General features: G+C 36.2%; 6 protein-coding genes across 11 annotated transcripts; 3 read left to right on the forward strand and 3 right to left on the reverse strand.

Annotated features, from left to right (window-relative positions):
- Window positions 1-6,101: 6,101 nt before the first annotated feature.
- On the reverse strand, window positions 6,102-11,995 carry LOC107873937 (ABC transporter A family member 7-like). The gene is given in 17 exon segments (XM_047414552.1): window positions 6,102-6,398; window positions 6,738-6,826; window positions 7,012-7,117; window positions 7,220-7,348; window positions 7,427-7,450; window positions 7,452-7,512; window positions 7,608-7,717; window positions 7,835-8,035; window positions 8,324-8,679; window positions 8,803-8,886; window positions 9,018-9,143; window positions 9,236-9,398; window positions 9,643-9,795; window positions 10,024-10,142; window positions 10,241-10,396; window positions 10,505-10,628; window positions 11,918-11,995. Coding segments are annotated over 17 exon segments (2,376 nt in total).
- A 108-nt stretch (window positions 11,996-12,103) lies between these two features.
- Window positions 12,104-17,773, forward strand: LOC107873935 (ABC transporter A family member 2-like). Of its 3 annotated transcripts, none has more exons than XM_047413905.1 (16): window positions 12,104-12,472; window positions 12,574-12,802; window positions 12,866-13,035; window positions 13,258-13,443; window positions 13,538-13,633; window positions 13,722-13,925; window positions 14,044-14,203; window positions 14,295-14,530; window positions 15,669-15,786; window positions 15,868-15,944; window positions 16,059-16,148; window positions 16,256-16,402; window positions 16,511-16,780; window positions 16,874-16,954; window positions 17,124-17,300; window positions 17,429-17,773. In XM_047413905.1, the coding sequence occupies exons 1-16, from the start codon at window positions 12,104-12,106 to the stop codon at window positions 17,660-17,662; spliced, it is 2,844 nt and encodes a 947-aa protein (XP_047269861.1). In that variant the 3' UTR covers window positions 17,663-17,773. The 3 variants fall into 3 exon arrangements, with proteins under 3 accessions (XP_047269861.1, XP_047269863.1, XP_047269862.1); XM_047413907.1 differs by having other exon boundaries at window positions 14,322-14,530; XM_047413906.1 differs by having other exon boundaries at window positions 13,734-13,925.
- A 599-nt stretch (window positions 17,774-18,372) lies between these two features.
- Window positions 18,373-30,322, reverse strand: LOC107875953 (ABC transporter A family member 7). Of its 2 annotated transcripts, XM_047413909.1 has the most exons (18): window positions 30,113-30,321; window positions 29,537-29,822; window positions 27,959-28,038; window positions 27,659-27,782; window positions 26,477-26,596; window positions 26,274-26,398; window positions 25,611-25,772; window positions 24,916-25,078; window positions 24,715-24,840; window positions 24,524-24,607; window positions 22,795-23,156; window positions 21,559-21,759; window positions 21,288-21,397; window positions 21,093-21,177; window positions 20,473-20,601; window positions 20,271-20,376; window positions 20,007-20,095; window positions 18,373-18,808 (listed from the first exon to the last, which is right to left on the reverse strand). In XM_047413909.1, exons 1-18 carry the CDS (start codon window positions 30,167-30,169, stop codon window positions 18,527-18,529), a joined length of 2,691 nt encoding a protein of 896 aa, XP_047269865.1. In that variant the 5' UTR covers window positions 30,170-30,321; the 3' UTR covers window positions 18,373-18,526. The 2 variants fall into 2 exon arrangements, with proteins under 2 accessions (XP_047269865.1, XP_047269864.1); XM_047413908.1 differs by having other exon boundaries at window positions 24,715-25,078; window positions 30,113-30,322.
- Window positions 30,323-32,179: 1,857 nt separating this feature from the next.
- On the forward strand, window positions 32,180-39,087 carry LOC107875951 (ABC transporter A family member 9). The gene is made up of 16 exons (XM_016722865.2): window positions 32,180-32,777; window positions 34,651-34,885; window positions 34,978-35,174; window positions 35,247-35,432; window positions 35,530-35,625; window positions 35,702-35,884; window positions 36,073-36,232; window positions 36,323-36,576; window positions 36,890-37,007; window positions 37,101-37,177; window positions 37,259-37,348; window positions 37,564-37,707; window positions 37,790-38,092; window positions 38,174-38,254; window positions 38,349-38,525; window positions 38,675-39,087. The coding sequence occupies exons 1-16, from the start codon at window positions 32,400-32,402 to the stop codon at window positions 38,870-38,872; spliced, it is 2,877 nt and encodes a 958-aa protein (XP_016578351.1). The 5' UTR covers window positions 32,180-32,399; the 3' UTR covers window positions 38,873-39,087.
- A 1,550-nt stretch (window positions 39,088-40,637) lies between these two features.
- LOC107875949 lies at window positions 40,638-43,793 on the forward strand. Its single transcript, XM_016722861.2, has 6 exons — window positions 40,638-40,798; window positions 41,003-41,108; window positions 42,004-42,355; window positions 42,713-43,184; window positions 43,267-43,322; window positions 43,482-43,793. Exons 1-6 carry the CDS (start codon window positions 40,762-40,764, stop codon window positions 43,512-43,514), a joined length of 1,056 nt encoding a protein of 351 aa, XP_016578347.2. The 5' UTR covers window positions 40,638-40,761; the 3' UTR covers window positions 43,515-43,793.
- A 1,153-nt stretch (window positions 43,794-44,946) lies between these two features.
- LOC107875950 (ubiquitin-conjugating enzyme E2 2) lies at window positions 44,947-52,805 on the reverse strand. Of its 3 annotated transcripts, none has more exons than XM_016722864.2 (7): window positions 52,625-52,771; window positions 51,953-52,042; window positions 51,736-51,869; window positions 51,590-51,615; window positions 50,945-51,034; window positions 50,761-50,849; window positions 44,947-45,315 (listed from the first exon to the last, which is right to left on the reverse strand). In XM_016722864.2, the coding sequence occupies exons 3-7, from the start codon at window positions 51,858-51,860 to the stop codon at window positions 45,187-45,189; spliced, it is 459 nt and encodes a 152-aa protein (XP_016578350.1). In that variant the 5' UTR covers window positions 51,861-51,869; window positions 51,953-52,042; window positions 52,625-52,771; the 3' UTR covers window positions 44,947-45,186. The 3 variants fall into 3 exon arrangements, with proteins under 3 accessions (XP_016578350.1, XP_016578349.1, XP_016578348.1); XM_016722863.2 differs by having other exon boundaries at window positions 51,953-52,069; XM_016722862.2 differs by lacking the exon at window positions 51,953-52,042 and having other exon boundaries at window positions 52,625-52,805.
- Between the last annotated feature and the right edge of the window lie 7,029 nt (window positions 52,806-59,834).

A 59,834-nucleotide genomic window follows, 5' to 3' on the forward strand; every position in this document is an offset into this window, starting at 1 on the left:
TCCATATAAGAAGATCAATTAATCATTCCTTTTCTTATGTGAAATACTTAACACTGTTCCACATGCCCCGGCCTCATTAACTGAATTGTGGACATATAATATGGGGCCAGCATCGGTGAACAAAGAATTTAGATGAGCCTGGCTCTGATACCATGCTGAAGTGTTGTGACATTTTCCTTATTTATGATTATTTCCACCGTTTGAGCTTCTCCATAGCTGCCCCAAGTCATTTATGACTTTCTGGGACCGACGATTCGGTTATCGGGCAGTTTATTTGATTTTTAGAGTCAATTCCCTGTTTTGAAGTCTTTGTTGGTTTCAAATGATCATTGGACAAAACCTTCAATGAAATAATCTCAGATGCAAATTTTGACTGTCCTAACAGATCCGAAATATCGATTTTAGTTTAGGTAGACCTTTGATTTGGGTTTCAATGCACCCGAACTCATTTCAACTTATTAGTCGGAAAGTTATAAAATCGGAACTGTGTGTGGGCCCCACTTTTTTCCGAAACGACCTTGTATGAAAGTTTTGATGATTCCAATAGATTTGAATTGTGGTTTACACTCAAATTTCACTATTGGATTATATATTTTGGGTTCCGGATAAGTTTTAAGGGTCAAATATAAGTTATTTACTTTGCTGTCACAGGGTACCACGTCTCTTCGCCGAAGGAGTCTATAAATAGACCCCAAGGTCGCAAATTTGGGGATTCTTCATTCACCTTTGAGAACCTAAAACCCTAAATGAGTATGATAACTCAAAATTGAGTCTTGTGGGTGTTTAGGGAGCTTGGTAAACATCTTTTATCATGATTATCATCCGGATTAAGGTAAGATTTCATCACTTTATTGGTGGATTTCTTAGTTCTTGACCCAAAACCTCAATTTAGCTTAGGGCTTGATTTAGCCCTAAACTTGGTTTGTTTTCACCCAGTAATTGAGGGTTATTATTCCTTGGTGATGTATGAGTATTGGGTTGACCTCGGAAACACGATTTTCGTATGTAGGATCCACTTGGGGTTTTTGGTGTCGTTTCTGGATCTGAAGCACAAAAGTGCAATATGGGTATCGTTAGACACGTATTGATGAGTAGATTATATTTTTGATAGTGTGATGACATTTTGGGGATTGTGAAGTGAAGATGAGCATGTGGTGCTTGAAGTGTGATTTTGTTGTTTAGCCTTGAGGTAGGCTCCTGTCCACTTTCCTTCATAGATGATGTATGATATGTATTGCGTGTGGATATGAATGTTAGGATAGATTATGAGTAAGATAGCTTAGCCTTGATTATTGATGTTTTGGAAAATTAGATGATGATCTTGGACCCGTAAGATAGTATGTTTATAACCTTGTGGACTCCTATTGTCTTCTCCCTAGTTTAGATTGAATTGTAGCATGGATTTGATACATTGCTAGATTATAGATGTGGTTTTAGTGTTGGAAGCATGATTAGTATATTTGATCTTATTGGTTTAGTGCGGTATTCTTGGAATCGTAATTTGGATAGAATTGACTTAAGTGCCTTATTTCTAGTTTAAGTGCCCTTGACATCTAGAAATTGAACTAGATATCTTAGCGTAGTTTGAGGCATAGTGTACCTAATTAAGGAAATTGAGGTTTAGAAGTGGGATTGTCCGGCCCATTTAGGCCTAGATTTGTGTTAGCCCTTATGGGCTTAGTTGCAGATAGTAGGCGTAGTTGAGACTAATAAGCTTTATTTATGAGATTTACTTGGTGAATTGATCAATTATAATGATGTTACTCAGATTGTGACTTATGAGTTATAGCTATGTTGTTTCTTATAGAAATGATGTGATAAAATGGGCCCATAGAGATGTTATTTTCTCTTAGACTTGATATTGGCCCATAGAGATGTTATTTTCTCTTAAGACTTGATACTTGGCCCATAGAGATGTTATTTTCTCTTAGACTTGATACTTGGCCCATAGAGATGTTATTTCCTCTTAAGACTTGATACTTGGCTCATAGAGATGTTATTTCCTCTTAGACTTGATACTTGGACCATAGAGATGTTATTTCCTCTTAATTATGATATTTGGCCCATAGAGATGCACTTTTGTCTTAGTTATGATAGTTGGCCCATAAAGGTGCATTTTCCTCTTTATTATGATATTTGGCCCATAGAGATGCATTTTCCTCTTAGTTATGATATTTGGCTCATGGAAATGTATTTTCCTCTTAGTTATGATATTTGACCTATAGAGATACATTTTCCTCTTAGTTATGATATTTGGCCCATAGAGATGATTTTTCTCTTAGTTATGATTATTGAGCTTATAGAGATGATTTTTCTCTTGGTCATGAGATGTCTAATAGAGGTGATATACTTGTTGATATTATGCCTCCTCGATGTGAGATGCCTCCTATATGTGAGATGATTATAGATATGCTACGGCTTATAAATATAATTATATAGATGAGTTTCGGATATATATATGGGCCAAAGGCTGTGATGGTGATATTGTGATTATTTTGGACATATTATTGGGCAGAGGGTTGATAGATGATATCAATTGTACATCCGAAAAATGTTTATCCTTGTTGAGGATGTGGCTACAGTTCATGAATATATATATATGTGTGTGTGTGTATACCCATCTCTCTGTTATGGGATGAATGAAGGTGTGGTATGATGCTTATGATTTCACTGATTGAATACTGGTGATGACATGCATAGATTCGATATATTCATGATTATTATATTCTAGCTGAATGCGATCTTATGATTGTTTTTCCTAATTATTGTATAAGCTACGTGGTAACTAGTTGTCTATTAGGTGACTATAGTACTTGATGATTAGAATTCTAAATACATTAATTAATGAGCCTTGCTTAGTAAGATGGTAGCTAATGACTAGGGTTGATACGTGGCTATGAAGTTGGGTTTATCGATGATAATGATATGTGGCTATTGATAACAAGTTACAATGCCGATTAGTTGTTAAGTGGGGATAATGTGGTCAACATTGCTAGGTGTTAAGGGATGCTAGTGATAATGATGCCTGGTCAATAATGATGCCTAGTTACTGATGCTGACTAGCTAATAACAAGGACTAGTTAATAATGAGGATTAGTTGGTAAACAGTCTTAGATATTGATTGGCGTTAGTTAATAAAAGATGTTTAGTTGATAAATGATGAATAGTGAATAGATGATGATTATGGTTTAATAGTGAACTTGACTAGACGTTAGGTTTTGGCTAATTATTGATTACTGGTCAGTTGTTATTCCATGATTAATGATTATGTGAAGAATCGGCTAGATTGATAACTAGAGATCATGTGACTAGTAAACTAGTGGTATAATAATGAGTCTTGGCTAGTTAATAATGAGCAGATAGAATATAATGATAAGATAGTTATCTTTGCGATATTATGATTACGGTTATGAGTATATCGGCTTGTGTCTGTACACCTATTATATGCATATATTTATGTGTTGATAGTTGCGATGATATATTGATACCCGACAAAGCCGAAGGATATTGTGATGGCATATTGATACTCGGCAAGACTAGAGGATATTGTGATGACATATTGATACCCGGCAAGACCAGAGGATATTATGATGATATTGATACCCGGTTCGATTTCGGAGAATACTATTGAGATGATATTGATACCCGACAAGACCAGAGGATATTGTGATGATATTGATACCCGGTTCGAGTTCGAATGATACTATTATGATGATATGTTGATACCCGAAAAGGCCAGAGGTTTATTACAATGATGATGGTCACGATGATGATGGTTATGATTAGTTGTGATATTGATTGTGTACCTTACATTCATTCCTGCATACGTATCACCTATCACCAGTATGCACCTATGTCTATCATCCGGTATGGGACGGTTGCATAAATATGGGTGAAAAATATGTCTTGTATGGTTGTGTGTTGATTGAACCTTCCGATTCTGGGGCGGTGGGGATACGTATAGTCTCGTCTAGGTATTTGGTTGTCCGGAGTAGTTGGTTATTAACGTTGTTATTGATATTGTTATTATCATTGTTATGGCTAGCTATGACAGATTGGTCATTGATTCGGTATCGGGATTTGAGGTATTTCTTTGGCCTCTCCTAGCTTATGATTGCATTATTATGCATGAGTATTTCATGTCTAGCCATGTGGATTAGAATCCCCGAGTTTGATAGTATTTAAATCGTGATAGTATTATAATGAGGTCTTAAAATGAGAACATAATGATCTAGGTTATGTTTGAGATGACCTCCTATTTATATGTATTATATATATATATATATATATCTAGATATATAGAGCCATGGTACTATCGGATATCCCTTCCTCCATTGTTCATATTGTATAGTCGTTTCTTTGCGTTGTATATTACAATATATCTTTCTTTCGCTTTTTATTTGTATATTGACCTGGGATATACGGTATAGCATTGACATATATTGAATGTAGCTGGAATAGGATAGTTCACCTTGATACTTCCTTAGTCTTATTATGTTAGACTCTTGGACATGAATGGGATAGTTGTCCCTTGTTATTCTCATTGACTTATTACATGATTTATGGACTCTTGGTTGTAGTTTCCATTCTGTTTATATGTTGTATATATCTACTTTATCTTTGGAGCTCAATTGACAGTTGCCTATCGAGTAACATTCATTTGGTACTCATACTACACCTCTGCAGCCTGCAGATCATAGTACGGGTTATTGCCGTTGATGTGTGCATTGTGCGGTGTATCCCTGATTCGGAGACTTAGAGAGAGTTCCTGAAGTTCGGAGTATTACTTATCTCTCTCCTATTTATTAGACTAGCCTCTAAATTGTATTCAGAGGTAAGTTGAATCAGTGTATTTCTCCTTGATATATCACTCTTATACTCTTATTATGTTTAGAAGCTCTTGTACTGCTACCACGGTTTTGGGATTAGTCTATGTATTAATCTTTATTTCATATATTCCGCATTATTTTTCTTATGTTATTGAGTAGTCTGTTACTAGCCGTTCCGGACTACAGGTTGGCTTGCCTACTGGTGGGTGGGTTATGATAGGCGCCATCATGACCTGAAAAGTTGGGTCGTGACAAGTGTGTAACCATCTTATCTAAAAGTTTAAACCATTAGAGAGAGTAGACGTTTATTAGTTAATTATATTCTCAACACACCCCCTCATGTGCGGTCCTGTTTTCTTTTCATGGGTCAAGCATGTGAATTTTTTTTTAATAATAGGTGGCAATGAGATTCGATCTCAGGACCTCTGCCTACTCTGATACTATTTAAAGAATGGATCTTTGGCCTAATTCAACCTTAAAAACTTGTTAAGTATCCTACGTCAGAAAAGGTATGGGTAATTGGTCTCCTTATATGGACTTGGACAATTCCCCTTATGAGCTAGCTTTTGAGGTTGAGTTAGGCACAAGATCCATTCTTTACATGGTATCAGAGTTATGTCCATCCAAATTCTTTGTTCACCAATGTTAGGCCCCCATATTATATTGTTCACACTTCAGTTAATAAGGTATGGCGTGCGGGGAGCGTTAGGAGTCCTATACCGGAAGAAGGATGGTAATTGGCCTCCTTATATGGACTTAGACAATCATCCCCTCATGAGCTAACTTTTGAGGTTGAGTTAGACTCAAGATCCATTCTTTACACAATCTTGTGATCGCACTTGGCTTGTCATGATCATACTATTGCAGTGGCAGGGTATTTCTAGATGTGCAGAACTGGCAAGAAGAGAAACATGAGCTACATTACACATGGCTCTGCTGGTTGAAATGTGAAAACTGAAATTTACAGCAAGGACTACCTATCACCTATAACTAGAACGATACAACAAACTCTTTCTATTTCACGAACAAAACTCCAAAGATGCACATCACGTGGGTACATAGCACCCACAACCGATGTTGGCATCCTTGTACACATATACATGACAAAAAGGAGTCACATACGCTTCGTACTTGATACATCTACATGAACCTACTAATTTCCTAAGGCGAAAAAAGGTCAGATGCGGATATAATAGCAGCATCGTCCTTACAAAATGAAATCCTTCGTTTCCTTTTCTAATTTGTGGTTGATGCATGCTTGCTGTCATATGGTCAGGCTTCATTAAACGACTGAGCAGTAGAAGCAACCTTGATAAAAACATCCTCTAAAGTTGTATCAGCCATACCCCAAGCATAAATTGGAAAGTTATTTTTTGCATTCTCAACTAGTTGAAATACATCTGCAATTTTCACTTCATGCTTTGGCAACTCGAACTTCTGTGTCTCCGATAAATGGTACACTCTCTTGGCGTTTGGGCATAGGCGTGTAACCATGTTCTCCACTTCCACCTCATTATCAGATGATGTCGTTACCGCCAACACATAAGACCCTCCATATCTTGCCTTCAACTGTTGATAATACAGTTTGAGAATTATGAGAAGAAAAAAATTCATTCAGCACTTTTTGTCAAACTAGGTAAGTCCAACATTATTACAAAGTTCCAATTGTTGGAAGTCATAACAATCCCTAAGTTCATAATTGGCACCAGCACACTTCTAACTGAACTACCAGAGCATTTCTATATCTGTAAAGGGATTTTTCATTTTTGGACCATCAGCCAAAATTAATTACGGGCGCTAGCAAAAATATGCAAAACCCATACATACACTGATTTTATTCACCGGCTATTATGTTTTAGAGAGGTCCAAAATGTAATTATTATTGTTTGCTTAAAAGCTTGAAATTACCTCTGTAGAATTTCCTATGCATTGTAAGCTTCCATCGACGAAAATTCCTAAGCGATCACATAAATAATCCGCTTCTTCCATTGAATGGGCTGAAATTAGGATCTTTATTAGTAATCAGAAAAAATTCAGTACATATGGAATTTTACTGAATCATTACTTTCAAGATGATGCATTTCAATGAGTAAGCCAATCCAGTACTGTCCTACTAGCACTAACAAGTTTATTCATGTCAAAAGGGGAAAACAAGGAAACTAGAGATCGAAAGTAGATTTACTGGTGAGAATTATCGCTCTGCCTTTCCGTGCATTCTTCACAACAGTCCACAAGGTATCTCTTGAAGCTGGATCAAGTCCAGTACTCGGCTCATCCAGGTAAACGACCTGGTAAATTTGCATATGTACAATTACTCAATTAAGGAGGAGAAAATGAAGATATCCTCAAATGTATTTTTCGCTCCAGGAAATACTTAAGGACAAACGTACCCTGGGATTTCCAATGAGTGAAATAGCAACGCTTAGCCTTCTCTTCATTCCACCACTATATCTCCCAGCTTGCTTGTCAGCAACACCTCCGTTATACAAGTTGAGACTCTTAAGAGAGTCTTCAACGGCCTGTAGGTAGTAACAATTTTCGGATGTTAAGATCTATTGGAGAGCCCTCCCTCCTAAGATAAGGGGACCATAACTTACTTGATGTAAAACCTTTCCTTTTAAGATTTTTAAGCCTTCCATAGAAAAGTAGGTGCTCCCTTCCTGTTAATGTATCCCAAAGCAAGCTGTATATGATTTCCAAAAGGTAGAAGTTTAATTAGTATTTGGAGATCATTGAGTAGGAATCGTGAGATGTCAACTTGACTATGATTTTTCATACTCATGCTGAGGACATACACCCATGACGGTGTACACTTTGTCCATCTCTGCATTTATATTCAGACCGTCAACAAATGCAACACCGGAGCTTGGCTTTGTGAGCCCTATCATCTGTTAGCAAAACTTTGTTACTAAGGAAACGGAAAACAAATAAAAACTAATGTTGAATGGCGTATCTGGCTGCAGAATCAAGGATTAAAAAAGACGATAGGATAATGCTTAACTGACCATACTAATAAAAGATGTTTTGCCAGCACCATTGGGGCCAAGCATACCGAGGCATTCCCCTTCAGGCACAGCAAGTGAGAGTCCTCTTACTGCATATTTATTGGGGTTTCCACCTATCCCTGGATAAACCTTTTTCAGGTTGTCAACGACGATGGGATAACCTGCTGTCGATTGGGCTACCAGCTGTTCAGCCTTTTCCCTCTGTTCAAACATAGAAATTAATGGGAGCAAATGTTGAATTGAAACAATAAAAAGATGAAGCACAATAGAGCGAAGAGATTGCTGATACTTTTTTCATAATGAGATTCAATACTCGTGTGCAGTAGTAATAAGTTAGTGAATAGGTAACTACTTATATTTGAAGGAGCTATAACTCTATCAGCTTTGCTCACATTTGGTCCAGATGCAAACATTATTCTTACTACATATATCTCGATGTTAAAGAGAACAGCATAAACATATTTTATGAATGGGAAAAGTATCAAGTACCTCTTCGGCAACATCTTCTTTCTCCATTTCAAGACAGACTCCAGAATCCTTCTTTTCTAATAAGTTCGTGGTGGATAACGTCTGCTTCTTCCGGGATTTCTCCAAGAAAAATAGGGGACTTTTCCCTGATGAATTGAGCTGATCCAAGTAAAAAGCAACAAGGAGAACCACTATCCACTCCACAAACATTATAATTAGAGCCTCTTTTATCCCATTTTCAGGATCATTCAAATTTTCCCATTTCATGCCACCTTTTTCACCCGTATAAAGACCAATTTTACTATATTCCCCAAACTCAAATAATCCACGAAAAAGAGAAAATCCAGGATATAGCTCCATCAATATAATCCAGACTTCTGCAATATCATTCACCACCATGTCAGCATTATACAAAAACATGAAGCAAAATGCAAAAGGAATTACAGACTGCTAGATCATGCCATTGTTATGCTTTGTATCCTTAAATTTCCTCAACTTACCTGATATTACCGAACCCGTAAGAAAGCCTGAGAAAAAGAATGATCCTAAGAGACCACTTGAGAACACCAACATGTAGCCCACGACTGATACAATAATTGGATGAACGAATTAGTTTAATATCACATGTTATTGGCTGAAATTAAAAAATTCATCCTCGATATATATGCTTTTAACATAAGAATCCTAATTCTTTACAGTTCTACGGATATCATACCTGTGGCTGTCTTAACATCTGAGAAAAATCCAGCCAGCAGAAATGCACATGCGATTTGCAAGTTTATGTAGACGAAATAGAACACGAACTGGATGCTGAAAGCATTACGAAGAAAGAACTTTAAACCTGCAAATGGCGGATAAAAAAAAAAAAGAAAATTATCTAGCCACTGAATACGAGTTTAGTGAAGGAATCAATTTAATATGCTGCGTCAGTACCTAGGAGTGAGCCAAACGCCACAAAGCCAAACATGTAGAGCGATGATATGAAAAGAAAATAAGCATAAGTAATAGTCCAATAGGGGCCGTCCTTAAGTCCATGCATTTTCATCATGATTCGTAGATTCTGTTGCTTTTCATAAACCAGAGCCACAAAAGCAACCTGTAAATAGTTAACCAGAGAATGAACAAGAGGAACCTAACAAAGGCAGGATAACAATATATCAAATCATATATATGAAACTGATACATCGTGTAATTATTACTACTTTAGTTGTTTAGAGGACCGATATCAGTTTTAATCAGAACAAATGGAATTAATAGAAATAAGTCAATGGCGTGCTCAAGATAGTTCAGGAGAACTAGTTCTACCGTGATAAAACAATCCCAATTTATAATTTACTTACTGGAAAAAGCTGTAATATCACCCATGAAAATAAAATTGGTCCCGCCTCACCAGAGATTTCTGTGATCTTCATACTTCCGTGCTTAGGCATTTCTTTGATAAAGTCAAAAATGCTACTCGACCCAGACAACTGATTAATGTAGCTATGTGATACCTGTAGAAACACTTAGTTCCATTAAACCTTGAAGGAATTAGATAAAATTTATAAGATTCTCCACGATTCCATCCTAATATCTCTATATCTAGTCAGTCACGGAGAATTAAAAAAAAAGAGTTCCTTTCCTCTGGGAAAGCACATTAATGATTAATCTGATCATGTTGATAAGGAGAGGAACAACAGTTTTTATATATAGGAGAAGGTGGTAAAGAGTAAATGATTTACCATGTTCACCAATGGAGGCACCCGTATCAATCGTTCACCTTTATTTGGGTCCTTAATGGTAGAGTTATACCAAATACTCACATTGAACCTTTTTCCATCTGTATTTAAGAAATCATATGCTGCAAAAAGAAGGAGATCATACTACGTGCTAACAAAAAGATTGATAGTTACATGTGGATCAGAGTACCAAAATAGCATACAAAGAACAGCAGACAACCTGTTAATATCTCGTTTCCCTTTTTCTCTGGATTCCCCTTCGTGTAACCTTTGTACAGCTCTTCATTGATCTCCGAGGGACTATTCCGCCACAAGTTTAACTCTTCACGACATTTCACCTCTGCAGTAGAACAGTAAGAAATTAAGCTCAGAGCTACTTATAAACTCTTTTTGCCTTTGCCATATGCTAAATCTAACATCAACAAGAACAAGCTGTTAGGCCAGATAGCATAGTAACGTGCATAAATCGTACCAATAGTGAAACCTTCAATCGTCGATTGATTTTCGTATTTCTCAGGACACTTCGGTAGAACACGATAGAGTGTAGTGTTGCTTGAAAAGAAAGCAGGGTCAAGGAAACTGGTACTCTCAGCTGGAGATGTTGTAGCCTGAAAGATTTCATAGGTAGTGCACTATCAAATATATAGCAGTGGATCTCAACGAAAAGCAAAAGGAAAAAATGGAGAGGAACTCACCAAGATATGGTCGGGGAAAGTTTCAGAATCCGTTGTTTCCCTTTTGTCAATGAACCCCTCCATTGTATTTCATTCAAGATATGGGCTTTCTAGAAACATAAAAGTACATGAAATACAATGGAGGATAATTTCAAAACAAACATAAAAGTACATGGATAAATCAAGATCTCTTTCTAGAAACTTTGATTTTTGAAATTTTTATATCAACATACATTTTGATCGAGTTGATAGCTCCCTATTTATGATGAAGCTTTAGCAAAATTATGAACAAATACGAGATGAGATGCTAATAACAAAAATATTAGTGATATGAAAATATACGAGGGGTAATTTTAAATTGTTTCCAATAGAAGAAGGTAAATTTGAATATTGTTTAGTGCATGATATTCATTATCCCACAAGAAGCTTCTTGCACCTCCTTGAGATTGTAGGTTCGAGTTATTAAAGAAGCACAACCTATTTTGAAAAGAAAATGACGAGGATCACTTTTCGAAAGAAACATCTTCCATCGGTATGCGAAGCCAGTAGCTCATCCTGATTGGGTTTTCAAAAAGTACGAGAGTTCATAAAGACATTCTTTTCTATTAGCGGGTATTTTAATCCTTGGGAGGTTTCACTTTTTTCTCTCCATTGATGACTCGAACCATAACCTCAGCGCCCGTCAAATTCTGTTCAGTCGCTTATTTGACACACCTAGTGTTAGAATTTGTAAAGTTCCACATTGATTGGGAAATAAACAGCAATAGTGGAGCCAAAATTTTCATTAAGGAATTGAGAAATACGAACTAGCCAAAGGGGTTCAACATCTATTATATATACATAAAAATTATTTTAATCATGTATAAATAATATACTTTTCCGCCGAAGGGGTTAGATGAACCCCCTAACCCGAAGGTTGCTTCACTCCTGGTGGACTGACGGTCTACTTATACAAACTTGAGCAATCATCCCTCATTAGCTAACTTTTGAGTTTGAGTTAGATATGTCATATCTTACGTGATATCAGAATCAGGTCCATTCCGCGTTTTGGCTCCCTATCCACGCTCTAATTGGGGTTGTTAAAATGGGTGAAAGTCTCACACCGATTAGGGAATGAATTGGCCATCTACTTATATAAACTTGGGCAATACACGCCTCATAAGCTAGTTTTTGGTATTGAGTTACACCAATCTCTGAGTAAATAAGAGGGAAAGAAATTGTACCTGAAATGTCAAATTCTTCCTAAGCAAAGCATCAGCTTGAGTTCCATAACTTGCTGGAGCTGTCACGGAGTCTGCCATTGAAGGACCTCTGTTTCAGCCCCAGTTTAACGACAATAACCGAAAATTAAAAAAAAAAAAAAAGAAAAAAGAAATAAGAATTTGAAGATAGAAGAAGAGAGAAGAGCAATGGAATTGCAGGGGGGAATCCCTCTGCTAGTGCAACAGTACAAAGCATTATTGAAGAAAAATTATCTGCTAGCATGGCGGAACAAGCCCGCCACATTCCTACAGCTCTTCTCGTCCTTCTTCTTCATACTCCTTCTCTTTGGTATTAAAAAATCTGAGGAAGTGCGTAATCGTGATTCCAGTTATGCCAAGGACTTGCGCGATCCACAGCCTCTCGTGATGCCACCTATCCCGCCCTGTGAGGACAAGTTCTTTATTAAGAAACCCTGCTATGATTTCATTTGGAGTGGGAAACGTAGTAAAACTATCGGGGATATTGTCAAGAAAATCATGGCTAATAATCCTGGTAGGCCTATTCCTCCCAATAAGGTAGGATATATATGCTGGACAAATATTACAACCCCGGTTTTTCATCTATTGTGCGTCGATATGATGCATTTGACAGTTAAAACTTGTGTTTGTTGTACCAGGTTCTAGCATTTAACACCGTTGAGGACGTGGATACATGGCTATTCGATAATCCTGTGCGCTGTCCTGGAGCTCTGCACTTTCGATTAGTGAACGGGAGTATCCATTATGGTATTCAGACAAACTCCACAAAAGTAATGAAACGAGGAATATCTGAAGATCCAACTTTTAAGTTCCAAATCCCGCTTCAATTAGCAGCAGAACGCGAAATCGCTAGGAGTGTGATTAGAAGTACGTATACTTTCTTAAGCACGTTGCTGTTCTGTGTTTTTAACTAGTAGATACGTTTTTCAGATCCAAATTTCCCCTGGGAGGTCAGTTTTAAGGAATTTCCACATCCTGCTGGTAAAACATTCAATGAAGTGGGCTTATCAGCAATGGTCTTTTTCATGGCAGTTGCTATATTTGGTTTTGTCTTACAAATCAGTGCTTTGATTACTGAAAAGGAACTCAAACTTCGACAGGTATCGCCTTTGCCATTTTGATAAGGTCTTGTACCATCCAGAACGTAAACTTCACAGGTTCAAACTTTGAGATCGAACTCTTGAAATTATTTTATTTTACTTTTTGTAAGGTAAATAGTTTTGTTAAAAACTCCTCGCTTGTACAAAAAACTTGATCCGCCTCTGGCTAGTACCATGCTATACATTAGTTCATTTTTCTAAGTGCCATATTTGCCGTTGCAGGCAATGACTATGATGGGTCTTTTTGATACAGCCTATTGGTTGTCATGGATCACTTGGGAAACAATCCTCATATTTTTCTCTTCTACGCTCACTGTGATCTTTGGAATGATGTTTCAATTTGATTTTTTCTTGGGCAATAATGCGGTGATTGTGTTCCTTCTGTTTTTCCTCTTCCAACTTACTATGGTATGCCTCAATCATCCCTCTAAACCTTTTACCAAAATACATAGTTTTGGTAATGTGAAACTTGTTTGATATATGTTTCTGTTCCTTTTGCAAGGTTTCCTTTGGATATTGGCTGTCGGCTTTCCTTAACAAAGCAGCTTCAGTGACAAATCTGGCTTTCGTCATCTTTATTGTTGGTTTCATTACTATGGTAAGTCCGTACTTAACTGGAAATGTAGTTTTATTGTTAATTACTGATCATCTCTGGAATAACATATCCATCATGTTCCATTTTTCAGTTTGTTTCACAGATGGCGAGATATCCCTACAGCCCACAATTTGCCAAACGCCATAGGATTTATTGGTCATTGTTCCCACCAAATCTTCTTACGATAGGTCTTCAGTTACTTATGGACGCAACTGAAAGTCCTAAAGATCCTGGTATTAACTGGAGTAATATGGCAAAGTGTTTACCCAGAAGCCCAGGCTGTGTAACTACCATGGTATGTAAGAGCCCCTATCGACACGTACTTGATTATTCTGTGATCTAGGATATGGTCTTTGCAGATTCCAGTCACATGTGTTCTTCTTGCAACTAATATATTCCCCTTCTTTTAACAGAGTGATGTGTTTATACTGCATGTGAAAACATTTTTTTTCTGGTTCATTCTGGCTATATACTTCGACAACATAATTCCAAATGTATCTGGTGTGAGAAAATCAAAAATCTACTTCCTGTATCCTGGTTACTGGACTGGAAATGGTGGAAGTAATGTGAAAGGTAAACAGTACACTCCCACTTTACTATACTTTCTAGTCTTATGTAAGCTGTAAAAATCTAATTATTGTTATGTTCCTTCTTATAATTTTAGAGGGAGGAAACTGTAGCTTATGTTCAGGCTCATTGCCAAAGCTGGAAACTATTACACCAGATGATGCAGACGTTCTTACCGAAGAAAACACTGTTAAAAAGCAAGCTATGGAAGGTGGAAATTCCAACAATGCAGTTCAAATACGCGGTCTTGTTAAGACATATCCTGGAAAGTCTACAGGTGGTTGTTGCTGCTGCTGCTGCAGAAAAAAAACTCCTCCTTTCCATAGTGTCAAGGTACTTTATCTATGGTCCATATGAAGATAATAATAGTAGTAGTAACTATGTTGCTGGTGCAATGTATTAGACATTATATAGGGATTGCAACGGGGTGGGTTTTAGCCTATGCGGGGAGGGGGCGGGGAGGATGCTAACCCCGCTGGCATTTGGAACTCTAGCAACAACCATTTGAGAAAACGCAATCTTCTAACAGCTTTTGAAGTTATATTCTCAACTAATTTAGATTTGTTATTAGTCAACAACAACTACATACCCGACGAAGTTACTTGGACTCTTCACTTTCGGTGCCACACCCGTGTCGACACGAAGTGGGTGTGGATGTGGGATTCGTACCCAATCTGGTCAACCAATTTTGGGTACTTTGACCAAAATCGACGGGGAAAGTCCCGACAAATTTACGAAATTCTGTAATCAAAACAAAAGCTAAGGTGAAATTGAAGAAAATGGAATACCTTGTATATAGAAATTTCTATGTTATTGTTTTTCCTTTTATCTCCTTTCAGGATTTTTTTCTTGAACAATATTTTCTCCTCAAGTTTTCAACATAATATCTCATAATTTATGTTTTATTACTCTATTTTTAGACATTTAAATTATTTTTCGCCAAAATCCTGCACCCGTATTCATTCCTAGATCCATATCCCTGAATCTTTAAATTGACACTGTGAAGGATCCAACCTCTAGATCGGTACCCGTATCGGACACCCGCACCCAAGTCCGAGCAACTTAGATACCCGGTATAGTTCCCACATAGTGGGTTCTGGGGAGGGCAGAGCTCAACCCTACCTCAGAAGTAGAAAGTTTGTTTCGACAGACCCTCGGCTCAAGATAAACAGTCCAGAGCAGTCCAGAAAGAGAATAAACAAATGTGAAAGCATCACAAAACGTACTCAATAGTAACTACAACAATAATAATTTAAGTATGTTTTCCTGAACTTAATCTGAATTATGTACATCTGATATTTTGATCGTGAAAGACAGGTTGATCTAAAGTTCAAAAAGACCATGTAAAAGAATTTCACTCAGGGTTTTTCAAATGTATAATACTTACAGTGAATTACTAAAATGAAAAAACAAAGTAAGAACAAAGAAAATAAATGCTTTATGCGGGGTGGGTTTGTGTGTGTTTATGCAGGGCTTATGGATGAACGTCGAAAAGGATCAGCTGCTTTGTATGCTTGGGCCCAATGGAGCTGGCAAAACTACTACTGTAAGTTGTTTGACTGGGATTAACCCTGTTACACAAGGAGATGGTAATAGCTGTGATCGCAATTTTTCTCATATTTTTCATTCATTAAAGTTGCTCATGTGTAACACGAAGCATTTTTCAACAGCATCTGTATATGATCAGTCCATACGAAGCTCTATGGGCATGACAAACATTCGAAGGATGATGGGAGTTTGCCCCCAGGTAACACTCTTTTTCTTCTTCTTTGTAATTTTCGGTTTTCAAGTCTTCGATGGAACTAGCTGATAGCATAGTGCCTTTTATGTTGTTGAAATTGATTCATTTTTTGTTTTATAGTTTGATATTCTATGGGATGCTTTATCTGGACAAGAGAACCTTCAGATTTTTGCCAACAATAAAGGTCTACCGCCTGCTTCAGTAGACACGGTATTGCAACTACGCCTAAACTATATCGATCCTTCTATACCTTTATAAAGATTCTACAAAATGAGCTATTTTGAATCTCACCAAATGAATTCTTCAATCAAAAACAGGTGGTAGCACAACTATTATCTCAGTCAAAAATCACAAAGGTGTCTGCCAAGATGAGATCTTGTAGTTACAGTGGAGGAATGAAACGACGACTTAGTGTTGCTATAGCCCTTATCGGAGATCCAAAGTTGGTTATTTTGGATGAACCGGTAGGTACTGGTAGTTAAAATTCTTCCCATATGATCTTTTATCAGCTTTTATGCTTAAAAAAATTGTTATGTTTCAACATTTTCGTTCCCTGTTAACAACCTTCATAGACTACTGGTATGGATCCAATAACTAGAAGGCATGTTTGGGACATAATTGAGAAAGCAAAAAAAGGGCGTGCCATTATTTTGACAACCCATTCAATGGAAGAAGCTGACGTCTTAAGCGACCGCATTGCTATCATGGCAAAGGGAAGGCTTCGTTGCATTGGAACTTCCATAAGATTAAAATCAAAATTCGGAACTGGTTTCATTGCTAATGTGGGCTTATCTACTGAAAAAGCATCTCAACCTGAAGCTGTGAAACAGTTCTTTAAAAGCGTATGTCAAAAGCTACTTCCTCTACTTTTATTTTCTTTCGATTTTCTCTCTTTTAAGTACTGTTTGATTCTGACATATAAACTCTGTTGACAGCGCTTGGATGTGGTGCCTACAGATGAAAATAAGTCCATCCTAACCTATGTTATTCCTCATGACAGGGAGAAGCTTTTGACGGTAATGTCTTGAATAACTCAAGGATTTTACTTATATACACTAACAATGTAAAGAAACTAAACACATATCTTTAAGCGCAACAATATACTACACAATTCTGTGGAATTAAAAAGCACAGAAGATTAGGATTTTCAGCTTCTCATATTCCATTGGCTTTTACAACTATCAGGAATTCTTTGCTGAGCTTCAAGCTAGAGAAAGTGAGTTCGGTATAAGAGACGTCCAGTTAGGTCTTACAACTCTTGAAGAAGTTTTCATGAACATAGCTAAACAGGCAGATGTGGAAACTGCAATAGCTGAAGGAAGATTTTCAACTCTTACGTTGAAATCAGGGGAGTCTATTGAAGTAAGTCGATCGTCAGAATCTTTGTTAATATAATAAGTACTAGTACAATATAAATTTCGATTGAGATTCTCTTTAATCTACATCCATGGTGGAATAAATGACATTTCTTGTTAATACGTATTCAATAGGTACCAGCGGGAGCGCGATTTGTGGGAATTCCAGGAACAAAATCTCCACAGAATCCCGGAGGTGTTATGGTGGAAGTATATTGGGAGCCAGATGAAAATGGTGGTATTTGCATTTCTGGCCTCTCAGAAGAAATGCCAATACCACCTCAAATTCAACTAAGGGATCCTCCAAATACCACATCAGCTAAACCCCAAGGAATTGTAATTGACCCTTCACTACTCAAAGTGCTGTAGTCATGCATGACAAAAAAAATTACTAGGAAATAGTAGCACTGAGGTACGTAAACTCAGATAAAGTAAGAGATCGTAAGTGTCCAACTTGAATAGTATTATACTACTAGCCAGAGTTTACCATAAGCGACTGGCGCTTCAAAAGGTGAAATTCTAGGTCTTAGTTAATTTTGACGGAATATTTTCAATAGGAGCTTTTAGTCTTTTGATTGGATTCAGAAGTTTTGCATATTGATATTATTTTTGTATAGGACCATATGCAACTAAAGTAAATGTTACGATTTTTTTGTCATAAAGTGTTTCTCATTTCTGTCCAAGGAATCAGTATACTGCAGCATCTCTGTTGATGTTCAACTTTATAGTAAGTCGCATTCCCATATATAGATTTTATCTCTCTCTAGAATATAGCACTTTGTAAATTCATTAAAAGTTAAAATTGCTTTCTGTGGCTCAGTGGTGGTGAGAACTGAAGTTTATGGATATGCTTAATTTACCACTGAGAACTGAAGTTTATGGATATGCTTCATTTGGTAAATTAGTCTAATTGATCGCTTTATTGGATCATGAGCTTATGTTATCATGTCCAGAGAAAGGAATTATGGTAGGATAAAGTGTGAGAATCAAAATTACCAGGTGTTATATGGAAGCTAACCAAGCAAACCCTGGGCAAATATAAATTTTTTTAAAGAGAGAAATATACCAAAAGAGACGTATTTGAACAGTGTTTGGTCAATTGACCAAGCAATTCACTAACATAAACCAACAATCATTCTTGTCTACAAACCGAACAACTTTAATTCACATATATTTTACAAGCAAGAGAATAAGGGATTCGACATGACTATAAGATTAGCAGTAAAGAAGTGATCACTCTCCCTCAGTTGCCACCTTGATGAAGACGTCCTCCAGCGTTGTGTCAGCCAAGCCCCAAGATTGAACTGGAAATCTCGCCTTCGCTTGTCTAACCGTTAGGAACACATCTGAAAGTTTCACTTCACCTTTTGGAAGCTCAAATTTCTGAGTTCCATACAAATGATAGGTCTTCTGTGCGTTTGGAGATAGACGTTTCACTAAGTTTTCCACTTCACTCCCATTTTCTGGTGATGTAGTCATAGTGAACATGTAGGATCCCCCATACCTAGCTTTTAACTGTCGTTCACAGTTAACATAATTCAAATACTATATGATCAGAAATATGTTCCAGCATACACACTAAAGTTTTACCAGTAAACAAAACATCCAATAACAGAGTTTCTGCTAATTATACAGTTTGGTATTTGCAAGATCAGATACCATAATTTCAGATTAAGGCATGATTGGAAAAAAAAATTGTTCGTAAAGCATAATTAACATTGTTCCATTTTCAAGATACAAAATGCATAACAAGAAAAAATATGAACTTCCAACATGAGCAACCTATTAACTATGCATAAAACACGCGTATCTATACGCTGATGTGCACTATAGTGACACGTTACAGCTATGAATTTCATAAACTCACTGAGAGTCCACTTATCTCGTATGTGTAATTTAATATTTCATTTCAGAATTGTTTCCAGACTCCTTGTCTTACACAAGTTCATTGATTCTTAACTTGTATCAGAGCCTTTCTTTTTCCTTAACAAGAATTATGGAGTCCCGTAGAAGTTTCCAGTATTCTGATAGAAAAAAACTACAGAACCAAGAGGTACAAGCATAAAGTTTGAGCCAATAATTGTTCTAGAAGGATCACACAAGATAAGAACTTTTAATGAGATGATTTAGTAATCATATACTGGTTTAGATAATGGATTAATGGTTCATCAATACACATGAATATAAGAATCTTTTGAATATATGATGAATAGAGAGAAACTGAAGTAAGAAGGAACAATAAGAGACCAGTCTGTTTTCCGTTATAACTGCTTTTGACTGTTAGTTACACCAGCTACTAACGGCTAGTTAGTTAGTTAGTTCATTCATTAGTTTATATAGCTAGGTGCCTATGTACATTGAAGAAAGATGAATACAACAAATCTACTTTCTCTCTAATGAACATTCTCTGTTTCTTAACTCATACTTCTTCTTCTTCATCTGTAACTACTGCTATCAAGAAGTATAGCAGTGCTTGGTTAATGACAGAATCCAAGCTCTCATAGCCACTCTCCCAACCCTAAGTGCGGCCACTCCTTCGAGATGTTATCATAGCTAATTTCTTTCGAGATATTATCCTAGCTAATTCAGTAGTAAATCATATCTAGAATATTAACTTTCTCAGCAATTCACAGAAACAGGAGCAAGCCTCAATGTGATAGTCAAGTTCCAAACATTTTAATTGTGAACTAGTTGGTAAGGTAATCAAAGTCACCTCATCTGCGGTTCCCAAGCACTGGAAGTTCCCGTCCACGAAGATACCTATCCTATCACAAAGATATTCTGCCTCATCCATCGAGTGTGCTGAGAGGAAGAGAAAGAACAGCATCAATGTTGTTAACCCGAATGAGAGAAGAAGCGAACATAGAGCTTATATTTGAGAAAGCATGGTAATTGCAGACAAAACTTCAAGATAGCTTCAAAATAACAACCCCAAACGAAATGCTTGTACATAAAAACTAAGGGTAGATCAGATTACTGGTGAGAATGATTGCTCTATCTTGCTTTGCATGCTTAACGACATCCCACAACATTTTTCGTGATGCAGGATCAAGTCCAGTGCTTGGCTCATCCATATAGACAACCTTACAAATTTTGAGTTCTGTTAGTATTAGCCAATTGGAACCCAAAACTTCAGGACAATTTCAAGTCATAACAGAAGAGGACAGACTTGTACATACTTTGGGGTCCCCAATTAATGAAATGGCTACACTGAGTCTTCTCCTCATACCCCCACTATATTTTTTTGCTAATTTGTCAGCAACTCCTCCTTGGGAAAGATTAAAACTTTTAAGAGATTTCTCGACTGCCTGTTTCAATAAGATAGGATCAAAGAGAGGAAATAAAATGTATTAAACAATTCTACGTCATGATATAGAGCTTTCTCAGAAAAAAAATTGAAGTGTACGTCCATCTTAGCGATTTTCTCCTGATCTTGTAAAAGATAATTGTAGCCAATAGAATTCCGAAGGAAATTAAAGGCCACGATGAGTAATTATTCTTCATGGAATGCTCCATTGATACTAAGGAGAATCATTTCGACTTCTAGATCCTGCTAATGATCAGACGTACAAATTCCTTCACAGCACCATTGACCAGTAAGGAACTTTTTAGTCAGTATGAAACTTTTTGTCTATACTCACACACATGCATATGCAACAGCAAGAGACTAGGCTAATCATCTTTCAAAATATAACACCTCTAAGCAAATAAAGATATAAGAAAACCATCGTAAACATTCTTTAGTTTTGGCTTTATTTAAGCAGATGTTGAAATGAAGTTGATGGTTATATTTACGTACTTCGCTTAAAGCAGCACCGCTGAGATTTTTAAGTCTTCCATAAAAGAGTAAGTGTTCCCTTCCTGTTAAGGTATCCCAGAGCAAGCTAACAAGGATTGGAGAAACAGAGAAAGTGTAATAAGTCAACACTTTGAAATGCAAAACAGGAACAAATATGACGCCGCAATTGTTCATGGGCATGATAAATAAACTTACTCGTGTTGTGGACACACACCCATGCTACCATATATTTCGTTCATTTGAGTCCGCAAATTTAGACCCTCAACATATGCAGTCCCAGAGCTTGGCTCCAAGAGCCCAGTCATCTGTCATTTAGTATCATAGCTTAATAAGTTCCAACACTACAAAAATGCTAGGGAAAAAGCGCAATGTACACAATTCAAGCAGATCTTTATTTCCCCAAAATAACATGGCATATGTGGTGACTAAAATTCATTCCCAGTTACATTAGAAAACTGTCACCAACCATGCTAATAAAAGTAGTTTTGCCTGCACCATTTGGACCAAGCATGCCAAAGCATTCCCCGCGCGGAAAGGCGAGAGTTACTCCTTTAACTGCAAATTTATCGGGGTTGCCATCCTTTCCAGGATACATCTTTTTGAGGTTGTAGCAAATGGAAGAATAATCTGAATGTGGCGCTTCTAGCAATTGTTCAACCATCTTTCTCTGTAAAGGAAAGGCAGAAGACTACAATGAGATGACTCTACTATATGCACACTGCAGGACGATTCAAGTGACTGAGACTAGAACATGGAAAGTAATTAAAATAGCCATAATAAACCTAGGAATATACTTGATGAGAGTTCTGATTAAAAAAAAAATCGACATTGGATTTAACTAAACCCCAAAAGGTAGCTCATGAAATAAGGATTATCCACGACATTTGGAGGGTAGATAATATAATATGGGATGACATATTGGATAAACAAAGAATATATGATACCATGAAAGAAGCTGGACTTTGGATGGATCTAACCCAGTTCCAAAAGTTAGCCCATGAGGTGAGGATCGCCCAACATCATATAAGGAGATAAACACTCATTCCCTCATCCAATGTAGGACGCTAACACCCGCTTCCCCACTCTCAAACTCTACACGCCCAAGGACTGGAAATCTGGATTAAACCTTTCTATGAAAATTGCCTTAGGACTCAACCCCATAATTCTAGCTCATGAGATAGGATCAGCCATAACCATAAAAAGGAGATTACATATCATTCCTTCAACCAAAGTGTAACACCCTACACACAACCAAGGATGGACATGTGGAGCGCGAAGAATATAATATGGGACCTAACATTGGATAAACCAAGAACTGAGATGAGTCTACCCTGGTACCATGTTAAAAAATTTAACCTAGGGCCTAACTCAATTCTATAATTTAGTTGTTGAGATGAGGATTGTCCAAAACTATATAAAGATACAACGATCCATTCCATCATCTAACGTCGGACTCTACCACCCCTACCTAGATTAGAAATCTAGAGCATGAAAAGACATAATATGAGGTTTAACATTGGTTGGACCAAGAATTGGATATATCCGGCTTTGAATGGACACGACTAAACCTCTGGTGCATGAACAATATAATGTCCGGGTTCAACAAGTTCAAAATGTTCTGCATGCATTTATGGTCCATGAGTTCATGAACCACTTCAAAGCCATAAGTTCATGAAAATCTTGAGTTAGCAAGACTGATTACCTCTTCGGAAACGTGATTATTTTCAATTTGAACACTTGATTCTGCGCTGAGAAAAGAAGTTTTCTCCAATGACGTTAAATGCTTCCTTTGAGAATTTGGCAAGAAGAACAAAAGACTCCGACGGTTTCCACTTCCAGATGATATAACTTGATCCAAGTAATAGGAAACAATCAGAAATACCACCCATTCAATTGACATGATAATCAGAACCTCTCTCATGCCATTATTGCTGTTACTAAGATAATCCCAGCACATCCCATAAGTCCCTACAATGTATCCGCCCGCGGCATATTGGGATAGCTCATATAACCCTCGATACAGAGAAAAGCCAGGGTATAATTCCATGAATATTAGCCAACCACCTATCCAAAAAAAAAAAGAAGATGAAGAAGAAGAAACATGTTATATTCAGTGAACATGAGAGACAAGTAGAATTCAAAATAGAGTGATTACAACAATAACAATTATGCCTCAATCTAAAACAAGGGCCGGTTATATGAATCTTCACAGACCAGGTTCCCTGACTTAAGCTCAAAACATTTGATCAACATACCAACAATAATCAATCAATGAAAAAACAATCAGCGTGAAAAGAAAATTGCTTGAAGTGATCCACCAGGAATATCTAATTCTACTAAAACACAATCGAAACAGAAAAACAGCCAGAATTGTCCAAACCACTAAATCAGTTGTGGAATTATACCGCACTGGTTGTCCAAAATAAATAAGGGTGACAGGCTATGACACATCAGAATTACACCATTCTTTTCTGGAATATTTGTAAGAAGTGTCTTTGGAAGTGAATATCGAACATTGAGTAATACATATTTCCCAAAATTTTGGGCTTTTAACACCTACAAACACAATCTATTTAAAATTGCCTGAAAAATATGAAAGGATAGCTGTGCCTCATTCATTGTAGGTACTACGAGCCAAATCATCTCAAAGAGAAGCAAACTGGTTGCATATCTAATTTGAAGGGCCAATTTCAGGCCTTCAACGTGTGGACATATTCTGTTTCCTTCACCTTGAGCTGATCTCAGTGTTTTTCTATTTTGATCCTCTAAAGCTACTCGGTGGAGAAGGCAAAAATAATGAGTCAGAGGCTACATCTAGAGTTTCCACGTCCAAATAGCTAGTACATTTGTTCATATGGACCGAAACAATGATTAAGATACAGAAATAATTCAGATGCTACTTTTATGTGGCCCAGCTTCGCACCAAATCCAAGAGGTATTAAGCAGTCTCTAGCATGTTATATATAAAAAAACAGTTAAAAAATGTGGACTATCTGGTGGGTCGTTCAGAGAGAAATGAATTCTAGATGCTTCGAAGATAAATACAAATCAGTAGAAAGAATCAAATTTCATTGCCTTGTATTGTTTCATCCTTGGTGTAAATGAGGTAGAAACACTGTTAGAATTCATAGAATCCCTTAAAGGATAGTAAAGGGTAGAGGGCCACACTTTTGGGGAAAAAATTACACTTATGCTAACCAGCACAGTACTCTCAGCACTAGTCATGCTATTCTATTAATACAATCCATACGTTTTCAAAAAGAAAAACTGTAAGATCATTTCCTTGATAACTAAAGAGTCTTGTAATGTTATGTGGGTCGCCAAAGCTATATAGTACCCACATTTATCAGAAGACAATTGTTTACCACAGTTCAAGGTAGCACAATAGATTTATGAAACTTGGAACGAAGTAATTAGGAAAACCTACTTACGAGGAAATGATGCATCATCAACTAGGGGCTGGAAAAGGAGAAAAGCCAGGATCCCCGTCCCAAAGACAATTGTATAGGCAACAACTGCATTATCCAATGTTAAAGTTATTATTCATAAAAATCAGTTCCCTTTTAAGCTGAATACTCATGTATTGCCAAGGACTTCAACAGAACTCCGCACTGGCACCAACCTGAGGCAGTTTTCAGATTTGAGAACACTGCAGCTAATAGAAAAGCCATAGATATTTGCAAGTTTGTGAAAACAAAGTAAAAGATGCACTGGACACCATATGAATTCAGCTTGAAGATTGTTAACCCTGTAAAACAAAAAAAAATTATTGAACCAGCTCGTATAAATGTGAAAGAAGCAGCTGGCCTGGACAATGCGTTACCTGTCAGTACACCAAATCCAAAGTAACAGCACATGTAGATTAAGGAAATGACAAGAAAATACAAGTAAGTAATCATCCAATAAGGAACATCCCCAAGGCCATGCATCTTCATCATGATCCTTAACTTCCGTTGCTTCTCATAAACCAGAGATGATAATATAACCTACATTGAGATCACTCTCGTCTTATATAAGGATGGAAAAAAAGATTTTAGCAGCTCTATACTCACATAAGTCTATAACGTTTAGAAGAAAGTAACTAATATCCTTCTCTTAAATACCAAAAGTGGATATGACATACTGGATCAGAACTCCAATGCCATAAAATGAAAAGAATAATAGCATCTGCGCAGACAAACTCATTCTTTTACACAACTGAAGCTTGTAAACTAATTATACGGACAACTAAAGCAAATTCAACAACAACAACAACAACAACAACAAACCCAGTGTATTCCCACAAAGTGGGGTCTGGGGAGGGTAAAATGTACGCAGTCCATACCGCTACCTCCGAAGAAGTAGAGAGGTTGTTTCCGATAGACTCCCGGCTCAAGATAAAGAATAGTAACAAACTGGAAAGAAAGTAAATGATCAAGACACTAAAACTTCTAACAAATGATAAATGCAACAAAATTCCACCAGAAAAGAATCATTGACACAACCATGCAACTTTTCACAAACTAAACAAATATTTACCGGAAATACTTGTAGAATGACCCATGTAAAGAAGAGAATATTGAGAAAGGTAGATATGTCGCGTGGCCTTATGTATCCGCCAGGAATAGGCATCTCAGCAACAAAATCTAGAACCATCTTTGTAGAGGAACCACGTAAAAATTGGAGATAGGCATTCGTTACCTACATAGAAGAGCATAAAATCTCATATTTCCAAGCATTAGAACTTAGATAAAGTTAGTATTTGCCAGTAAATATTCACTTAGCAACCAAGTTGTGTGCTTCGTCTTTAATTTATTCAGTACAGAGTTAATATAACAATTATTACTATCTACTTACAAATTTCAAGCACTGGGATACCATATTTTTTTCCCCTTATCTACATAATGTCTCATGATCCCTAATTTTCCTTGTTGATTCAAATTCATAATATTACTTCCATTTAATATTTGCTCTCTCAGTGAGTACAAGGCGTTTTTCCCAAAGCTTGTCGTAAGGAGAAACATTATTTTGATGATGAAGATGAAGATGAAGTTAAAGCTTCATTTGCAAACAGCAAGCTTCACCTGCTAAGTACAATCTAACAATGAACTGAAAAGAAATTAAGAACATCTAAGTTATATAGAGCCTTTTTCTTTATTGTTAAAGCTTCTACTCTGCATAAAAAAGAATATAAGGATATACCATGTTCTCTGCACGCGGTATCCTCAATAATTGAGGGCCATCACTTCGATAATCGTCCACATGAGTAGAATTAAATTGAATGCTGACATTGAAATTCTCTCCATTTGTATCCAAGAAATCATAAGCTGTGGGAAACGAGAACGTATCAGCACAAGGAATATATAGATGTGAAACTATAAAGTCCAGACATCAACGAGAATAACCTGCCAAAACTTCGTTTACTTTCCCCTCTGTATTTCCTTCTCTGAATCCTTTGAATAGCTCATCATTAATCTGAGCAGAGCTGTTGCGCCACAAATATAAACCTTCCGCACATATGACGTCTAAATATGGCGTAGAAGTGAAATTAGTGCACGTTACATACTTCTGGTGTCTAAAAAATTTCAAAAGCAGAAAGGATACATTATACACATGCAAATAGAATACCTCACGGAGAGGGAACAGACAAATACAACTTGACTTAAAGTTTTGCGGAGTAAGCACGAGAAAGGATTGGACTCTACTGACTTCATTTTTATTTCAAATGCACACATTTGATGGCATTGCGAAATATGAAAAATGAACTAGAGGAATTGGTGTACGCAGGAAAAGCGATAGATCCAGCTATGCTTTAAAGACCTTAGCACTAACAGATAGTATTAAAGGACGTAACTTGGTCCAAATAATTGTGTTGGCAACTGAATATCACTTGCTAGTTGGACATGGGGACAAAGACAAACTCCCAACTACTACTATCCATGTCAAATGGGATCCCCCAGCCCCAGGAACTTTCAAGCAAAACACAGATGGTTCAGCACACCAATTGCATCAGGGCATTAGAGGGATTGGTGGAGTCGTGAGAGATCACAGACGCACTTGGGGTGCGGCTGCACCAAACCTTGTGCCAAAACCAATGCTGAACTACTTGCCATACTATATGGCTCAAGTTAGCAGTAGCAAAAAGTGTCTACCCATTACAGATCAACACAGACTCCACCAAAGCTATTTCCATGATAATAATGGTCACTTACCATATGATAACATAATATTTGAAAGCAGGACATTAATGCACATCAGACATGCGTTCAGGGAGCAGAATAGGGTCGCAGATGTGTTGGCAAAGGAGGGTGCTCGGAGTATGCATTTTGGTGAACCTCTTGTCTTGGAATTTCGTGGAAGAAACGGAGATAGACAATCTAGGAACTACTTATGCTAGGAAAATCTCAAGTTGTCATATTAATACTACTGGCCATTACTTGGGCCAAACTCCTCTCACGGGGCACACACAACCCCGGCCCCCCCCCCCCCCCCCCCCCCCCCTTCCCCGAGCTATTTTGTTACCAACTGTTAACTAGTACTAATATATATATATATATAATCCAGCTTACCAAAAAAAGGGACATTACCAGTTTCTGATGTAGAGTTTTTGAAGCGTGATGAATTTTCTGCAGAACAATGAGGTCGAACATGAAAGAGTAAACCGTAGTATGATGTATGAAAGAGTAAGTCGTTGTATGACGCATCTGTCCCCTGGAATATTTCCAAATTCATGTATTACATAGTGATAATAAAAAACTAAACTAATAAGAAGAACAAAGTCTTCAAAATTGCTACAACATGATCCAACAACCAAAACAAGATACAAGGATAACAAACAAAAAGAAAAGAAGGGGTAATAATCAGAACCAAAAGGAAAGAAAACTCACGAAAATGCCATCGGCAATAGTTTTGTAATCACTTCTTGAATTCGGTTCTGGAGAATCTATGAACATCTTCCCAGCCACACCTACCAAAATTCACAAATTAAATTTAGAAAAAGAGAACTTCTAGTCCGATCTTCCTATTTTTTTCATCAACGTTATGTCAGGCCAGCTTGAGAACACCCAGACTAATTCCACTAGTGCACCTACGAACTCCCACTCGGACAAGTACCAGGTAACCTTAAATTTCTCCCTTTAGCTCCCGCTTGGCCATAGATTTTGAAGTTTGAAACTTTGTAATTTGATCTTTTGAAGTTCTTAGTTTTAGAATTTGAAGTAATGTTTGGACATCTAAAGGATTCAGATTGAGTAGGACCAAGACAGAGTACTTGGGGTGCACGTTTAGTGACTCGAGGCGAGAGGAAGAGGAGGTAGTGAAGTTGGATTCGCAGGTGGTTGTAAGAGGGATAGTATTAAGTATCTTGGGTCTATGGTTCAGGGGGATGGAGAGATTGATGTGGATGTCTTCACCGTATTGGGGCAGGTTGGATGAAATGGAGGATTGCTTCGGGGATTTTATGCGATAAGAAGGTGCCCCTCAAGCTCAAAGGCAAATTCTATAAAGCTGTGATCCGGCGGGTTATGTTGTATAGGGCGGAGTGTTGGCCTGTTAAAAACTCTCACGTCTAAAAGTTGAAGGTGACGAAAATGAGGATGTTGCGTTGGATGAGTGGATTCACGAGGGCTGACAGGGTTAGGAATGAGATTATTCGGGAGAAGGTGGGAGTGGCGTCGGTGGAAGATAAGATGCGGAAAGTGAGGTTGAGATGGTTTGGTCATATAATGAGAAGGGGCATGGATGCCCCTGTTCGTAGGTCCTTGCATGGTTTCAAGTGGGGGAGGGGTAGACCGAAGAAGTACTGGAGAGAAGTAATTAGACGTGACATGGAGCAGTTACAGCTTTCTGAGGACATGACCCTTGATAGGAAAGTATGGAGGAAAAGCATTAGGGTAGAGGGCTAAGGTGGGTGGTCGAGTCGTAGTCTATAGTTAGGAGGGCTTGGTGTAGCTTGGTTGGTAGGTCTAGGGGTGGGGTAGGGGGGTCCATTGTCTGTTTGTGTACTTTATTGTTGTGTTATTTTATTCCTGTTGCACGCTCTTGACGTTTTTGTCCTTTGCCCTTTTGTCTTGAGCCGGGGGTCTATCGGAAACAGCCTCTCTACTTCCCCGGAGGTAGTGGTATGGACTGCGTACATTTTACCCTCCTCAGACCCCACTAGGTGGGAATATACTGGGTTTGTTGTTGTTGTTGTTATCGTTGTTTGGACATCTTTGTGAGTGGAAGTCCCAAAAAACTCGATACATGATCTAAGCCAGTTTTTGGGAATGTGAAAATATTTGAAATATCACATTTTCAAAATCTAATCAAATTTCACAGTCAAACTCATATTTCAAAATTTGATCAAATTTCATGGTCAAACTAATATTCGAAGATAACTATTCAAGACCTATAGTCAAATGCCAGCTTAATATACTAAATTTAGCAATGTCATGTATGCAAAAAGGAAAAGAATGTTTTTATACTTTCTCCAATGGTTCTGTTGTTCCCTGTGATAAGTACGGTAGCAGGACATGAACCATTTTCTCTACAAGATGCATCAGGCAGTCCAGGAAACGGCATTGAATCAGTCATCACGGCACGAAATTGAGGAGTAGGCATTTGCAATAAAGGAGGGTATTCAGCTTTAAATTGAGGGGGTTGTTCTGTTTCTCTTTTAACCTTGTTGACATAACTTTGCAAAACTCCTAGCAGTATAAACAGAACTGCTGGAAAAAAAATCACCTTCAAGTGTGATCTAGCATGCCGTTTCTACAATATTCAAAACATCATAATCAAAATTCACAACTGAAACTGATATTAGAAAAAAGAAAAAAGAAAAAAAGACAGTCCGGTACACTAAAACTGTCGCTATGTGCAGATGGTTTGTGGCGGAGCCAGAATTTCCGACTTAGGAATGTCGACATGTGGCTCCGTCAGTGCACAGCCGAACCACAAGTGTTTATTATACACAGTCTTACCTTACATTTCTACGAGAGACTGTTTCGATGATAAAATAACAACAGAAAAAAATTGAAACAGATAGAGAATGTTGAACTAACATGATATACGAGATTCTTGCGGAACAAAGCATTAGTTTGGTTCCAAAAATGAGCCATTGATGAAACAACCTTTACGTTTTGTTTTTTTTCCTTCTTTTTTTTTTTCAGAAGATGAACAGAGGAGAACAAATAGTTGTTCCTTAAAAACAAGTGTACATTAGTTGTAACTAAAGTACGTTTTTGGAGTTTCGAGTTTACCGATGACTATGAAGTGAAGCCATTTGTCAGGTTCTTTAGAAGGTTTTGTCAATACCAGAATTACCCTTGTTTGAAAGTCTAAAATACCCCTCTCATGATTCTTTTCTTACAAGTGCTTTGGTGTATATTAGCTGGAGTATTAGATTTTGAAGATTTATTTTCAAAATTTTATTTGATCATGAAGTTTGATAAAATTTAATGAAGAAAATAAAAAATTGTCAACATTCACCAACGATATCACTGAATTACCAACTTTGAGTTACATAATTTAGCTATTTTACGTCGATATTCACCTCGATTTCAACTTTTGCTTTCTCTCTTGAACCATATCATAAGATTTAAAAAAAAAAAAAAAAAATACAACAATAATCGTGTAATAATAATTCTAAGATATGAAAAATAAAATAACCAAACATTTCAATTTGTACTCCATTATTTTGATCAAATCCAATCTACTATTGGCTATTCAAATTTTCATAATAGAGAAATTTTTCCTTTTCTTCTTTATGAGATAAGGACCACTTCATACCTTTTTTAGTTCATTTTTACTTTTTTGAGTTGTGAATTTTTTGTAATTACAACAACCAATAGTGACATGTATGTACATTTTCTTCTTCTTCATTAAATTTATGTTCTCATTCAATGATACAATTAAATGTTTCTTAAAATTCCTAGACATCCAACTTCTCCAAAAGCACAAGAAACAAAAGTTCCAGTCCAAAAGCAGATAAAAGCGTCAATCTCCAATGGAAACTTTTTAGAACATTGGGTCATTATCAATATCTTCGTAATTAAACATTTCGTGGAAACTAACAAATATAACTCACCATCAATTACAATTTGCTTATGCAGCATAATAGTCTATTTGGTCATTTTTAAAGCTCAAATATTTTTATTTTTACTAAAGCTCGCGTTATGTGTGAAATTTAAAAAAGAATCAAGTCACAAGAATTTATGGATAGCTTTATTTTGCGTATTTTTAAAAATGATGTAACATATTTTGTAGTAAATTAAAAAATAAGGCTATGGCTTTTTTTCTTAAATTAAGTAAATAAGCCTCCATCTCTATTTGTGTGACATTAAATATAGATGTAGGCTACTTCTTTAATATAAAGTTATCAACTTCAAATGCAAAATTAAAGGGTAATATTAAATGCAATGTCTTTTTTTTGTAGTACTCAAATGGTTTTCCAATTCAACGTCAACGTAGAGTTCTTCCCATGTCCCCATTTCTGTGGAATTTTTTGTTCCTTTGTCTATCAATAGTGACAGAATTTTATTTTCCACTAATGAAAAGGTGTCAACAACCTTGATTATGTGAAGTACTGTGGAATAATGCAGTAGCCGTTTAATTATGATATTAGAGTTGTGTTTGATCATATTTTAAATAAAAAATTATTTAGAATTTAAATATATTTCTTTATAATTTATATTCTTAATCTCAAAATTAGCAAACTCACTCAACTCACCTAATTTATTTAAAATGCATAGTCAATTTTTTTCTAAAAGAGTAATTTGGATATCTTTTAAAAGAGTACTATTTACAAGTATTTTTTGACTTTATTTAAATTTTTTGATGTTGGAATTGAAGATGGATTTAAGTTTAATTATAATTTTTCCATAATATTTAATAAAAAATTTAAAAAATATTATCTTTTTTAGGAAAAAATTAATTTGGAATAAAATTTGACAAAGGACTATAGTGAAAATAAAAAAAAAATTTAATTGTTTTCCAAGTTTCAAATTGTTTTTTAAATTTTTATAACCCAAAACTGTTTTTTTTTTTTTTTCAAATAAATGATCAATAATATCCTTTTTCCATTGCTTGTTAGTATTTCCATATGACAAGGGCAAACTATACGGTACATGTCTTAAGGGTAGAACAGTCTTTTCCCAATGTGAAAATGGCGGAAGTATTCCAACAGTTATGCAAAGTAAAGACTTCGGCTTCCCGGTAAAACAACATGAGTAAAAACAATCGCCATTGCCTTCATTATTAAGCTTCACTAATATACCATCAAACTTTTCCATTTTTAACCCAAAAAATTAAACTTGCAAAAAACACCAGCAAAAACGAAGTGATCATATCATGGCAATGGAGTTACAACAAAGTGGATTTTCTCTATTTTGGCAACAAACAATTGCTTTGTTGAAGAAGAATTTTTTGTTATCAATGAGAAACAAAACAGCTACATTTCTTCAGTTATTTTCTTCGTTGTTCTTCTTAGGCCTGTTGTTTGGTATACAAAAAGTTATGGTTTTTCGGGCGAAACATCCTTCTGGTATTGGTGAAGTGAATGATCCTCAGGATGTTGTAAATCCTTCGATACCGTCTTGTGAGCATAAGTTTTTTATGAAACGTCCCTGCTATGACTTTGTGTGGAGTGGAAATGGCAACAAAAGAATTGAGTCAATTGTTGATGGAATTTTGGCTAATAATCCAGGTCGACCTATTCATCCTAGCAAGGTATGGTTTTTTGTTTACTGCTTTGCTTTTTGAAGGATGTAAAGGCAGAGCCAGGTAAGACCGAGGGGTTCACCTGAGACCCTTTGGCGAAAAATTATACTGTTTATATATGGTTAGAATTATTTTTATGTATATATAGTAGATATTGAATGTTGTTCGACTGCTTATGTGTTGACTTGTTCATATTTTGAACAGGCTCAGTGAAAGGGATGTAATTTTCTAGCTTGCTTTGTGCCAGTGATCATTTTATTAGTTCAATGGCTTGATTTTCTAGTTAAAATAATCAAGTGTTCAATTTATAGTCAAATTTTATATAAAAGAAAAACAATTTACACCGTACATGTAGTGTGTTGAGTTTGTCTCTCATTATTGTTAGTTGAGAATTTAGTTTCTTTACATGGTCTTGGACAATTCTTACCTCGTGAACTGAGGTAGTTTTTTGGGGCTCTGTTAGATTCAAGGTCCACTTGCTATGATATAGTATAAGAGTCCGACCCATCCCAATTCTTGGTTTGCCCAATGTTGTCCACGCTCCTGTTGGCAAGCCTGGGCATGTTGGGAGGAGCAATTGTGGGATAGGGATCTTGGACAATTCTTACCTCATTCTTTGGGGTTGAGTTAAGGCCAGGTCCATTTCCATACCAATTCTTGGTCTGCCCGATGTTGTCACACACTCCTGTTGGCAAGCCTGGGCATGTTGGGAGGAGCAGCTGTGGGATAGGGATCTTGGACAATTTTTACCTCAGGCTTAGGTCCATTTCCATCCCAATTCTTGGTTTGCCCAATGTTGTCCATGCTCCGCAAGCCTGAGCATGTCAGGAGGAGCAATTGTGGGATAGGGATCTTGGACAATTCCTACCTCATGTTTTTAGGTTGTGTTAGGCCCTAGGTCCATTTCTCATCGAAGTGTTCCAGCTAGTGTATGTGAGTTGGGGGAGGGTCGGGGAGAGTGGTCATATATGTAGTCAACCTTCACATTGCATTTCTGCTAAGAGGCTATTATCACATGCGTGATCTAGAGGTATCGAAGGAGAAACTCTGCCATTGTTGTTGTTTTTTACCTTACTATTGTCTACCTATAATTCTGTCTTCGATCTCATTAAGGTAGATTAAAGACCAAGCCAATCTCAACTAAAAATAAGAGAACTTATTGCAACTAGGAAAGTGAACAAATGTTTTCTCATTACGCTATTTTAACCGACAAAGTCTTGGTATCGACCCTATTTTATGATATTTCTTCCTTATGACATTCTAGCAGATGAGCACTAGTCTGTTGCATGACAGTGTGATCTTTCCCTCTTATAAAATCCGGTATCTCATTTTTGGCAGCTCGCTCTCTAAAAGTGATATATCAAATTGTTATATGGCAGTTATAAGGTATTGTGGCAGGATAACAGTCCCTTTTCTATAAGATAGGTTATATGTAAAGAGAGGAACACAAGATGCCTTGAGAGCAAATCATAGTATATTCACAGATTAAAGTACTGCCATCTTTCGCCTTTGGCTTTTTGGCGTAAGACGAAGAAAATTAATGGAATGAACGACTTAATAGGCTTCCTCAATTTCAGTAAATAAGAATAGGCAAGGAACTAAATTTTTGTAGTGGAGCACAATGTAAGTGTTATTTCCATATCAGTAAAATTCATTTTGTTTTCTCGCATAAAAGATACTGTGGCTGGCGTCGCAGCTTATCATAACAATCTATTTTCAACTTAAATACAAACATGGAGATTGTATAATTTTTTTTCATGTAAGGCACTCACGGTCTTGGAATGAATGAAGCCAAATAATTTTTCTTTTGCTTTATCAATTTAAGAATGAGAAAAAGTCGTTCATTGGGTATACGGAAGCCACTAATGTTTTTATTTTTCAGGTCAAGTCATTTGGCACAAAAGCTGATTTGAACAATTGGCTTGTCAGTGATCCAATGCGTACCCCTGGAGCTTTGCACTTCGTGGAACGAAATGCTACAGTTATAAGTTATGGTGTAGTAACAAATACTTCTACATACATTAAAGTTCCAAGGGTACCTGAAGATCCAACTTTCAAATTCCAACTTCCCCTTCAACTAGCTGCATCTCGAGAAATTGCAAGGTCCTTGCTTGGAGGTAGTATAAGATAACAGTTTTCCTTTACAACTATCATTAGTAGATTCCTGAAAAATTTCATCAAAATAACACACTGTATCTTTAAGTTACAGATTCAAAGTTCAGCTGGAATGTTGGTCTCAAGGAATTTGCGCATCCTGCAATGGAAGACCCCGAAGCTGAAGATTCAGTTCAAAAATTTGCTTTAGATGCTTTTCTCAGTCCAATATTCTTCTATGCAGTCTCCATGTTCGGTTTTGTATTCCAGATTAGCACAATGGTTCTCGAGAAGGAGCTCAAACTTCGCCAGGTACTTAACCCGTATATGTGAGAATCTTGGGTTTCATATTCACTTTTTTCTGAGTTCCAACTTGATATACAGGCGATGACTGTGATGGGACTTTTCGACTCTGCTTACTGGTGCTCATGGCTTATATGGGAGGGAATTATGGCATTCCTTTCATCACTCCTCATAGTTCTTTTTGGAATGATGTTTCAGCTTCACCTTTTCTTGAAAAACAACTTTTTGATTCTTTTACTTCTGTTCTTTCTTTTCCAATTAAACATGGTGAGTTCCCTTGGATTATAGAGATACCATCTATGATTAGTTTAGCCACCGTTGCAGTATGTCAAGACTGAAAGCCTTTTGCATCTTGATGTGCTAGGTTGGTTTTGCATTCTTAATATCAAACTTCATCCGCAAGTCCGCTTCAACTACATCAGCTAGCTTTGCTATATTTGTAATTGGTTGTGGCGCTCAGGCAAGTCAATTTTTAGATCTAAACTTCCAAAACTCGTATATGAATCTTGTAACACGTCTGTTTTATTCTCATGCAGGCATTTTCAGTGGTTCTCTATAGCGACACAAGTCATAAAACCAGCTACAGAAGAACAATTTGGTCCTTCTTTCCGCCTAATCCCTTTTCAGGAGCTCTGAATCTGCTATTAGCAAAGGATGGTCCGATCAGCTGGAGTAGTCTATCTCTGTGTGGCGTTGATGACGATTACTGCTATTCAATTGTATGGTAGAGTTTTAGTTTTGGTTTCTCTTTTTGGTTTAAACCTAATTCGTATCCAAGATGATAATAGATCCTAAAAACTTGTTTTTCTGCATTATCTCTTGAGTATGCATGTTAAATTTATTACCCTCTTTCTTCTTTCTAAAATCAAGTTGTTTGACCATTTCCTGAACTATTTTGTCTTGCTAGCTCCATTACTATCGATGGCTCATCGCGACGTTCTTCTTGTGGCTTGTTTTGGCTATCTACCTTGACAATATCCTACCGAACTCGGCAGGTGTAAGAAAACCGTTTTATTATTTTCTGAGGCCGGGATATTGGACAGGAAGAGGTGAAGAAAATTTTAAAGGTACTACAGAACTTGGCTTATTAGTCTTATTTCCTCACCAATTCTATTGACAAGTTTCATTAACCAGGCTTATATTTTTTTTAAATTCAGAAAATGCCCCATGTTGTGGTTCTGGTTCTGCACCTCCAAATGCCAGTTTTACTCAAGATGATGAAGATGTTCTTGATGAGGAAAATAGGTTGAAACAACAAGCGAAGGAAGGCAACATTGATCCTAATGTTGCTGTGCAACTACAAGACCTTTATAAGATGTATTCTCGGACAATAAGCTTTAGTTGCCACTCTTGTTGCCTTCTCTGTTGCTACTGCAGATGCAAGATTAAGAAGCCCTTTAAGGCTGTCCAGGTGAATTTCCCTATGCACCTTTGCTTGTAAGTTGTATTTGGCTAAACTGATACTGAATGAGAAAATAGAATTTCTTGATCCTAGCAATAAATCATCAAATATTAGACTTTCACAGTTTGTGCATCTCTTTCTCGTAAGATGGCTACTTTTGACGTGATATAAGATGCATATTTTACGAGTTTAATCATTTCGTATCTGCACTTGAAATAAGTGAAGGCATCATTTAGTTATGGACAACCTTTGTAGATCTCTCGGTTTTCATCATAGAACTTAATGAAAGATGTGTTTCAATCAAAGGTGCCTTTTTATTTAGGGACTCTGGTTAAATCTTGAGAAGAATCAATTGTTCTGTCTCTTGGGACCAAATGGAGCTGGAAAAACAACTGTAATTAGTTGCTTGACTGGCATAATTCCGGTCACACGGGGAAACGGTAAGATCGTTTGTTGTAAAAATCCCAAGTTAGACCATGTTCTCTTTTGATTGAGCATGAGTTGCTTAACTTATATATGTTGATTTCTGGCAGCACTAATCTACGGAAACTCTGTTCGTAGTTCGGTTGGTATCTCCAACATAAGAAAGCTGATTGGAGTCTGCTCACAGGTAGCAATTTGAGTCTGCTCACGAGTTCTACACGCCTTGGCTTGGTTTTTCTTCCATTGACTTTGTGTGGCCATACTGCAGTTCGACACACTTTGGGATGCATTATCTGGACAAGAGCACCTTGAACTGTTCGCCACCATCAAAGGTTTATCCCGAACTTCAATAAGATCAGTAAGTATCTGAAGCTTTCCTTACTTCTTCTTGGAGTAAAAGAATACGAAATGATTAAATTTATCTAAATATTTGTGATTTACTGGCCTATATTCATAAGTCATATATGTTTGCATCCTACATAGATTGCCACAATTGTCCATTGACTCTTTGATTGAAGAACAAACTATTGCATATGATCTCGCTAAAAACTTAGCGGTTTACTTGAATGGCAGGAAGCTAAAAAATTGTTGGCTGATGTGAAACTTGATGATGTTGCCAAACTAAGAGCAGGTAGCTACAGTGGTGGAATGAAACGTCGCCTCAGTTTAGGAATAGCATTGATTGGAGATCCAAAACTTCTCTTTTTGGATGAACCAGTATGCAATTTTTAGAAGCTTTGATCAAGTATAATCAATGCTTTGTTTCTTCAATCCTGAGGTAAATTCATGCTACTTGTAGACTACAGGTATGGATCCTATAACTCGGAGGCATATCTGGAGTGTAATTGAGGCTGCAAAGCAAGGGCGTTCTATTGTTCTGACGACACATTCTATGGAGGAAGCTGATATTTTATCAGATCGCATTGGAATTATGGCAAAGGGTAGACTTCGTTGCATTGGAACATCAACCTTGCTGAAGTCTCGATTTGGAGCTGGATTTATCGCTAAAATTAGCTTCAGTAAAGTTGCTAATGATGTAAATGCCATGGAAAATACGATAGACAGCAAGAATCACGAGGCTGTCAAAGAATTCTTCAAACAGGTGCTTTCTAGTAATGAAGCTTTTAAAGATTAATATTCAATGAATAAAGAAGTGCTCTCAACTGAACTATTTGTTTTACAGCGTATAGATGTCACACCAAAAGAGGAAGATAAATCCTTCTTGACTTTCATTATCCCTCATGAGAAGGAGAAGCTACTCGAAGTAAGTACCTCGATAAGTTTGCTCAAGACAAATGTAACATGCATTTCGATCACTCACTACTATGTGTCCTGATTTATTTGCGCTTTTGTATTAGAATTTCTTTGCAGAGCTAGACAACAGAAAAACGGAGTTTGGCATATTAAATATTCAAATTGGTCTTACAACGCTGGAAGAAGTGTTCTTGAGCATTGCAAAGAAGGCGGAGCTAGAGGTGGCTGCATCTGAGGAAACTATCAAGCCGCTGACTTTACCATCAGGGACTACTCTTCAAGTAGGTTACTGAATTATATTTATGTTATGGATTAACTCATATACCAGTATAATTTATTTTTTACACTATCGGGGGAAGTTTTCACTTGTCCGGTATACAAGAAAGATGAAAAACAAACTGAACTGATTTGCATTACAATTGGAATACAGGTACCTGTAGGATCAAAGTACGTGGAGATCCCTGGCACGATTTCTACAGAGAACCCTCGAGGCCTTATGGTCGAGGTATATTGGGAGCAAGATGATCATGGCAATCTCTGCATTTCAGGCCATTCAGATGAAACTCCAGTTCCACCTAATCTTCAAATGTCAACTACCAGTTTAGTTATTGCCAGGCCAAGAGTTTAAGATTGAGAACAGTGACCAGTTTTAGAAGTATTTGTTTTGTAAGATTTTAAATGTATACTTTAAATTTTATATAGGAATTGCGGGAACTTTTGGGTGGATCGATGACCCCGCTTATTTAATTAACTCAACTGATTTTGACATATACCCAATTTCAGCCAACCTGCCCATTTGACACCCCTAGATCATCATGTCTAATGCAAGGTGTGTTTTCAACGTGTTTTGTCCTCTCATGTCATGTTGGTTTACTCTTACCTCGTATTGAGCATTGCAATGTCAACAATATTTCTTCGGTCCATTTAATGTTTTGAAAGAAATATTTGTATATAAGCACCAATGCCTTTGGGCAATTTGGCTCACCAGGAACAACAATCACTTTGATGCCAAAAAAGACCCCTTTCCTGTTGACATCCCAATAGAATAGGATATGCTGATTGATAACAAGGGGTCCAACCCTCAAAACATCATTCACATGCAGGTACGATGGGAACCTCCTCAAGTTAATGGCTTTAAATTAAACACGGATGGGGCATGTAGTGGTAGAATAGGGAAGGCTGGTTTAGGTGGGGTAATCCGGGATCATAGGGGACGTTGGATAATTGGGTTCATTGAGACTGTCCCGCACGCATCCCCTCCTTGCTCTCAAGAGAGGTCTGTCTATAGCTGCTGCTAACAACATCTTCCCTCTGGAAGTCAATAGCGATGCATTCGAAGTTACTTAGTAAAAATGACTCCCTCTGTCACAATTTGTTGTATGATTGCAGGGCATGTTGTTGGAAACACTGCAGGCTGCTCCACTGGTCCACACTTTTAGAGAGCAAAATAAAGTGGCGGATGCACTAGCTAAACTTGGACTGCATGCAACTAATTTTGGCAACACACATATTTTCTCACAACCTCCCCCATTGTTGCAGACTTAGTTCAAGAAGATGTATTAGCAATTACTTCTGTAAGAACCACTAATATTAACTTTATTAACCTAGTACGCCGGGATGTGGCTACGAATCTAAACAATGTGAATGACTCCCGTTAATCAAAAAATATTTATTTTTCCAACACTTAACCAATCATTTAAGCCAGCCAAAAAAAAAAAAAAGTAAATATAATTTGGGAGTGAAGGAGTAGTACAAAACACCTTTAAATCACAACTTCTGCTTGAAATTAAAGTTCTAGTCGTGTTTTCAATTTCACAAACAGCCCTCAATAAATGTGCTAAAAAAATGAAGCAACATTGTAATAGTACGCGATGATACAAGGATCATTTGCACTTTTGTCCTTGCTTTTGTGTTGGCCTTTAATTTTTGTCCACAAGGCAACTAAACTTTTCTGCCTGACATATGTTCAGGGATGAAGCTACCCTTTGGCGAGGGATTTCCCTTCGGTGAAAATTTACATATAGTTGAAATTATTTTTATGTGTATATAATAGATGTTAAATCCCTTTTGATTTGTTTTCTTAGTGAAAAAATCCTGACTCCGCCGCTGCATATATTAATATTTTTGTATCATAATATCCCACAATTTATGTCCAAATATCCCCTATTAGAACTTACGTCCCGCTAAACATAAGTTTGTTGGCTAAATACAAGAATTAAAGATCAACTCATTTGAACGACAAACCATGTATAATTGTATATCAGCAATGTACATCATCCAACGGTAAGGAATTGTTTCAAAATTTGAAAACCCAATCAGCAAACCTGTAATGGGCCCAACCCAAAGAGCCGTTCCAATATTCCCAACTCTTTTTACTTATATTTTGATTTTGATTTTGAAGCAGTTCACATTTCCCGCTCAGTCGCTGTATATAAACAAACAATTTCTTCGCTTTCACAAATCAATACATTTTCTCATATCATTTGTCTCGTCTATTGTAACCCTAGGAAATTCATCATGGAGGATTCCCCTAAAGATCGATCCTCTGTTTCTGGTATTCGCTCCATTAATTTCTCTCTGCTTTTTATGGCAACATTCATGATTAACGTAATTGGTAAAGTTGTTTGTAGTGCAAACAGCCTCTTGCAGAAATGCAGGGTAAGGCTGCATACAATAGACCTTTTAGTAGCAGAAGCTTCAGGCTGCCTTATGTATATAAGATTATAGAATTTGTATGTGTTTGATTTTTTTTTTGCAGAAAAGGCTAAGCAATCATCATCAAAGCTTCTGCGGTATCCGTTGCGATCGGCTTCTAAATCGAAGGAGGAGAAGCCGCCTCTGTCCAACTCTTCGGCTTCTGCAAGGTCTTTGATCTCTGTTAATCTCCTTAAATCTGTCTTTCTTAATTTAGGTGTCTGAGATATGTATAAACTGTCAAACAGATTAGGTTATGCATAAGATGGATTTTGGATTGAAATTGCGCAGTATGTAGATATATAGTTTAGTGGGAATATCACTTATCATATGGTACTGTTTGGAAAATAGAAAATACTCAATTAAGTTGCACACACGTGTGAAATCTTACTGATCCAATGATCGTTGTTGGTAGATTGGCCTATTATATTATTCAGTGAAGAGTTTTTAACCTTGATCACCTGTTTTGTGAAGTTTCCTTTTTTATGGTACTGAAACTTGCCAGGAAGAAATTTTTCTGGCTTGTATGTGGCTTACAGAATCAGTAGATGCTTCATCTAAGCCAAATTTGAACAACAGTTCATTTTCTGCTTATATTGATACATGCCACTCTCTGCTTACCTCTCATTTGGCTGGTTGTGATGTGTTAACTTGCCTTCCCTTTTAGTGTGAGAAAAGTTTCTGCTATTCATTTTAAGGACTTGAACATAGATAGTTTAGCCTCTTGTATCCATTTTGGTACTTGTAACAAGAAATAATACCAGGAAGTCACAGGTTTGAATTGCAGAAACAGTCTTTGTAGAGATGCAGGATAAGGCTGTGTACAATAGACTCTTGTGGTCTGGCCGGTGCATAGCGGAGCTTAGTGCACCGTACTATTTTATTTTTCCAACAAGACATAAGACATAATTTTTAAGAGCCACGGCCAATGACTTCTAAACAAAGTGAACTAATGAGAGCTACATTAGACAAAAAGTTTTCAAAGATACAATTGCTAAGTCTCTCTTTGTCCCCTGATTCTGTACTTTTAACATTATTCTCTGCTTCATTCGTCTTTCATTTCAGGAGAAGACCTGCATCAAGTGTCAGTAAGAGTGTTGCTGCTCTTCCTCTCTCTGGGAAGGAAAAATTGGCGAAGCCTCCAAGAAGGCTGTCTGTTCCCCCCAAGTCAATCGCCAGCCCGGCTTCTAGACCACTTGGCACCAAAACTCCCATTTCTGAGACTAGAGCAAAGAGATCTTCTACTAACGAAGGGAAATCGGATTTATCAAATGTTTCAAAGACCTCGAATAGAAAGAAATATGACCTTATATCCTCAGCTTCCTATTGGCTATCACAGATTAAGCTTTCTGAATCTGCTGCTAAGCATTCAATTTCCCTTGGCTTTTTCAAACTTGCTTTAGAATCTGGCTCTGAGGTATGCTATTATACTTCTCCCACATGACTTAACTTCTACATAGAAAAATCCCGAGCTCATGGAAATATTCTTGTGACACCTTTAGTTGATCTGCTTTTCAACCACAGTACAATCTCTGAAGATTTGGTTTTGACTTACTACTACAGATTTCAATTTTCTATTAATTCCCTTATTTTATTCGTTTAGAAAAAACTCTATTTTAAAAATCAAATTGTTGATTTCAGTTAATAAGCTCATTGCTTGTTTTCCTTGCATTGCAATGTGGGCTATAAAATCTTGGTTTTCAGAAACATTTTGGCTCTTGTAGCTGGCTAATTGAACCAATATGAGTTTTTAAGTATTTGCCTTTCATTTCAGCCTCTTCAACGTCTGAGAGATGAGCTGAAATCTTATGTGAAAAGGCATACCCTTGCTGAACTCGAGGAGCCTGTGAAACAACTGTTTGACAGCTATAATATTCAACAAAACTCTGAGCAGCTGCAAGTTTCTGAGACTTGTTCTCATGTGCCTAAAGATGAGACACGTTCATTGGATGTTGACGTACATAGCTCTTCCTCTATCGCAAGCACTGATAGACTGCAACCCAAAGTCTTGAACAAAGAGACTACTAAAACTGAACAAGTGAAAGAACCAACCAAGCAGAAGCCTTCAAAGAATGGAAGCACTCCTAGAACCAGGAATTCTGTAACCAAAATTGTTGCAACTGCGAAACCTGTATCACAAAAGGCTGGAGGGTGTGTCACGAAAGAGAAACTTCAAAAGCCCATTAAACCAGAACCAAATAAGGATAAGGTGAAAAGACAGGGAAAAAGAACTGCTCAAGAAGAAGGTAGTTACGAGTGTACCTTCTCTGGCTAAAAATCATTCAGATGTTTGAGCTAAAAGTACTTACTATTTTTTTGCTTTTACAGGGCCTGTTAATGCTTGCATTTCAGAGAATGTCCTTGAAGAAGACAAAGAAAATGTGGTAAGTGGGGAAAATATGGTTTTTCATTTTTATAAGTTGTATTTCCAGCGATCGAGCTACAGAAACGTTGTCCCATAGATTGACTATTCCCAGTTATATACTTCTCTACCTAATTATATTGCATATAGTTGTGCTGACTGCTATGAAACAATTATGCAGGATACTGCACAAACAGAAGTGATTAGCACCTGAAGATTTTTGGCAGGAAGCATTTCTAATTTAAATTATATCAGAGGCCAAGGTGGAAGTGTTTGAATCCGTAGTGTGCATTCCAATACTGGATTTGGGTGTTTTATTTAGTTTTTTATTCTTCATGTGGAATTTTTTTTTTACCGAAGCCATTATACAGACGTCTAGTCTATTTGTTCGTATTGGAATTCTTGCAAGACGTACAGTGTGTTATTTTTATTCAACAGCCTTTGCTCTTGCAGTTTGAATACTACTATATTGGAAGTAATTATACTTGTGGCATAGACATTGTGAATTTGTGATATTGGCATTTGTATTACAGTATATTGAATTAGCTTTTGATTCAATAACTAAGTGATGTCCTGGCATCTTTCATTCCTAAAGTGTTAAAAGAGTTTTTTCCAATCCAAATTAAGTGGGTTTCATCTTTGTAAACAGTTAGCATGAAATCAACGAAAGGTTGTTTGAATTTGTCTGAGTGGTTGATAAATTGCCCTCTCTGAGTTGCAAACTTCTCACTTCTCGAGAATATTTGCATTAAAATGACCTTCCTCGATCCCACCCCCTAAACCTCCCCAAGTGAAAGGTTTGACAGTATATAAATGGGGGCTTCCCTCCATTCGTTTTGTGAACCTTAATAGAGCTAGCATCTTTTTTGAGCCACCATGAATTGGTTATGGCCTTGGATGGTTAGTTTACCAGTTGCATTTACAGCATCTCATGTGCATAGTACATAGATAGCTTAGCATAGGGTGAGGACATGCAAAAATCTTTTATCCACAGCTATATTACTCCCTCCAACCCAATTTACGCGGCATCATTTGACCGGTTACAGAGTTTTAAGAAATAAGGAAAGAGTTTTCTTCAGAATAAGTGTTAAATGAAACCCAAGGGATGGTGTCACTAAATAGATGCCAAATAAGAAAAGAAGACATTCTTTTTGGGACAAATTAAAGAGTACAGGGTGTCAAATAAATTGGGATGGAGGGCAGCTATTTTCTACTTGCTAGAAGAAATATCACCTCTTGGACAAGTGAAATATGATTCATTTCACCTATCATGAAATGCAGACTTCACTCTCTACTGACATGTTAGCAAGTTTTATAAGCTTTTGAAAAGGGATTTCACTTTTTACACGAGAGATCTGAACAAAATCATTTCCTTCTACTAATGCTGTAAGAGGCTAAGAGACCTTAGTTCCTCGATTTCCACAATACACAGCAGCCAAATAAAGTCCGTAACAAAAGATGTCTTTAGTTTAAAAACAATTTAGCCAGTATAATGTGCTGCAGTATTCTACATTGAGCATACACCGATGATGGCTAAAATGGTTATTATGGCCAGGAGACTTACTTCTTTTAACCGCCTCGCTAAAAATGTCAAAAGATCTCGACAACTCAACTACTCAAAACTTTAGGTACAGGAAAATAAGTAATTGTGAAAACCAATTCCCTTGCATTTCTAAACCACAATGCACATCCATATTTTACAGGAGCTTGTCAATGCAATGCAGCAAATGACAATTAGGCAAATAGCACCAAGCCAGAATACTAGGACCAAAACAAATGTGTTCCATTAAAATAAATTTCAAAGAGGTTTCAATCCGTAAATTTAACATAGATGAGCCATGGTGCTCTTGATCTGAGGTCTGCACTTACGTCTTTATTCCGTCGAATCAGTCTGCAGTCCAGCTCTGCTCCACAATTTCTCTCACTCTCCGATTGTACTCCCTTTTATTCTCACTGAACATCCGAGCTGCTTCCGAATTTGCAGGTGAATTGGGGTTCGGATCACACAGCAACGACTGCAATAATAAGAGTGTCAGTCATCCGCAAACAAGAAACCCATAGTTTTCCTTTTCTATAGTATTTTTATTTGTGGATAACTACAAAAAACGCCACAGTTTTATCCAAGCCTTCATCTTCCTCTGCAAATATGTCCCCAGTAGGATATAATAACAGCTCAGGTTCTCTTGACACGCTTAATGGATATTCCAGGGCCACCAATGCCCTGTCTTCTCCCCCATGAACCAAGGAATGGTCCAAATAATTAACAAACACCAAGTAGGATCTTTGTGAGCAAATTTAGCTAACACCATTTCCTTGCTGCAGTGCAGCAGAGTTAAAATGCTTAAACCAAAGAACAGAAACCCTTAAGCCATACTCCTCAGTCCTCACTTAAGGTTTTTAAGCAATTATTGTTTGACACAAAGAAACCAACAAGAATCCGCAAAAGTAGGAGGATAATATCTCAAGCATCTTAAGCGTATCATCTATGTAGTAACAATTTCTACTTGCATTTGGATCTATGCCTCGGCTTGCATACATTAAGACATAGGTCTAATACCATTTTACTCAGCCAAGATCAACTTCAAACTAGTCAATATCCAGATATACCCAAGAGATCGATCATCCCATTATTGAATGTACTTGTCAAAAAACAATTTACATGTAAGTACCAATTTTTACAATTCTATGTTTTTTCTCTTCTTTTTTTTTGGGTGGATGGTGGAAGGGAATCTTGTTAAGTTAATAACAGTAGTTACGGATTAAGTAAACATCTCCATGAAGAATATTACTTGCACCCGATCATAACTTCTACGAGATTAATTTATGATCATAGGAGTGATTGGGCACAAGTACGAGCATAATCTTGGGTTAAGGTTAAATGAGCATACCGTTTCTCTCCATGATCCAGCAGCTGTAGCAGTCGCCAATTAAGTGGGAATTTGCAAAACCGCTAATTACCAAGCTCTATCAATACTGGGAGAACTAACACAAATGAGTTGTCATACCCCCTTACTACGTATTAAAGGAAACAAAATATGCTTAGGTTTTTCTCATGATAGCTAAGGAAGGAAAGTTGGTCTGTGTTTATAGAGGAGCTTCAGGCCAATATCTTATCGTGTCTCACTTATCTAAGCATATAATGCAATTAGATGATTAGGCTTTATATGTTTTATTTACGCCTTGGCTCAAGCCACCACACTTTTCAATCAACAACCAATCAATGGAAAGTCCAAGTCCAACATTTTTCACTTGGACCTCGTTGATGTTAAGTTAAGAAAGTTTTAGTGAAAAATCATTTTAGAAAAGACAAAAAACTCTATAGCGACCATATTACTAACATAGTCAAGTATCCAATGGCTCTTACATAAAATCCATCAAGTTCCAATGAAAAAATACTAACACTGACACATAGGAGACACTATTTCAAGTTATGGATTCTATCTATGATCACAGACCCTATCAACATGAATCCAACATGTACACCAGGGGACATTTGGTACACTGGATGGGATAAGTAAGGATATCCCATGGGACTATTTTATCCCTCCCTCCCCATGGGATAGTAATCCTGCCATTTTAGTACAAATAATGGAATAAAATAGTCCCAGGATTAAGCAATAACTGATACCAAAAATGGGATAAAGTTAATCCCAAACTATATACCGGGATTATTTTTCTTATCCCTTCTACCAAATGACCCTTAAGTATATTTTCCTTTATAACCAAGACAAAAAGAACAGTAACCGCTAAAAAGCTTTTATCCTCCCAGTGACATAAAAAAAGATATCACCTTTAAAGATTCCTCTTGTGCCTTATCCAAGATAATCAAAGTTACAGCCGCAAAACTCAACATTGTCATGAGTTTAAACAATATTTAATCAGAGAAATAATGAAGCATAGCAGCCAGTATACACATGACAAGCACACAAATTTGAACATCAGGAAGGTAATATGCATTCCAACAACAACATGCAAGTCGTATTCCAATGACACTTCCGCTCAACCTTTTAAGGTCCACGGTATTGAACTTATTGTACTTTTAAAATCACGGATTGAAACTTTGATACTCGTTAAGATTCTAGCAGCTTTTCATATATATATATATACATTTGGTCTAGAGGAACTCGAAGTTTGCAAGCTCCATCTGCCACAGCTTTCCACTAAACACACACATCAAAAGACTCTTAAGTCCTAAAAACTATAATTCCTCCAGTTCCATTCTATGTGAAGGGAACTATGTGAAGGTAATAGACAGGGAATGAATTTTAGAGATTAAATAAGTATGTTGACGTGTAAGCCAATTATATGCGAAGTAGCAAAATTATCCTTCTAAATAAGTGGTGGTGAGAGTTCCACATGTATTTTCACTTTCTCTTGATAAAAGAATGAACTTCTTCATGGAGGGGCGCCAACAAGTCATGTCACCAAGAGTAAAATACGGATGCTAAGATGAAATTGTTTACAAAAATAAATGCATACCATTCTTCTTTCGACAGACTAAAAAAGAAAGTCAGGTACATAAAATGGGAGACATGGAGTAGCTTAACTCTCTTTAGCCAAAGGATTAGCATTAATAAATCAGTATGTAATATGATCAATGATTATATCATCCTTTTCAGCATCTCTCCCACATTAAGAAGCTCCAAATTAGCATGTTTAGATTCATGATGTCTTTACTTGTGATAGCCATCAATAACATGAAGGGGCTTGTTTAAGCCCCATACTGAATTGCTAAGTTTGCACTTGTGATGTGTTTACCCACTTCCTTAAATCCATATTTCATACAACTTCCACTAAGAAAGTTGTGTTAGCCAAGTGTTCCAAATGTTATCCCTTGATGGAACAAGAGAAGGAGGTTTTCCATGGTAAACACTTTCCTTCTGGGTAAAAGATTCAGAAACTAACTTCTCCATGTAGGCTGTAGCAATCAGTGTTTCTCTTCAAAGTCTCCTTTGGTTTAAGACGTCTATTTATAATGACTAAGTTTAAAAGTTGAAAGAGAAATTGACAAACTAGCATACTCCATGGAACACTTCTGACCTCCCATCTCTTCATGCTACTTGTCAGCTCAACAGAGAGACTCGTAATTCCAATGTACACAACGGAACAACTCTCTCATTCTATCTCCTCAATCCCAATTATGAAACATGGAGAGCCCACACTCCAAATTGATAACACGTGAAGAGGGAAAGTTCTTGACAATGTCATAATATTTCGTAAGATGCGGAGGGGTAGGGCGACGGGGCCGGACGAGATTCCGGTGGATTTTTGGAAGTATGTGGGCGGGGCAGGGCTTAGGTGGTTGACGGATTTGTTTAACGGTATTTTCAAGACTGCGAGAATGCCTAAAGCTTGGAGATGGAGTACGATGATTCAGCTCTATAAGAATAAAGGTGACATTCAGAGTTAGAACTACAGGGGTATTAAGTTGTTGAGTCACACTATGAAGATTTGAGAGAGAGTGGTTGAGCGGAGACTGAGGAGGGTTGTGTCTGTTTCGGAGAACCAGTTTGGATTTATGCCTAGCCGTTCAACGACAGAGGCAATCCATTTGGTGAGGAGATTGGTGGAGCAGTATAGAGAAAGGAAGAGGGATTTACACTTGGGGTTCATCGACCTAGAAAAGGTCGAAAAGGCGTATGATAAAGTCCCGAGGGAGGTTCTTTGGAGGTGTTTGGAGGTGAGGGGGTCCCGGTGGCGTACACCAGAGTTATTAAGGACATGTACGGTGGAGGGAAGACCAGGGTGAGGACGGCGGGAGGAGACTCGGACCATTTTCCGATCGAGACAGGGTTGCATCAGGGATCGACTCTTAGTCCGTTCCTGTTTGCGTTGGTGATGGATGTGTTGACGCAGAGTACTCAAGGCGAGGTGCCTTGGTATATGCTATTTGCGGATGATGTAGTGTTGATTGATAAGACGCGGAGGGGGCGTGAATGACAAATTGGAGGATTGGAGGCAAATCCTTGAGTCGAAGGGGTTCAGGTTGAGTAGGTCCAAGACGGAGTATTTGAAATGCAAGTTTAGTGACTTGAGGCAGGAGGATGATATGGTGGTGAGGTTGGACTCCCAAGATGTTTGTAAAAGGAATAGTTTTAAGTATCTTGGGTCTTTGATCCAGGGAAATAGTGAGATTGATGAGGATGTCACTAATCGTATTGGAGCAGGTTGGATGAAGTGGAGGCTCGCCTCGGGGTGTTGTGTGATAAGAAAGTGCCCCTTAAGCTTAAAGGCAAATTCTATAGAGTGACAGTCCGTCCGGCCATGTTGTATGGCGCGGGGTGTTAGAGCATTCCCATATCCAAAAAGTGAGGGTGGCGGAAATGAGGATGTTGCGTTGGATGTGTGGGCTTACTAGAGGGGACAGGATTAGGAATGAGATTATTTGGGAGAAGATGGAAGTGGCCTCGGTGAAGGACAAAATGTGGGAAGGAAGGCTGAGATGGTTTGAACATGTGATGAGGAGGGACGTGGATGCCCCAGTGCGTAGGTGTGAGAGACTAGCGTTGGATGGCTTCAGGAGGAGTAGAGGTAGGCCGAAGAAATACTGGAGGGAGGTGATAAGACATAACATGGAGCAGTTGCAGCTTACTAAGGACATGACCCTAGATAGGAAGGTGTGGAGATCGCGGATAAGGTTAGAAGGCTAGCGGGAGGGTGTCGGTTGTAGCAAGCCACCAGGAGAAATCTTGTGTAGCCGGGTTAGTAATCTTAGGTCTATGTCTATAGGTGTCTATGGCGGCGAATATGTGTTACTTATACGCGGGGTCCCTTTCATATTTTCTCAGTTGCTATCTGCTTACTTCATGTTGCCGTATCTCTCGTGTTTTCGTATTGCTCTGATTTACTTTTTAGTATTCCTTACACCTTTTCTGTTATGTATTTCATCTCCTTGTCGCTTATTCTTTATCTTAAGCCGGGGGTCTATCGGAAGCAGCCTCTCTACTTCTTCGGAGGTAGCGGTATGGACTACGTACATCTTACCCTCCCCAGACCCCACTTTGTGGGAACACACTGGGTTTGTTGTTGTTGTTGTTGAGTCTTTGGATCTTGGCCTTACCTTTCTAGACAATCTAGAAATAGAAACCCTGCTCTATGCAAAAATACTTGAGAAACAACAGTCTTGTCAAAGATCCCACACCAAACAATCTTTTGGAATCACTTTGGTCTGATTTCTTAGCAATTGCTTCATCATCATAAATAAACAGATTCAGAGGGCAAATGCACAATACAAAATGCAAATGTAACAATGTAGATGAAAACTAAAACAAAGGGAAGTCAAGCTGTCACAAGGATGCTATCTCTGACTCTTATGGAATGAGAAACAAAAAGATCCTATTTTAAAACAGATAGTTTTCATATAGCTCTGTTTTCAACCATTGGCTTTAACGGTTAAGCCCAGGACAAAGACATGGATAACTGAAAGAATGTGACATATAAAAATCAATTACATCTTTTACCTGAATGGATGTAAGTATAGCTGCAACATCATATATTGGACTCCATTGATTTTGAAGAATATCCAAACATATACTTCCGTCTGCATAAACTAGAAAAAAACAAAAGGAAAATTCCAAACTCAAAAATTGACTTTTCCTATTGTCTGATTAACAAATAAAAATCAAATCTTAAACTCCAACTTACTATTAGGATGAAACATGCGAGAAACAAACCGCACTGTTGGTGGCTTATTGGGGTAATCCTCAGAGAATTGAAGAGTCAACTTGAACGTACCTGACATTCTCAAATAGTATAGTTACAAACGAACTAGCTAATTCATGTCAAGACTAAGGCCATTTGGTGGGAAGAAACAATTCATATTATGTCAAAAGATGTCAAAAGATGTCAAAAGTAACAAAAGCTATAGGAAGTACTTGCTAACACCAACAATCTTTACTTTTTGACGTAGAGTAATACACTAACAAGAGATGACAAGACATAAGCGACACGGAAAAGCCATGACTGGGAATGCTTGGACTGGGAGATCAAAGAAAGGATTCAAACATTTACAACAAAAGAATATGCATCACCTCCTTCTGATGAGTCATCACATTTATCACTACTTTTTCTTTCAGTAGGAGTGTTCGGGGAGGGGACGAAGGGTGAGAATCTTCAAAAATGATTATTCAGAATTCAGATTACAGAAAAGAGAGACTGAGATGATTAAAACAGCATTGAGTTGTATAGACAACAAAGCATAAACAATGGATGTGCACCAACTACTATGCTTTAAGCCTTTAACATTCTTCTGCCTCACTGCACTAACGACCAAATGCAAGGATAACTCACCACCATCCCAAGGAGTGTCATCAGGACTGCAGGTTACACCAAAACGAAGAGAAACCAGAAAGTAGATTACTCAAACCATACGAAAAACAACTGCCCCAAACCAACATTAAAACACATATTCAGCATATTTTAATTACACAACTCACCCAAATATCACAGCATTCCAAAGCATAATGTTGTTGTCTTGAGGTGCACCACTAATACCAGCAGGAGGGTCCTGCTGCAACCTCTTGAAATCCCTCATCAACCTCTTTCTAGCTGGAGTCGACATTGTAGCCACCTGAAAATTCACATGGTCAAATTAACTAACATAAAAGGAGGAAATCAGGAAACAAAACTAATCATCTAGGAAACAAACCCAACCAAAGAGAACGATTGTTGAGCCCAGTCGACTGCCCTCCTCCACTTAAATACTGCACTTACTCGGCTTGGCCCAAGGTTCGAACTTGCGACCTAACTCAAAATTTTCATTTCTTTACACTGTATTGGAATCAAAAGTATGTAAAAGTTGTTTATATCGTTCAACACGAAGTCATCCACAGGTACAAATCAAGTTCTCAGTTTGCTCAACTCATTGATATTGAGTTCTAATAGTTTGCTCAACTCATAATTCTAATCAGACCAACTATAGTTACAAAGATGGAATTCCAGCACAACAAACCCAACCAAAGAGAGCTACTATTGAGCTTTCTCTGTTTGCCCTTTCCTCTCCACTTAAATTATGCACCGGTATAAATCAAGTTCTCAGTCTGCTTAACTCATGGTCCAATTATAATCAGCTCAATTATAATTACAGATCACAAATTAGACTAACAAAACTGTAGCACACAGGAAAATTAGGGTTAGCACAGACAATTCCAATTATACAACACTATTTACTTCACATTAAAAAAAAAAAAAAAAATCTCTCTAATCATCACAAAAGCAAAATCGCATCCAGAAGGTCGAAACTAAATTAGAATAATCCAACTTTTCCAGTTCAATTGAATTGTGAAGATCCATCGGAAATTGAGAATAGAGAACCAGAGGACTTACCAAGGCGGCGAGCTAGGGTTCAGGGCGGGCTATGGGTGCTGTTTTTGTGTTCTGTCGGACCTGCCCCTGCTGTGGAAGAGAGAGAGAGAAAGGAAAAAAGACAGAAAGGGGGATGAATATATCGTGATCGTGAGTACTTTACTCTCCGTCCCAAATTACTAAATTCACATACACATTAATTAAAAAAAAAAAAAATTAATAACATGTTTAATTTATTATATTATTTATTAAATAATATTTATATTTTAATTTTAAAAAAAAATAATTAATACAAAGGTAAAACATAAAAAAAAATTGATTAATAAAAAAAGATAAATAAAATAAAAATTAAATTAAAAATTTTGAAAAGAATAATTTGGGACGAAAAAAATATTATTATTAACAATATGTGAGTGAGTGGGTGATGATGAGCGTTGAATTGGTTGGGGTCCAACGGTAGCTAGCCGCGCCCCCCGTCTATGGATGGGGACTGGGAGGGAGCATCTCATTCGTTGCATTTGACATCTGACCCCCGGCACTCATGGTTGTTTGAAAATTAAAAGGATATTCACTTTACTTTAAAAAAATTATAGTTAAAAATAGAGTCGGTAATGTGTTTGATCATAATTTTTTAGAGTTAATATATAGTCTAAATATATTTAAAAAACTATAAAAATAAAAAATAAATTTCCAAAAATTTAGAATTTTTGAAAATAATATAAATTAAAAAGTGTAAAAAGAGAAATCAAAAACAATAAAAACACCTCTTCAAGTGTTTTTCAATTCTCAAATGTAACTTCAAGTTAAGACTGTCAAGTGGGTGGGGCTGGGCCAACCCGAAACTGGCCCGTGTCATTTAACCGGTTTGTGGGCCGGGTTCAGGTTGGGGTCTAAGTGGGCCAGGTTGGTCGGGGCTCAACAGTAAAAAAAATAAAAACAACCCTAACTCGGCCCACTTAACCCAATCCGGTCAAATCCACCTAAATCCGGTCAAATCCGATTAAAAAATCGTTCAAAAATATAAAAAAAAAAAATCCCAATATACATTATATATATCCACCTATATACATTATAAATACGTTAAATAATATATATACACTATGTATATAGTATATACTACATTAGAATTTAAAAAATATAAACACATCTACACAATTCCACATATATACGCACCATCCAATATATATGTACTACTTTAAAGTTTAAATAAAATATACTACAATATATATACATTACAATTTATATACATATAGTTATATACTAATTTATAAAACATATACACATGTATACGTTAAACGTACACATCTATACTAATGTATAAAACATATACACATGTGTACGTTAAATATACACGTCTATAGAAGATATATACACGTATATACGCACCATTCAAGGTATATATACTACTACTAATAAAATATACTACAATATATATATATATATATATATATATATATAGTTATATACTAATTTATAAAACATATAAACATTTATACGTTAAATATACACGTCTATAGAAGATATATCCACATGTATACGCACTATTCAATGTATACATACTACTTTAAATAAAATATACCACAATATATATACATTACAATATATATATATATATATATATATATATATATATATATATATATATATATATATAGTTATAGTTATATACTAATTTATAAAACATGTACACATTTATGCGTTAAATATACAAATCTATAGAATATATATACACAAATATATAAAACATATGCTACTTAATATAATAAATTAATAATATTTGGTAGTAAATTAACAATATATTAGAAGTAAATTTTTAATTTAAAGTAGAAAACTAGAATTTCTATTTAAAATTTTAAATCATTAATTGAAAAATATAAAAAGTAAGGACTAAGGAGTGAATGAATTTGGGGAATTTTATTGATTGCAAAATGATCCAAAATTTATAATTTACATGAATGAAAAATCTATAAATTATGCATCATTTTTTTCAACTCATTCATGTTAATATTAACGGGAACTTGCATAAGATAGTCGAAGTCAACGGGGACAAAATCATGTGTTGGACTTGATTTTGCTGAGTTCTCCCGTGAAGACATAATTTCTTCAAGTTTCAGCTCGTCGCTCGGCTTCGGTTCCATTCCTTGGTTTCTTCTTTCCGCTCTAATCCAACCTTCGAGGCAAACTAGAACATTCATTGCATTGCTTCCCAATGAGTGTCGGTTGTCTCCAAGTTGTTGTCGTCCCTGACTAAAGGCGCTCTCCGATGCAACAGTTGACATTAAAATATTTAAGATATCTCTAACTAATTTTGAAAGCACACGATATTGTGTTTCATTACTCCTCCACCAATTCAACGTGTTGATCCGTCGTCTGCGATCCTCTGGCGGCGACCGAAGATAATATTTCAGCTTTTCCTGAGAAGTTGATGTGTAAGCTCTCTCGTCAACACTGTTTCAACAAGTTAAATCATAAAAGGAATCAGAAAAACCACTATGTACCGGTCTTTTATAAGATGATGGCTCATCGGGAGGATGAGGAGCACAGTTGGAGTGATATTTGTAGGTACGACTAAATCAAATAAATCAGCATAGTGGTTATATAATTTTTCTATGTATTCATTTGCATCACTCATAGTGCTCCACAAATCAGGTTGTACTTGTTCAGAATCATTGTTAATAGTTATTTTTAAGTTAGTATAAATAATAGTACTAAAGTGACACATATTATTATATTTCATGCACGGATTTAGCATAACACCAATCAAGTAAATAGAGGGAATCGAAAAAAAAAAATATTTAAATTTCGTAAACATGGCACCAACAACTTCTTTATAACCTTCTTTATTTTTATATTCTTTGATTAAACCAGAAATATCGACTATATATGACAAAAATTACAAACAGTAGGATAATAAGCAATGGAAAATTCAACCGTAGCTATATAAATTCTTTCTAAAAACTTAACAAGATCATTAATTACAACCCAATCAGAATCATGTAGCATGCAATCAGCAGAATCAACAAATGAACCGCAATGTTGGTTAAAAAGTAGTGTAATAGGAATTTTATATTTAGAACAAGTTTTTTAAAAAATCATACGTAGAATTCCATCTAATATCAATTTCTTTAGGCATCAATATCGGTGTAAGTCTATTTTCTTGACATTTAATTTTAAATTCTCTAATTCTCGATCTACGATTATTTTCTTGAATAAAACCAACAACAAGGCGATTTTTTTTCAATATAAAGCTCAAAAAATTTAAGACCATCTTTTACAATTAAATTATATATATGACATGCACACTTAATATGAAAAATTTCAGGCAACGACGGAGATAACATTTTAATTTTTTTATAGCAGTCTTGTTGTTAGAAGCATTATCAAAGGCAATATATAAAATTTTGTTTTCGATACCATAATATCCGGCAACTTTAACAATAAAATCAATAATAAAATGTCCAGTATGTTTACGATCTTCATCATATAAAAAAGCAAGAATACGTTTTTGCATCACAAAATTACTACCCATCCAGTGACAAGTAACAGTTAAATAATCATTTTTATTTACAGCACGACCAAGATCAGAAGTTAGGGACAATCTACATTGAATATTTTTTAACAATGTTGATAAATAAAAATAATATTGTGAATGAAGTCTAAAAATATCAGACCGACAAGTACTTCTAGGAATACCATTAAACATAGGATTATAAATTGTTTGTATATAATGAATAAAGACATCAGAAGAAGGAAAACTAAAAGGCAAACAACCTACAGCTACCATTTTAACTATTTCTTCTTGGTCCTTCAATTTATTATACTTCTTCGTTATATGACCGGTTGCTGGGTCCATTCTAGTTTGCATTAGCCCACCAATATCCCCACCACCTCGTGCAATATGTAACTCTTTTTCGTGAGCTTCACCTATATATCTCATTAACGTACCCCTACCTCTTGCTTGCCTCCGCTTCTATACTTATATGCTTGTTGATAAATATTGCATTGCATCTCAGTATCTGATATACGTTCAAAAAATTGTCATGCAACACTAGTTGTTTTACGAGGTCTTGGGGCATGGGGAGGACGGGGAGGGAGATTAACCGATTCAGATATAATGTTAGCATTTTCTACTGCGGGTGCCTCACAAATATTTTCATTATCTTCGTCTAAATTAACCGCATCTACTTCACTTTCTTCTTCTATACCGTAATTTTTTTGAGCTTCTACATAATCCATATCGTGAGCACCTACACCTATTTCTTTCTCAAAAGGTGTACCAAGCGGTACCGGAGGCGAAGGCACACGGGTATATCTACTACTTGAATTACCTCTACCGCTAGTAATTCGCTTTTTACTACCACTACCGCTTCCGGGACAAATTTTTTTAACACCTTTATTAGCGAGATTTCTTCATTTATCCATAGTATAAATTAAATTAAATTAAAAAAATTCAAAATACACAAATATAATAAAATTAAATATTAAACAATTAATACAATAAATAAAAATTAAACGTAAGATATGCAACGACAATACCAAATTTTGAAAGTATCCAAAGGTTGCGACTTTAGAAACTCCCGCTCGTACTTTGTAAACGGAAAACTTAAAAATTAAAGTGAACACTTTAAGAAATGAACTATATTGGATATTTGAGAATTGAGAGAGAATGAGATTTGAGAGAATGAAAAATGATTTGAATGTGTAGGGTATTTATAGAATTTTTTGGGGGATTAAAAAATAATTTTTAATGTATTTTTTTTTAAAAAAGAAATGGGCCCAAACTAGCCGTTTGGACCCGAAAACTGCTATATAACCGTTGGGCCAACGGCTAGTTTGGCCCAAAACTCTATTTTTTTTTATTTTTTTAAAAAATATTTTGGGCCGGGCCGGTTAATCTGCGAGATTGAACCAGACTTGGTCCGGGTCGGTTAACCGGGTCCAAATTAAAAAAATAATCGACCCGAGATCCAAAACCCTAAAATCCTAGAGCTTACCGGGTCGGGTCCTTTAAGTGGGCCGAATAGACCCAGCCCACTTGACTGGCTTACTTCAAGTTGTTTTTTGTTTATTTATGACAAAATAAGTATTTTGAATTAAAATAAAAATGTATTACAAAATATAATTTTACTATCTATGGCCAAGTGGATCCAGATACTCCATGGATTATTCTCAATTTTTTTGTACCTCATAAAAAAAATCTTACAAAAACTAAGTTCATGATGGGTGATTTTTAGTTTTTGCCCTCTTAATAACTTTTAACTGGAAGACACATATTCTAACTAAGTGTTGTTCTGAAATTAGTTGATCAGCTTAATTAAAAAATAAAATAAAAAATTCAAGAAATATTCGATTTCTATTTATGGTTTTACACTTCACTTATATAAGATAAAATATCTCACAAACGATATTTTAAGATAATGAATTTGCGTAAATTGATCAGGAATTTTGCCTTTTAAGCAAACATTAAAACTTAGATATGTTGCTCATAAGACAAACATTCTAACTCTTGCCCACAAGGCAAATATTCACAACATTTTAAGATAATAAACTTGATCAATTGATCACAAATTTTACATTAAAGCTAAACATTATAACTTATTTAGAGAACAAAATTTCAACACTACATACCTCAGGGACAAAACTTAAAGACAAGATATTTGGAGGCTAAAAGTTCAAGACCAAACACTAAACACTAGATGTAATTCCACCTTATACGTCAATTTATTTTACGTGTAGTGGTATTTTACTCTCTAATAAAAGAAAATAGCACACAACTGAAGCACACAGCAGACCGTCAACATGTCTTCTTCAACTGTGTGTTTAAGTGATAAAGGAGGCGTCTGACTTGATGGCTGAAGTCACAAGTTTCATGCTGAGGGTCTTGAGTTTGATCCTCACAGCTACACTATTTGTTTGGGGCATTTTATTGGAAGTTGCTGTCATTAGTAAGACCCACAAATCAATGCATTTAAATGCTAAACTTATTATAATATTTCCTCCATCTCAAATTATCCGTCTCAAATTTTCTAATTTGATTTCTCATTTTACTTGTTTTTTTTTCATTAATCAAGAAGAAACAATTTTTTTTTCATGTTTTACCCTTTGCATTAATTATTTTTTCTTCAAATTAAAATGTAAACATCATTTAATAAGGTACTATGATAAATTAGCCATGTTATTAATTATTTTTCTTAATCAATGTGTTACCTCAATTTGGGATGGGTAATTTGAGATGGGAGGAGTATTAGTAAGTAAAACTCTGGGTCCACAACACCAATTAATTTAAATGTTTTACATATTTGCCTTACTTTTTATTCCTTCATAATTTCTTTCTTTCTTCGCTTTTATTGAAATTAGATAGTAAAATTAAAATTCTTTTTCACTTTATAATTTTTTTTAAAAGTTAAAGTTGGAGTTAAAATCTGAATGTGTTTTTTAAAATATGATTCATAGCTTTATCTTTTTAAAAATTAACAAAATTATTCAATTTTGACTTATTTATTCAAAATATATAATTAAATTTAATCTAAAAAAATAATATTTCAAAATATATAACCACATAATGAGATAAATTAGATCACATATACTAGTTACGACATTATATTACAAATATATTTTAACTTTATTTGAAAATTTTGAAGTTGAAGTTATTATTTGCTATATAACTTATACAAATAATAAAATTAATTCTTTGAGTGTACTTTACTCAAATATCATGAGTATAATTTAAAAGTTGTTTTTATAACTATCACATAAATTACCTTAAAATTTGAAAAAGAAAAATACACTAACAGTGAAAGAAGTGAGAATAAGATTTTAGATATTTTTTGAATTTCAAATTTCTAATTCAAATTCAAATTATATTAAAAAGAAATTAATATTATACTTTTTAAAAATTACTTCTAAAAATATTTCTATTATTAGACTTCATATTGTTGGATCCGTACCTTGCACGGACATTTCACAGCTAGTTGATTAATAAAAGAATATTAATATAGCTAGTCATTTCATTTATGAGATGATATTTAATTTAGTATTTCACTATTTTTATTATTTGGCCTATATTAATTTGATATATTCCCTTTAAAAAATTTAATTAGATGTACATTTTTACTAAATTAATATTAATAATGTTTTGGATTATAAATTTAATTATTATTATTTTATGTAGTCATTTAATATAAAAATATTAATAAAATTTTTTTGATTTACTAAATTGAACTAGTAAAAT

Source organism: Capsicum annuum, chromosome 6 (genome assembly GCF_002878395.1).
Source record: "Capsicum annuum cultivar UCD-10X-F1 chromosome 6, UCD10Xv1.1, whole genome shotgun sequence".
NCBI lineage: Eukaryota > Viridiplantae > Streptophyta > Magnoliopsida > Solanales > Solanaceae > Capsicum > Capsicum annuum.

Excerpts from the sequence above, each read along its gene's own strand:
- LOC107875950 (XM_016722862.2), bottom strand. The coding sequence starts at position 51,860 with ATGTCGACTCCAGCTAGAAAGAGGTTGATGAGGGATTTCAAGAGGTTG. Across the intron at positions 51,035-51,589 it reads TGACACTCCTTGGGATGGTG|GTACGTTCAAGTTGACTCTT; the intron begins GTGAGTTATCCT and ends TGAGAATGTCAG. Across the intron at positions 50,850-50,944 it reads TCGCATGTTTCATCCTAATA|TTTATGCAGACGGAAGTATA; the intron begins GTAAGTTGGAGT and ends GTTTTTTTCTAG.
- LOC107875951 (XM_016722865.2), top strand. The coding sequence starts at position 32,400 with ATGGCAATGGAGTTACAACAAAGTGGATTTTCTCTATTTTGGCAACAA. Across the intron at positions 35,433-35,529 it reads TTCTTTTCCAATTAAACATG|GTTGGTTTTGCATTCTTAAT; the intron begins GTGAGTTCCCTT and ends TTGATGTGCTAG. Across the intron at positions 38,526-38,674 it reads CATCAGGGACTACTCTTCAA|GTACCTGTAGGATCAAAGTA; the intron begins GTAGGTTACTGA and ends ATTGGAATACAG.
- LOC107873935 (XM_047413905.1), top strand. The coding sequence starts at position 12,104 with ATGGAATTGCAGGGGGGAATCCCTCTGCTAGTGCAACAGTACAAAGCA. Across the intron at positions 13,634-13,721 it reads TTGTTGGTTTCATTACTATG|TTTGTTTCACAGATGGCGAG; the intron begins GTAAGTCCGTAC and ends TCCATTTTTCAG. Across the intron at positions 16,781-16,873 it reads TGAAACAGTTCTTTAAAAGC|CGCTTGGATGTGGTGCCTAC; the intron begins GTATGTCAAAAG and ends CTCTGTTGACAG.
- LOC107875949 (XM_016722861.2), top strand. The coding sequence starts at position 40,762 with ATGGAGGATTCCCCTAAAGATCGATCCTCTGTTTCTG. Across the intron at positions 42,356-42,712 it reads CTTTAGAATCTGGCTCTGAG|CCTCTTCAACGTCTGAGAGA; the intron begins GTATGCTATTAT and ends CTTTCATTTCAG. Across the intron at positions 43,185-43,266 it reads AAGAACTGCTCAAGAAGAAG|GGCCTGTTAATGCTTGCATT; the intron begins GTAGTTACGAGT and ends TTGCTTTTACAG.
- LOC107875953 (XM_047413908.1), bottom strand. The coding sequence starts at position 30,169 with ATGGCTCATTTTTGGAACCAAACTAATGCTTTGTTCCGCAAGAATCTC. Across the intron at positions 25,079-25,610 it reads TCATTCTACAAGTATTTCCG|GTTATATTATCATCTCTGGT; the intron begins GTAAATATTTGT and ends ATCTCAATGTAG. Across the intron at positions 20,096-20,270 it reads TAGAGCAATCATTCTCACCA|CACACTCGATGGATGAGGCA; the intron begins GTAATCTGATCT and ends TCTTCCTCTCAG.